Raw genomic sequence first — 72,089 nt, forward strand, 5'->3', positions numbered from 1 at the left:
AGGTACAAACAAGTCAGCTGTAAGAGAATGGGAGCAGGGGACGACAGCTGGACGACGGACTGACTGTGCCGGAACAACTCCTCAATCCTGCATTTATTAGATACAAGATAACAACGGAGAAGAAAAGGTTACACATTAGCCTTATGTCTAGTAGGTAAACAAGGAGGAATGTGAGTCATACATAGGTCACAAGTTTTAGAGGTAAACAAAGTAAACAAGAAGAGCAGGGCATGTCTGGTCCAGCGGCACGGTTGGCAGTTGTGCCAAATGCACTTCAAGGGATAACTGTAACAGGAGGCTCTCTCCGACAATGTGGGGGAGACAACGAAAAAGGGAAGCGGCTGGTGTTCCACCCTGAGCGGGCAGGCATTCCCAGCTGCTCGGCTTCCAAGACGTGGATCATCCCCTCCACTAGAGGCCTGCTGCTAGTACATGTTTTTCTCAAGGTCATCTTTAAGCCTGCTTGTGTGACCAGTACAACTCCTCATTGGTTAAAGTTAGTTTAAGCCATGTATTATTCTGAAGGACGGTTACAAGCATGACCTTTGGCAAGGCCAACACACTGAGGACAGCAGAACAGAGATGGAGAGAGTACAGCCTTTGAGGGCATCTCTGAGGTCAACCCTACATTCAATATCTGAATTCAACCTCTGATTTTCCAACTATGTGAGACACATATTCCTCCTTGTTTAAGCCGGCTTGAATTCGCCAAACTAACACATGCCCCTGAGAACATCCGGATTTATCCACATGGAATTCCTGGGAGGAAGGTAAGATTTCTGGATATGGGAGGAAGGAAAGGGGTTTCTAGGCAGGCAGTGCAACCTGCTGAGAACACCAGGACAAGAGAAATTTGTCACAAGGTTGTGTGAGGGAAGCTTCTGCCAAGCCTCCTCCTGAAGAGCTTGCACGCAGACTGAAAACTCCTTAGGCCCTAGGAATCGACATTAAGACTTTGCAGAGGTATGCAGATGGGCCAGATGAACCGGAGAAGACAGCTAGAGCGTTGGCCCCACAGTAGGAATAGCTTGGTTAACTGTGTCTTCTTTGGAAAAGATCCTTGGTCTGGAAGAGTGATTACCAGCAGTCCTCCCTAAGAATTCAGCAGCAAATCTAAGATCCTTCTGTCTGAACTGTGTTCCCTGTTCTGAAACATACGAGTTCAAGGAATGTGCGGAACTTGTGCCTTGGCTTCATGCTCTGTTCTACTCCGGTGTCCCCTTACATCTGAGGCTACTCAGTCTCCTCTGTGGGCTTACTTTGACTGCCCCTTAATATTCTCCCCGAGGTTGTTACTTCGCACCAGCACTCTGGGTAATACCCGTCACTCCCATGGCTTCAGTTACCCCTATATGCTGACCACCCTGAAATCTCTCTCATCTCGTTGTTTCCTGAGCAGATGCCCTCTCCATGAAAATCTCCCACAAGCACATCAAGTTTAACACATCTAAACCAAAGTCATTATATATCCACCTCTTCTAGCCTTTGTTTCATCTCTGTTCAAAATCTCTGGTTAACTTATCTTCTGTCAGCCAACCTACTGGGTAGCAAGCACTCCTCCACTAAGGCATCACTTCTTCCAGGAAGCCTTCCTACCTCCTGCATTTGGTGCCCATTGGCATTATCTACCTAACTTGTCTTCTTACCAGATATTAAAATTCGTAGTTTCATCCTGTCGCCTGTAGTAGACTACATAAGCTTTGCAAGATCATCTTGTTACACTGTGTTATGCATAGCCCCTAAAACATTGCAGGAATTAAGTATGAATGAATATAATGTATTCTCTATGCCCAGTGCCTAACACAAATGAATATGAATTTATTCTTCTGGATGCAAGGAATGTATTCAACTGTTTCCTACCTAGAGACTCGATCAGGACCCAAGTTAAGAGCAAAACTGAAAGGATACTTGCTTGCTTCTGTTGAGGGGCTATACAGCCCCTGTGGCAGGGGTTCCTCATTATAGTAGCTCATCAGGCTCTATTCGGAGCTCTGTATGGGCCAGAAAGGAACAAAGAACAACAAATAGGCAAAGTAAAGTATAATTTTGAAAATGGCATCAGATCTACAGTCATATGCTACCTAGGCTGGTGGAGTGGGTGGGCAGCCACCATCATCTCCAAGTGCAAGTGAGGGGCCACGGCTACAGCAGGGCTACTGAGCCAGTTTGTCCTGAAGGGGCCTTGCAACCATTCTGGGTTAAGTTTCACAAATAGGGTTGCAGGAGTACTGGCCAGATTTAAGCCAGGAGGTAAATTCCCGCAACCTCCCATGTAGCAAACTCCCCGGTTAGTCTGGAGAGAGCAGGGACTCAGCACTGTGGACTGGCCACAGCTGGTTGGCGGTGCACTCCTGACTGTAGTGGGAGCTCCATTCTTTCCTGGCACATGTCCCCGATGGTGCCTCCAGATCAAAGTAACATCACCCAGGTTGTAAGAAGTATTCATTATAACCACGGGGATAGACGAACTCCAAAGAGAGAGTCAACAAAGGAGGGGGCAATGGTCTAGAGGACAAACTGCTAATGAAAAATACGAAATATCTGAGAGAACTGTGAGAAAGAAGGGCTTTGCCTTATGTTTGATGCAACTGATGCAACTCATTTGATGCAACTAAGCCCTCTAGCTTCTGAGAAGTGTCCCAGAAGCTAGAGGGCTCAGTTGCATCAAATATAGCTGAGAGGCCAAGAAAACAAACATCTAGAGAGCCCTCTGTACCAAGCATGGTTACATTTGTTCTCGTTACAACCTTCCTGGCAGCAGCATCCACTGAACCTCATGTGAAGAGATGGCAACTGGTACACGACCCTCCCGTCATGCCAGACCCTCATGAAATGTTCTCATCCCTCTGGTCCACAAACTGGTGCATCCTTCAAAAGTCAATCCACTTCTAAGACTATTCTTAACTAAAGCCTCTTACTTTAGCCAGCGTCTTCAACTATATATTCAAATTTTTTATAATTTGCATTTTCCCCCATTGCCGCATTGCTGGTTCATTTGGCTGTTTCCAGCTCCTACGTATTTGGCACAGCAACCATTCAGACTGCTGGCGAGATGTCACGCTCAGCTCCAGCATTTCTTCCTCCTACTCCAGCGGATGCGACAGGAGGACACAGCACCAAGCCTGGGCTCTTCGAATCACATACGCTTCTGCTGCCAGCTCTGAGGGGGGTATTGTCCAGGAAGCTTTGACGACAGCACCTAAGGGGCCGACCCAACACTTACCATCCGTTGGGGGATCACTTAACCTTTTGGAACCCATTTCGTTTTCTGTAAAACACCCAAGTGCCTCATATCAAGGGGGTGATACTGAAATTGCGTATGTGTCAGTTTCTGGCATTTTAAGTATTCAATAGAAATCAAAATGTTAAGGGTTTTTTTTGTTGCTGTTATTATTGTTGTTTTTTTACTATCTTCATAGTACAAATATCCCTGGAATGATGCTAAAGTAGAGACATTGAAACTATCTTACTAACTTTTTGGGTTTTATCCAAGTCGACTGCCCTTAAAATTAACCTTCTTTGGCAGTACACTCAAGCTTTTGCCAAATGGTGGGGTTCTCAGTTCCAGGAGTGATCTCAAGAATGCCTCAGCCCTCCCACTCGCCCCACTTTAAAGAGAAGTAATACACTTTTAACAGCTTTTCACTATTACATCCAAGACATCACAATCCATTTAAAGTAAGCTACTATCTTTTCTATCCAAAAATACAAATTTATATTTGAAGTAGTTTGATCAAGGGAGATGGCCTGTCATCAGGACTGGAACTTTGAGATAATAGTAATGGCTAATATCTACTGAACAGTCACTCCGTGCTTGGCACTGTTATAAGCATTTTACATGTATTAACTCACTTAATGCAATTTACAGGAAAAAACTGAGCCACAGACGGAGAAAGGAGTTTCCACAAGCCATAAAGCAGGTTAAGTGGTAAAACCAGGATTCAAATCCATTAGTTCCAGAGGCCACTCTCTCATCCTGGATTATGACTTACCACCTCTCTTATCGTAGTCATACTAGCAAAAAAAGTATCCAATTCCAAAAATGAAGAATACTCTGCACAATCCAAAGTTCTCTGCCCAAGTTACTTATCGACTAACACAGATACAACAGAAACTTGAAAACTGGTAATGACATACAACAGGTCTACATTAAATTTAGTCATAAAACTTCTATCGCTTGTTGAAAATTTCCTATTGTACACCAAAGATTACAGAACATCAAAGGAAAGAAATTCCATTTTTGTTTAAACTGGTCAAGTTAAAAAAGGACATACATGAGAAAAACCAAAGTCAAAAGTACTTCATAAATCAAGGGAATATTTAGCATTTTAATATACACCAAATTGTTAAAATTATCCTAAATAAATGTATTTAAAATTGTGTAGGATCTATTTACTTGATACTACAGCAGAGGCTAACCAAGAGTCGGGGAGTACAGTATCTTAAACACATCAATGAAGACAAGATGTATCTGTATGCCAGTTAAACAAGCAAAAACACAGGAGGGTGCCTGGGTAACTCAGTCGTTAAGTATCTACCTTCAGTTCAGGTCATGTTCCCAGGGTCCCGGGATGGAGCTCCGCATTGGGCTCCCTGCTTGGTGGGAACCTTGTTGTCCCTCTCCTACTCCCCCTGCTTGTGTTCCATCTCTCGGTCTGTCAAATAAATAAATAAAATCTTTGGTTAATATAGAGGACTTGGGCGCCTGGGTGGCTCAGTGGGTTGGGCCTCTGCCTTCGGCTCAGGTCATGATCTCAGGGTCCTGGCATCAAGGCCCGAGTTAGGCTCTCTGCTCAGTGAGGGGCCTGCCCCCCCCACCCCTGCCTGCCTCTGCCTACTTGTGAACTCTCTGTCAAATAAATAAAAAATTGTTAAAAAAAAAAATAAAAAAGCTATTTTCAAATAAACTGTACCTCAGTTTCAAGTGTCGTAATTCCACTTCTGAGGTGCCTTATGTTACAATACCTAAAACAAGAAAGTATTTTGCTTTCAGCAGAAATCACATTTCATCTCAACCACATATATGAAGAGCTATAGATTCTAAAGCCATTCCATACCAGAGACTTTGTTTAAAATCAGACAATGGGGCACCTGGTTGGGTCAGTCCTTAAGCGTCTTCCTTTGGCTCAGGTCATGATTCCAGGAGTCCTGGGACTGAGCCCCACATCAGGATCCCTGCTCAGCAGGAAGCCTGCTTCTCCCTCTCCCACTCCCCCTGCTTGTGTTCCCTCTCTCGCTGTCTTGCTCTGTCAAATAAAAAAAATCTTAAAAAAAAATAAAATCAGACAATGAAGCAACCTTGAGTCACAATCATTTTCTCCTTCATTTTAACACCCCACAGCCTTACCACGTAGTATCAGCAGACATGTTAGTATAATAGCAGTGGCCAATGTTTTGTGGGTTTTTTTTGAAGATTTACTCTAGAGGAAGAGCAAGCAAACAAGCAAGTAGCAGGGAGAGGGGCAGAAGAGACAAATTCCAAGCAGACTCTGCAGTGATCGCAGAGCCCGATATGGCACTTGATCTAATGACCCCAAGATCATGACCTAAATGTGGCATTTTAAAATGAACATCACTGGGGCCCCTGGGTGGCTCAGGCGATTGAGCATCTGCCTTCGGCTCCAATCATGATCTCAGGTCCTAGGATGAAGCACTGTCGGGCTCTCTGCCCAGTACGGAGCCTACTTCTCCTCCTCCCTCTGCCTGATGCTCCCCCTGAGTGTGCTCTGTCAAATAAAGGAAATCTTAAAAAAAAAAAAAAATCATTGACTACACAGATACCCTAGTTACCTGAAATCATTTCGCAAAAATAAAATCTACTTTTCAACTAAAAACTAATACATAACTATTCTTCTTTATACTTTTCTTTATATTTAAAATATTTGAGTATTTTATAATTATTTTTACAAGTCAGAGAAGACATTTATAGTCCTAAACTTCATGTTCATTTTAAAAAAACAAAGCATACTTGTTTTTAAAAGATTTTATTTTTTTAAGTAATTACTATACCCAATGTGGGGCTGTAACACACAACCCTGTAATTGAGAGTTGTACCCTCCACTGAGCCAGCCACACTCCATAAGGCATACCTTCTTTAAAAATTAAGTGCACAATCAAAACTGATACGTGAACCTAAGCTTCACCATTGTGGTATGTTGAAGGATGAGTAGAAACTCTGCAGTTCAATGAAGAGAAGTGACAACTGCTAAACCGATACATACAAGCAAATAAAAAAACTAATGCAAGTGGTTACAATAAAAATCTTTATTTAGGTTTGGTCAGTACAGATAAGATATACTGGAGTCACAGAGCAATATGCATTAACAGGATACAACAGTTCATAAAAACTGAGTAACTATGCACACAAATTTCTTAAACATTCAGTCACCTAAAGAGAAAATGCACAGATGTATGGTGGAAAAACTGTATCTAACACTGAAACTACTATAGGACTCCATCAGCAAGTCCAACTTTTAGTGATAAAACTACTGTACTGGGCAAACTTGGCAGTCATAACCCCACATCTACTACTCTAACAAGTCTGGATGGTGCAGAAGTAGAAGAACAGCGTGAGTAAGAACGCCCTTACACAGCACAGGCTCTAGGAGAGACACAGATTCATACAGACATCATTGTGTTATACTTTAAGGAAAGATTTCCATTTACAACTTCACATTAACTCATATAAAAATAACTTGACCCTACACAAAATGTCCTTTTAGCAACATTCAAGGTAATTAACTGTTACAATTTCCAAAGTGGCAGAGGTATTGAAGCAAAGAAGGGGAGGGGAAAAAAAAGGGGGGCGGGGGGAGAAAACCACACCCACAAAAAAAGGCAAATTGTGACAAAAAGTATGCGTTAATTTTCTGGACAGCATCCTCTCCCAAATTAAATGACACTGTATAAAAATTTGCTGGAAAAAATATTACAAAACTGAACCCTGTACATTTACACTTGAGTCCAAGCCATTCTGAACGTGGCGGGAACCCGCAGTTCGGTTACCTTTCCCACTCACTGTTTTCTCCTCTTGAGGGTCATGATTGGAGTCTGTGTCATTTGAGTGGTGTGTGAGAGAGTTTTCACTGCCCGTGGGAGAGTCTACACTTTCATACCCCGCACTGAGTTGATTTACGTAACTACTACCTCCTCTGCCAGTTCTCTCCTCTGAGCTGTTGGAGGCCTTATTACCATTCCCTGGAGAAGAAGGAAAGTCATCTTCGGCTGTGTCCCCCTCCCTGTGAAATCCAGACCCAGACGTCCTCTGCCGGGAGGAACTGCCATTACTTGGTCCGTTGGCCAGTCGACTGCAGTCTTTACCTGTGGCCTCTGCCTGTCCTACAGGCTCGGAAGATGTAGTCCTGCTGGTACCTGGGGCTGGAGCTTGAGACTGCTGCTGTTGGTACTGAGCCAACTGTTGGCGAGTCTCTTTCAGTTGTTGCTGAAGAACTAGAATTGTGCTCTGCATACCCTCTACTTCTTCGTCAAGTTGAATGATGAAGTCATTCAGTTCTGTGCAAAGGAGAGTCAAACCTACTTTAATATCTCTTAAACATATTGTACTTTTTAAAGATTCATATTTTAAAATATTAGTGTCTGTCACAAAGCCAGATAGTCAATAAATGTTTAAGTGAATGAATGCAATTCTGAAAAGCACAAAACATTATTAAATTTTTTTGGCCTGGAATTTAAAAAATAGTCATTGAAGAATGACTGATTTTTTTGGGGGGGAAGGGGAGACATGCTTCAAATATCTTAAAAGAAACCAAGTTAAAACTGAGTAAAACCATCTAGCCAGGCACAACTGATTATAGCCCCCCAAATCCACTCAACATGTTTACCTCTGGGCCCACATGCTGGTCCCCTTCCTCCTTACCCCCCCCAGCCAGTGTTTGTCTCAGCTCCACAGCAGGTCTAGCCTAGAGAGCAGTGGGTCCTCTAATCTAACACTCAAAAGAGGCCTATGCTATAATGAAAACGAAAATCACTCTTGAAAATTGATAAAAAAGACATGTCCATTAAGTCCTTAAAAAAACACTTGACAGAGGGTAAAGTCCTTCGCTACTATACAAAATCTCCTAGTCACTATGTTAACAAATACTAAGAGCTAATATCACTTTGAAAAGGTACTTTAAAAGGTATTATATTGATTACTGATCTTTGCAATTGTCAAATATATTCATTTCCATTTATTTTGAAAATTTATTTGACAGAGAGCGAGCAGAAGCAGCAGGATCAAGAGAAAAAAGTCGGCTCATCAATGAGCAGGGAGCCCAATATGGGGCTTAATCCCAGGATCCTGGGATCATGACCTAAGCCAAAGGCAGATGCTTAACTGACTGAGCCACCCAGGCACCCCTTTACTTTCAATTTAATTTCCAGAGTTCGGATATTTTAGTTACTATTCATCTTCCTCAAAAAGAAGAGAAACAGAAGGGATGCAGCTATACTTGCCCCCCCAAAAAAGATGGGGAGGGCAAAAGGGACTGACAGTTCAGTTCAGTTTACCTTTAGCAAATTTAAACATTACATCCTATTTACTAAACAGGACCGTAACAGGTACAATTAATTCTGTATTTTTAGACCACTGCATAGCCTAATAAAGATTTACACTTAGAAACTGGTTAAATGAAGATAATCCCCTTTTAAATATTGAATATAAATTTGTATATGTAATACCTTAGTAATAAACAGTCTGTCTTTCACCAAATTCCAATCACCCCAAAACCAAAAACTTACAAAATCTGTACAATAAACAAGAGTGTGCGTGGGAGAAAACCACTAAAATTAAATGGCTTTGCTGACTCAACTAGAAATGTTTCATTTGTAATTTTTCAGACCCACTGGCACAGATTAGTACATACAGAACCTCATCTGTAATAGTCATGCCTGGCAAGTTTTTTTAAAGCCAGTGCAAAGTTAACCAAACTTTCCAAAAATCCCCTTACCATCCTGACTGCTTTTAAGCTCCTCACTATATTTCTTCTGTAAAGCCAACTCTGCTTCAAGTTGTGCAATACGTCCCTGGGACAGCTGCCTTCCAAGCTCTTGATTCTCCTGGATAAGCATTCGACACTTCGCCATTAACTTTTTGCCTGTTTGGCTGCAAAGGAAAGAGCCAACCATCACAAAATGAAGACAAGTGTCTACAACCTTGTTTGCTTACAATTATCACAGCAATAGATGTAACACGTACAGAATGTAACTGTCACAGTAGATGCCTCCCTATAATTACCATCTTCTTTTCTGGAACACGTCCATCTTCTGCATTTCAGTATTTTGCCAATACAGCAGCAAAAATAAACCCTAAACAAAAAGTACCCAAATGGCCACACCTTCTACTACACTAATAATGGATTCTGAGATCTAGTTTCATCCCAAATTATCATCTGAAATGGAAACAAGCTAATTAACTAATGCAAACCTCAGATAAACCAATATTAATAAAACACTAAAGTACTTAACTTCATAGAACAGAAAAGTTCTTGAAAAGGTAAAAGCAGTAACGCAGAAAATATTTACTGTTGCTAAAGTAGCATTTGATGAGGGGGACTCTTCACAGGCAGTTGTCATAAGAATGTTTATTGCAGTAAGTGAGGCATATTCAATAATTGTTTATATTTAGAGACTTTTAATAGATTTGTAAAGAAATCTCTACACCCAACATGGGGCTTGAACTCATGACCCGGAGGTCAAGACTCACATGCTCTTACTGAGCCAGCCAGACACCCTTAAAGAAACTTTTTAAAAAGAGTCTTAAGAATATTTCCATCCACTAATCCCTCATTTTTTATATACTTTTGAGCTGTCTTAAACTGTAACACGAGTTTTTAAAAATTTAATATTGATATGTGGTTAAGATTTTATTCATGTTATAAAGGACTATCTTTAGAACAGAAAAATAAGACTAGGGTTATTTGTCACAAATAATGCAAATATGTTAAGTATCTGCCAAACTAGGAGCACTAATTTCCACAAATTAGTTACCAATTATTAGTGCAACCTTTTACAGAACCTACACATACACAGCAATGCAAAAATGCAATCAAAAGCCTTGATAACAGTCCTTAATGAAGCTTGGGTCTTTTCTTTAGCCTTAACAAGAGAAATGATAACTTTTAAAGGGATCTGATTACATAATTGTGATCTGACCTGATACTTGAGTAGGGACACCCTGATACTTTAAAAAAAAAAAAAAAAAAATTTTTTTTTTTAAAGTAGGCTCTACACCCAGCGTGGTGCTTGAATGCACGACCCTGAGATCAAGAGTCACATGCTCCGTCGGGGACAGTCTGATATTCTCGTGATGGCATGAAGTTCGGAAAGACCTACCCTAACTGGTTAAAAAAAATTTTTGTTGACACTTTGTTCTTTCCTTCACTTACTAGGGCTTTCACTTGATGATGTTATTACTTCAGATGCAAGGCCTTCAAAATTAAAATGAGAGCGTTTTGTAACTAATTCTCATTCTTTCACTTAGTGTTATAAAATAGTACATATTTTTAAACCCATAGTAACCCACAGTACATATTCTACCTTGATGTAATTCAAGCAGAAGTTTGTAATTTAAATTTATTTGTTGTACAGTAAAACCTGGTTACTGCTGCTCAAAGCAGCCTCAGGTGAAAGCACTTGCTAAGGGTTTGATTCTCTATATGGCAACTTTATTTGCGGGTGTTCTTGTTCATTGCAACTGTAGCTCCAGACACCTGCCCTCCCCACCATTTCCCGTTAGCATCCTCTCACTTTGGCCTCAATGAACACGAGTTCAGAAATCCCACGAGGAGCTAGAGATAGGTACCACTGCCAGGCAGTGGCACTCCCACCTTACTGTCCGTGATCCCATATTTTGTTTCCTTACAAAATCTATTTAGCATTAGTGTTTTCCAACTAACCTGAAAATCCTTCTATATGAATTTAACAGAGATTAGAAAAAATACTATAAAACCAATACATTAATTGGTGATCTGGCTTAATCTCATATAAAGTATGTCATAAACTGAATGCAGAATGTTTCATTCCTAGTTAAACCTTTTCACAAATGCCTGTTCTAAGACAATCCTATCACTTCTAAAATTAGTGATTATTCAAACAAGTCTTAAGAAAACTGTTCTTTACACAATTTGTTATTTTACCATGTCATGTAGTAAGATTTATGTTGTGTTCATCACATCCCCCAAAATGAGAAGAGTTCAATTACAAGTAACTGTCTTTGGAATTAATTTTAATTACAACCCTCCCAACCCATTCCTAAAATCAAATAATTCCAAAGAAAATATGAAAGGAAACACTTTGAGAGAAAGATTTATAAAAAAGAACAGACGCTATACATTGCTTTCCGATCACAAGGAAGGGGGCTAGGATATCTGAGAGGTATACACAGAATTACCTAAATGATTATAATGCAAAACAGAACTGTCAAAACAACTTAAATAGATCGCTCTTAAATACTCTTAAACTATATGCACTGTTACATGTATGGAATATCTTAACTAAAGCAGAGAAGAGAACTCAATCTTTCTCTTTCAAAATTAAAACAGAATAGTAAAGTGTGTGGGGAGGGCCCACAACCCACTCTTTTTCAATTGTTCCAAACACAGTACTGATTGAGCACTATTCTGTTTCAAGTTAACGATGTATTTATCATACCGTTTATAGCCTATTCTTTACAGAACAAAAATCCATTTACAGGTGATTAAAATATATTGTGATTTATTAATACAAAGAAAATATTATATAACCATTAAAAATGAAGTAATCTAAATGTACTTAAAAAAACTGTGCAAGGGATAAAATGTATGGTGGTGATGGGGGGTGGAGGACGCCAAACTTCAATCATCTATGTTACGTATGTTCACATTTAAAATCAATATATATAAAATGACTGTATATGCATAGAAATTATCTTGATGATACCCAAGAAATTTAACAGTGGTTACTGCTCTTAGAGAACAGACTGGGGAAGGAAAGGTCACATCCAGGAGTGACTCTCACTTTTTGTCTCCATCTTCCTTCATGCTGTTCCAATTTTATACATGACCATGTATAATCTTATTAAAAAACATTTTAACAGTAAGAAGAGGAAAACCCACAGACCTCACAGTGACTCTTACCTACGTGGCAAAGAAAGATGCTGGCTAACAAATCTGAGTACATGTTAATAATACATTTTATGAATTATTTCTTGACCTGCTAAAAATACGTAGGCCATTTCTACTATAATCTTAAATGGCATAAAATATAAACAAATGCCTTAATGTGGCAATATAAGCTAATTTTAAACAGATTTGGTTACTTACCCTCCAACCCCACAAATAGTGAGAATTTGAGAAGCGGATTTTCTTGCTGTAAAGTCACACAAACCACTTCTTCAACCCACCCTCTGCCCCACAATCAGTTCCCTAGAGCACAAACATACAAGATACTTACAATTGATTTGAATGGTTAAGAGAGAACTTAAGTCACCCTTGTTAAAACTGCACTTAAACGTTGGGACAATCTGGAACATATATCTTCCACACATCTTAGACTCCATTATCACCAAGTGAAAATTCGCACTGGTGACTTATAGAATGATCTGGCGAAAAAAATTCACCTCCAGGATTGGATGGAAGCATGAAGAAAATAATGCCTCATTTATCTAAATGATTAAATGAATTTGCTATAAATGATCACTATACCTTTTTTTCAAATCACAAAATATCTCACTTAGCCCAGCCCACAGTTCCAGTGCATGAGTTCCCCCAATCTTCTGGCAGGCACCCTGTGAAGCTGTCCCACATTAATTTCTACTGCAATATCCTGGGACAAGGTGTCAAAAAGTTAAGAAGTGTCTGTCAAGTCTCCTTGTCTTTTACGATACCAGCTGGAAAAACGTAGGTCTTTAAAAATGAGACACGGAGCCTTTTCCTTCACTTTGATGAGCACAGCAACAATTTTTCCCAAAATCAGTCTGCTCTGCACAGCCCCCCAAAATTAAAACGTTAAAAGTACAACAAAATCATCATAGTATTCCTTGAACTTAAAAAAAAAAAAAAAAAAAAAACCAACTATTTCAAGGCACATTTAATTTAATATCAAGAGTGTAATACAAAAGCCCCAAATACAATGAAGGAAACACATTCCCCCATTAATACCAACGACAATGCTCTTTCAACATGTGCCTGTTGAATGGAATGGGGATTTAATTTCACTACTGAAAAAAAATAATGCAGTGAGTCTCTTCACAGCCAATATCCTTATACAATCTAGTAGTGAAATGAATGTTTATAATGCTTCAAACAGTTTCAACCTGCAGTTTGATACCACACCTTTTTGTTTGTACAGTCCTCAGTAAGATGATCTACAGCAATAGCAACCATTCAAAGAACAAACCATTGATTAAAAACCACATTGATTTAAGGCTCAATCAAGTAATATAGAGCCCCAAACTAAATGGTTAAATATATGAACTACTTGTATTGAAATCTATTATTTGATTCTCTCATGACTATTAAATTGGTTCTTAGCAAATAAACTCTTTAAAGGCAAAATTCACCTCATTTGAGTTTTGACCCAGAAGTTCAACAACAATCACGAAGTCCACAGTCTTATTGGCAAAACTGATATACAGTGTCTCTAAGTCACTATGCTCAAGGTTAAGAGCGATGCATATTCCATTTTTACATTTTACTGGAATTTTACATGTTCAATTCATGATTTTAAATCTCTAGGTTTTCATTCCTCCAAACTGTCTGAAGACACAGTGTGCCACAGACTTAAGACTTCTGTTTCTCTCTCTATTTTCTTCAAACAGAAACATTTCTCAAGTGTCTACATGTTCTAGAAGGGGAATTTTTCGGAGGTGGCCACTTCTTCGGAATAGTCCGACGCCATCAGGCCTCTGAAGCAAGGGGAGGGGGAAGAGAAAAAAGCTGAAACACAAGGTTCATCTGGTAAGTTTTACATTAACCATTACAAGCTGGATAGTATAAGAATGTGGCTTTTTTGGCTCAAAAAGTCTGAGTCTTGGTGTGGAAACGAGTACTTGGCTGTCCCACCACAGCTTTCTCGTAGTGGGACTGTCAGGGAAGTCTTGACTGGGGAGTATGATTTGTTTACCTATCAGGCGTAAACTTCCAGGCACTCAGTTCATTTTGGGCTTGTTCCAGTTTGTCTTTAGTCTGTTCCAGTTCACCTTTCATTTTTAGGAAAAACAAGTTGATCGCTGGGTCTACCATTGTTGATCTCAGTTGGGCAACGCTAGGCTGCTGGACTTGCTTGAGGTACTGGATTTGAGTCTGTACAAAGCAAAAAAACACAATTACTACCAAATCAAAGAAAAATATATACATAGGAAGGTGGGATAAAATCCCTTTCGTTCACAGAATTTACCAACTTGTTAAGTCCTTCCCTCTTTGAGCTTAACATCCGCTAGGAAAAGTACGAATTACAAACAACTATTTAAGGTTATCCATGTAGGAATCAAGGCTATGACTGCATTTCCATATATGGAAACTTTAAAGAGTCTACATCCCACTTTGCAACCTAAAGGATACCCCCTCCCCAAAATTCACTGTTATATTTACTAAAAATGTTGATACCCACTAGAAAAAAGTCACACATATAAAATATTATACAGGGATAATATATTATACAGGGAGGGGCGCCTGGGTGGAGCAGTCGATTAAGCATCTAACTCTTAGTTTCAGCTTAGGGTTGTGATCTCAGGGTGATGAGGTCAAGCCCCACTGAAGTTTCTCTCTCCCCCGTCCTCTGCTCTGCCCTACTGTGCACTCGCACTCTCTCAAAGTCAGTCTTAAAGACAGAAAAAAATACAGTGGTTTACTCTTTCCAGTTCGTATCTATGGCAATTATTCTATGTATAAGTCTTCTAAAAATACACCTAGTTGTATCACATTGTACTTAAAATACATATCTGTATTTCCAAATTTAAAAATACATAATGCTTATATTTATGTAAGTTGGCATTACAGCATTATAAACAGCACTGTTAAGTCAAAATAAAAGTATGTATTCAATTTTTCCTTCTGAGTGGAGCTGAATCACAGAATGGTATAGGTGGAAGGTGCCTGATCAAGTCCAAACTGCTTATTTTTGAAATTACATAAGCTAACTGTCCAAGGATACAGTTAATTCAGTGCCAGAACTTAGACTAGAAAAACAGTTCTCAAGTCTCCTGACTCCCAACCTAGGGCTTTTTCCACCACACCAGAACCCCACTACTTACATATGAAACCTCCAATTTCCACTTCAGTTGTATTACTTACTAGCACACTAAAAACACATTTCTAAAATATGAAATACAGTTTATTAGCATTAAATGCATCACTTTCTTCACACCCAGAGTAGATGTGGTTCAACATCCTGCTACACACTAAGGCTTAAATAAGATTAAAGTTAATTTATAAACTGCTAATTTCTACCATAAATTTAGTAAAAAATACAAATATCTGGATTGGGCATATATTTACTATTTCACTGAACAAACAGAAGTAATTTTTATTTAGCTTAATAAGATTTTCGTAAGTAACTCATCTTAAAAAAGCACAACTGTTTATTCAATGTAAGACCAGCTTCTAAGATAACTGAATAGGGACAAAGCATGTCATGGAGTTATATACACCACGGGCTGGGATCCCTAAAGAAAACACGACTCTGCAACACTGACATAGTTAGTATTTAGGCTTACAAAGTGAACTGCCCTCATCTGCACCTTTAATCTTGGCCTTTCCTTGTGTTTTTGCTCCTGCTGCCCTTTCTGCAAAACCTTACTCTGTAACTGAAAATGAGTTGTTCAGCTTTTCTGTGCAGGGAAGAGCTGTAAAAAATGTGACTAGAAATGCTTAGGTTCTAGTTCAAATAGCCTTAAAAAACTGGGATGAGAAGACAAAGGGTGATAGAGCATCACCAAAGGCTCTGATCAGGCACGATATGATCAAACTGCCAGAGTATATATAAAATAGCTGGAGAATCACAGGAGTGTATCAACAGCATACACTGTCTAGGTAAGTGTTAAGAAGTCTAAGAACTATGTGTTGTTTGAAAGGAGCACCCCTCTTGACAAGGATCCAATAGGCCCTCAGTCTTGACATAAGGGTACCACGTAGTATCTAACCATCATTAAAAAAAAAAAGTATATGAACTAGGAGAGCAAGAGTAGGACTCAAGAAGAAAGAATTCAAGAGACACTGGTGCTATGAGATGTAACTGTTGGCACAATCCACTCATACTCTATCAGCAGTAAGCCCTTTGAAGCTAAGAGCATCCTTTACGTGTGACAAGCACCTAGCAGAATGCCATGCAAACAGACACCTAAAACTGGGTAGAATCTAGGATCCTTAGTAACAGAAAAAGAAAAGAATTAAAGAAATGTGAAACTCTATAGAGACATAGTGCCCACTCCATTAGATATGAAAATCTAAGAGGGAAAAAAAATTTTTTTTGAAGGGATAGAATGGGTGTTACAAATAAAGAAAACTATATTCAAACTACTGGGCAAGACTTCCTGGAACTGTATGTCCAGATTAAAAAAATAACCAAAGGCTGGGATGGTCAAGAGTCGAAACTGCAGAAAGTAAAGGTATGTGATTACTGAGAAAAGTAATTTTTTAAAAAAAGATTTTATTTATTTATTTGACAGACAGAGATCACAAGTAGGCAGAGAGGCAGGCAGAAAGAGAGAGGGGGAAGCAGGCTCCCTGCTGAGCAGAGAGCCCGATGTGGGGCTCGATCCCAGGACCCTGGGATCATGACCCGAGCCGAAGGCAGAGGCTTAACTCTCTGAGCCACCCAGGCGCCCCTGAGAGAAGTAATTTTAAGAAATAAAAGGAATGCGGGCACCTGGGTAGCTTAGTGGGTTAGGCCTCTGCCTTCGGCTCAGATCATGATCTCAGAGTGCTGGGATCGAGCCCCACATCGGGCTCTCTGCTCAGCAGGGAGCCTGCTTCCCCCTCTCTCTTTCTGCCTGCCTCTCTGCCTACTTTGTGATCTCTGTCAAATAAATAAAATCTTTTTTTTTTTTAAACGATTTTATTTATTTGTCAGAGAGAGAGCGAGCACAGGCAGACAGAATGGCAGACAGAATGGCAGGCAGAGGCAGAGGGAGAAGCAGACTCCCTGCCAAGCAAGGAGCCCGATGTGGGACTCGATCCCAGGACGCTGGGATCATGACCTGAGCCGAAGGCAGCTGCTTAACTAACTGAGCCACCCAGGCATCCCAAATAAATAAAATCTTAAAAAAATAAAAAATAGGGACGCCTGGGTGGCTCAGTTGGTTAAGCAGCTGCCTTCGGCTCAGGTCATGATCCCAGCGTCCTGGGATCGAGTCCCACATCGGGCTCCTTGCTCTACAGGAAGCCTGCTTCTCCCTCTGCCTCTGCCTGCCACTCTGTCTGCCTGTGCTTGCTCTCCCTCTCTCTCTCTCTCTCTGACAAATAAATAAATAAAATCTTTAAAAAAAAAAAAAAATAAAAAATAAAAAATAAAAGGACTGTGACTGAGCCCTAAAGAGCACTATATTGGTGAGAAAAGAACTGGGAAGAAGACTGTGTCCCATAGGGGGCGCCTGGGCGGCTCAGTGGGTTAAAGCCTCTGCCTTCGGCTTAGGTCATGATCCCAGGGTCCTGGGATCGAGCCCTGCGTCGGGCTCTCTGCTCCGAGGGGAGCCTGCTTCTTCCTCTCTCTCTCTCTCTCTCTCTCTGCCTGCCTCTCTCCCTACTTGTGATTTCTCTCTGTCAAAATAAACAAAATCTTAAAAAAAAAAAAAAAAAAAAAAGACTGTGTCCCATATACTATCAGTCTCCAATGACCAGAATATTGCCTTCTGCATTAGATTTAATAAACAATGTATCAGACCAACGGAGAGCATGCAATTCAGTCCCTTGGGTGGCTCAGTCAGTCAAGCGTCTGCCTTTGGCTCAGGTCATGATCCCAGGGTCCTGGGATTGAGCCCGGCATCAGGCTCCCTGCTCAGCAGAGTCTGTTCTCCCTCCACCCTGCCCCCCTGCTTATGATCTCTCTCGCATATAAATACATAAAATCTTAAAGAAAAAAAAAAAAAAGCAAGCATGCAATTCAATTTTGGGCTTGTGAGTTTGAGCCCCACATTGGGTATAGAGATAACTTTAAAGAAATAAATTTTTGGGGGGCGCCTGGGTGGCTCAGCGGTTTAAGCCTCTGCCTTTGGCTCAGGTCATGATCTCAGGGTCCTGGGATCGAGCCCCACGTCGGGCTCTCTGCTCAGCGGGGAGCCTGCTTCCCCCTTCTCTCTCTCTGCCTGCCTCTCTGCCTACTTGTGGTCTCTCTCTGTCAAATAAATAAATAAATAATCTATTAAAAAATCATTAAAAAAAAAAAAGAATTTTTTTTAAAACCTCAGATTTTCAAAATTAGAATAGATAAAATTACCTCTACTTTACATAACGTATATGCAAACACTAATAAAAAAGAACAGATAAGACTGCTGAAGATAGCATATAACTGAACCTAGACTCAACCTGAGCTGAATGACCAAATATGTCACTGGACTTCAGATCCATGTAGACATGGCAAATACTACAAAGGAAAGTTGTAACATTAAAAGCAGATACGGAAGAAGTTACTGATACTAACAAAAAAATCTTTTACATAGAGAGGTCAAGACAGAAAAGAAGACAGTCCGCTTAGCAAGGAGCAAGTGCTTCTTATACCCTCAGTCATCAAGAAAAGTATCTGAATCGATATACTAACTCTCCTATCATGGAAATTTCAGAGAATAACTTAAAATTTGTAACTTCCTGGCCAAAAAAAAGTAATTTTTAAATCCAATAAGGGGTGATCTACCAAAATTTTAGCATAATTATAGTTTAAGAGATATTCACTTATAACATTAAGTTTGTAAAATTAGCCAAATACCAATACATGTAATTATGCAGACTAGTATTCAATTCCTCAAAAAGACTTGAAACATCCAAAATACTTACAGTACACTCTTGCATCTCTTGCTCCTTGGTTGCTAGTCGCATTACAAGGATGTTTTCCCTGCGAGCAGACTCTTGTTGCTGTTGCTTTAATTTTTCTTCAGATTCCCTTAACCCAGTGACATCATTAGCTGATGAATAAAGAAAAAAAAATTTCAGATTATGAAATATAATTTCAGGATCAAAATGACGTACTCAAAATAAAGTTCTGACTGCCTTTATCAAGAATAATAAAAACAAGGGCAAAAAAATTCATCAAGTCTTTTGTTTCTATCGTACTTCTATAACAAAGAAATTTATTCTTCATCATTAGTGTTTTTAGGAGATAGTGGTGTTAAGAGGCTTAAAGCCACATAGAATTATGTTATTGTACAATCTACCTCCAACAGAACACGGGAACTTCATTATCTGCATCTGTCTATACCATAGTGTGTCCACAAAGTCCTGACTACATTGTTCGTAACCTATCTGATGAAAACATGCCAATAACTGCATAAACAATTATCACTTAAAGCATTCACCATACTGGGACACCTGGGTGGCTGAGTCAGTTCAGCATCTGGCTCAGGTCATGATATCAGGGTCATGAGACTGAGCCCCACATGGGAATCAGGGCTCTAGGAGGAGTCTGCTTGAGATTCTCTCCTTCTCCCTCTCTCCCTCCTTTGCTCAAGCACATGTACAGGCACTCTCTCTCTACAATAAAATCTTTTTTGTTTGTTTTATTTAAGATTTTATTTATTTATTTGACAGAGAGATCAGAAGTAGGCAGAGAGAGGGGGAAGCAGACTCCCTGCTAAGCAGAAAACCTGATGTGGGGCTCAATCCCAGGAGCCTGAGATCATGACCTGAGCTGAAGGCAGAGGCTTAACCTACTGAGCCACCCAGGCACCCTTAAAATAAAATCTTAAAAAAAAAAAAAAAAAAAAAAAAGGTTTCCGGGGCACCTAAGTGGTTCAGTTGGTTAAGTGACTACCATCAGCTCAGGTCATGATCAGGCCCTGTGTCAGGCTTCCTTCTCAGCAGAGAAGCCTGCTTCTTCCTCTCTGCCACTCCCCCTGCTTGTGCTTACTCTCTCCATCCCTGATTCTGTTAAATAAATCTTAAAAAAAAAAAAACAAAAAAACTTTCACAATATTAATACCTATAGATTATAATATAGTCATATAGTAATTGAAATTTCAGGGTATTAAGCTTTCTGAACAATACTGCTTTGTATACTCACAAATAGTATTTTACTGCTAACTCAGTGAAAAGTGACAGAAACTAAAATGGTTTGAAATTATTAAACTTTGTTGGTATTATTTTTCAGCAGGTTTTGAAAAATCTGTATATATGTGCCTATACCCTACTGTTACACATTAAACTCTCAGAATTTATTCTGTGTTGCTTCTACGTATCTCCTTTCTTCTTGCTTCACTTCCAATTCTTCTGTGCAAAGACTTACGGACACATCAAGGAAAGTTTCAAGTAGTTGTACATTTCCCCATCTCTACTCTCAGACATCTGTATGTAATTCTACTAAAACAATTATGCTATTATACAATTATGACATATCAGTCTTCCCCAAATGACTGGGTAGAAATTCCTCAAGAAAAGGGATCATGGTTCATTCACCTATTTCATAGCAGCAATAAAGTGAGTGTTTGGGAAAGTTCTTTAACAAAATGCTTCAATGAAAATTACAATTGCTTAGGGGAACCTAGTTGACTTAGTTGGATGAGCGTGAGACTTTTTTTAAATAAGATTTTACTTATTTGACAGAGAGAAAGACACAGCTGGAGAGGGAACACAAGCAGGGGGAGTGGGAGAGGGAGAAGCAGACTTCCCGCCACTGAGCAGGGAGCCGAATGTGGGGCTCCATCCTAGGACCCTGGGATCATGACCTGAGCCGAAGACAGAAGCTTAACGACTCAGTCACCGACTCAGTCACCCAGGCTCCCCAAGCTTGACTCTTGATCTCAGAATCATGAGTTTAAGACCCACACTGGGTGCAGACATTACAACTGCTTAGTAAAACCAATTACCCTGTGTCTGTAACAAAAATCTAAAAGGAGATATTCACATAATCTTTAGAGAGGTGAAACTCAAACTTACAATTAAGATCTGTGTACTTGCCCTCCAAAGCTTGGACATACGCTTCATATTGTTTCCATCTAATACAAAAATAAATTCGTACATTAGTTACCACATTAATACTCCCAGAAAAATCACAACACCTAAACTTATAAATTTAAGTAATGACAAGAGTTTCACTATGATTTTTAACTAATAATAAAATTAGCCATTTCTTTATTTCTTCTCAACTTACAGGAATGAGGTAAAAGAAAATACAGAAAAAAGTATTCTCTGCTGAGAATATACCAAGTATGCTCCTTTGGGTCACTTTACCCAACTTATAGGACTTTGTATCACTGAGTCTCAGCACGATGCCTTGATTACAAAAGCGAAGTAAAAAACTTACTACTTTCAAATATACTGTCTACCTCAAACAAATGGCACTTAAGAAACGTGCTTAATTGTAAAGGACTAAAAGGTTCTTTATCTTAGCTCTTTCATGAAAATACCATAAAACCAAAGCAGTGGTTCAAAGCAGTATTTATTTTTGTCTGTAAAAAAGGGAGAATATACTATTTTCCAGGACAATTCTTTAAACCACACCTACTTGGCAGAAACAATCTGCGTAAACGACATATAGTATCTGAATATGAAGGAATCTTTCTTCCTTGTTATATTCCTCTACCCTCAAAATACAGGCTATGCTAAAGCCTGGTGATTACTGTTGAAAACAAGGTCTCCAGTCTTAATGTTTAAGCAACTTACAAAAAGTAACATGCCCTGAATGTCTGCTATCCTGCTTCCTGAAAACCTATGCTTTTCAGCTGCTCTTCTGTTACAGCTAGTAAAATTTACAGTTGATCCGTGAACAGTGTAGGGTGGGGGTTTAGAGGTGACAAACCCTACAGTAAAAAATCTGTGCATAACTTCTGACTCCCCGAAAATTTAACAACTAATAGCCTACTACTGACCAGAAGGAAACCTTACTGATAATATAAATACTTAAATTACACACACTTTTGTATATACATTATACACTACATTCTTACAATAAAGCTAGAGAAAGGAAACATTAAAAAAAAACAAGAAAATACACTTAAAGTACTATACTGTACAAAATTTGCACATTAAATGGACCCACAGTTCAAACCTGTGTTGTTCAAGGGTCAATGTACCTTTGATTTTAGAAAATCTTTCTATAAAATTTCAATAACTCTGATAGCTTTGCTATGAGATATATTAATACTATACCATAATAAAAAAATTCCCATAATACCAAACTAATCCACCTTTTACATAAAGACTGTTCAGTCAAAGGCATGCTTATTTTTTAAGATTTTATTTTTTTACCTGAGAAAGAGAAAGTGCGCACACGCGAGCATGAACAAGGGTTAAGGGTAGAGGGAGAAGCAGTACCCCGCTGAGCAGAGAGCCCGATGTGGGACTTGATCCCAGAACCCTGGGATCATGACTTGAGCTGAAGGCAGATGCTTAACGACAGCCACCCAGGCAACACTGGAATGTTTACTTTTATGGTCCTTAGGACACAAAACAGGAATTTCACTCAGTGTTTGGGATGAATAAAGGTCTTTTGTGGAGGCTAAATAAGATCTATTTTAGGAACGAATGGATGGCTCAGTCGGCTAAGCGTCTGACTCTTGGTTTGGCTCAGGTCATGATCTCATGGGCGGTGGGACTAAATCCTGTGTAAGGCTCCACTCAATGGAGTCTACCTGAGATTCTCTCTCTCTCTTCCTTGCCTCTTCCCCCACTCGTGCTTGCTCTCGCTTGCATACTTTCTAAAATAAATCAATCCTAAAAAAGGAAGAACTATGTGTTTAGAGGAACAGAAAAACATGAAAGTTCAACCAGTTTTGTTTTGTTTTTTAAAGATTTTGTCGGAGAGAGAACAAGGGAGAAAGCATTAGCAGGGCGAGCAGCAGGTGGAGGGAGAAGTAGGCTCCCACTGAGCAAGGAGCCCCGTATAGGACTTGATCCCAGAACCCTAGGATCACGACCTGAGCCGAGGGCAGACGCTTAACCAACTGAGTCACCCAGGCATCCCTCAACCAAGAACATCCTTATCAGGACGACAGGAAACACAGAACAGTTAAATAAGTAGCACTTCATTTAAAATCACCAAGAGAATTAATGAGGGGGAAAAAAACACACTTTAAAGTCATACATGAGAATCCCCTAAAAGAAGTTAACTGACCTCAAGAATATAAACTGCAGAACTTAAAAACCTTAAAAGTAACTTAATATAAAAAATTATTCCTATGAATTTTATTTATTATATTACTGATTTCTTTCCCTACAAGTATGTCAAGAAAAAGACTGGGCACACTAACCAGAGATACAAGAGAGTATCAACATGTGAGTGGCAGTATAGCTCAAGCATGGGTTTACACCTCAGGAGGAGGACAAGTGTTTTAGAATACTAAGAATTTAAATTTCATGTATGGGAAATAAAAGCATGCAATGAAAAAACAGTTCTTTGCATGAAGAAGATAAAGAGCTTGTCCACAATATGAACAGCTAAGGAAGGTGGGAAATTATCAGACTCCAGTTAACAATGGAACATGCCATCTGCATCTGCCTGTTTTATAAAACACCTCTTTGGGAGGGCCGGGGTGGCTCAGTCGGTTAAGCACCTGCCTTCAGCTCAGGTCATGATCCCACAGTCCTGGGACTGAGCCCAGATTCTGGCTCCCCGCTCAGCAGGGAGTCTGCTGCTGCTTCTGCCCCTCTCCAGCTCGTGCTCGCTCGCTCACTCTCTCTCAAAATAAATAAATCAAAAAGACGTTGTCATCTAAAAATTACCATCTAAAAAATTTATCACCCAAAGTAATAAAATGTAAAAAGAACAAATTTAAGTTAGATAATACAAAACATGAACTGATCCCGTTTTATGCTAAAGAAATAAATAACCTTAATGCTGTTCCTGACTCTCGGCTTTTCAAGACATTTGTAAAGATAACCACAGAAATTCCGAGCTTGGAGTAACCTTTGAATGTAATTTAACTCAACTCCCTAACTTACAGAGGAGAAAATGATACAAAGTTATATGAACTGACCAAGGTCACAGTTATAAGAAAGAGTAACTTTGGGTGCCTGGGTGGCTCAGTGGGTTAAGCCGCTGCCTTCGGCTCAGGTCATGATCTCAGGGTCCTGGGATCGAGTCCGACATCGGGCTCTCTGCTCAGCAGGGGCCTGCTTCCCTTCCTCTCTATCTGCCTGCTTCTCTGCCTACTTGTGATTTCTGTCTGTCAAATAAATAAATAAAATCTTTAAAAAAAAAAAAAAAAAGAAAGAGTAACTTTGCTATCAATAAATAATGTATTTCTTCCATAGATAAACATGGCACCCTTTAGGACTACAACTTTTTCACACATGAAATAGAAAAGGAAAAAATAATGACATCCAAATGAGTCTACATTTTGATCAACTGAAAGCTTTCTGAGAGTAGGGTCTTTCCCCACAGCTAGTTCTACACATGAAGTACCAATGCGTAAAGTTAAAATTCTGAGTATCTTCCCTCTCCAAGAAAAACTCAGGTTTTCCTAGCCACCTAGAAGTTACCCAAACTGATACTTTAAAGTGTTTGATGTTTTTTAGTTCTTTCCTCAATGTTTACATAATAAAGAAACAGACCATAGAAAATATGGTCAAGAAGTACATTAAATGATTTGAGAATGTATTAATGTTAAAAACAAAACACTATAACTTAAAAATAATTATAGCATAGAACCACAATGTTTTATAGAAAGTATTTTATATTTTTGATAAAAAGAACATTTTACCTTAGAATTAACTCATCTCGTGCCATAACTTTGAAGTCTGTTTCACTCAGCCGAACCTATATATATAAGAGAATTAAAATATGAACTGACTGCTCTTCCTAAAACTTTAAAATATTAAATACCACTGGCTCTTATGTTCTTCATATTTTTATAGACAGGATCTTAACTAACCTTTTTGTCCCCTAATTGCTCATTTCTGGTATTGGGAATATCCTTAACTACTGAAGACACACCAAGTCCCTCCCAAAGGACCACTGTGCTGAATCATACGAAACCTCTTGAAAGCCCCAGGTTAAATGGCTCAATACATATTACTGTTTTTTAAAAATTCTTATTGTTTTTAAAAGGCACATTACTTATCTTTAATACAGGCACCATTCTTAGGGAAATGCAAATTACAAGTTCAATGAGCTACTGATACACATTATTAGAATGGCTTAAAAAGAAAAAAAAAAGTGTTAACACCAAATGCTGGGGGAAGATGTAGAGAAACCAAACTTTCACACACTGCTGGTGAGAATATAAAAGGGTACAGTTGCTCTGGAGAATATTTTGGTAATTCCTTCGGAAACTAAAAACGGATGTGCCATACAACCAACCCAGCAGTTGCATTCCTAAAGATACATCTCAAAGAAATAAAAATATTTATTTTCACTGAGAAATTTGTACACAAATGTTTACAGCTTTATTTGTAGTAGCTCCCAAACGTCCTTCAACTGGTGAATAAACTATTATATAATCATATCCTTGGAATACTATATTCACCGTTAAAAAGAAACAGCCTATGGACCAACTTGGATAAACCTCCAGGAAATTGTACTGGGTAGAAAAAAAAAATTTTTTTCAGAAAGTTACATATAATGTATGACTTCATTTGTACATTTGTGAAATAGCTAATTAGTGAAATGGAGACTTATTAGTGGTTGCCAAAGGTCTGAGATGGATGGAGTTACAGAGGAATGGCAAAATGGAAGCTTGTGGTAATGCTTCCGTTACCTATTTTGGTTGTGGTGATGGTTATATTAAGTTACACATGATAAAACTACATTGAGCTAACATACACAAACACACACACTACACATATAAGCTCTGTGGATTGTATCACTGTCAAGCTCCTGGTTTTGATATTGTTATATAAGATGTCTGACAGTTATGCAAGATTAACATTGAAGGAGCCTGGATGAGGAGTGCCACAAAACCCCCCTGTACATTTCTTTGCAACTGCTGGTTTATCAACAATTACTTCAAAATAAAAAAGTTAAAAAAAAAAAGGTACAATATTCTAGCTGAAACTGTTCTGTAAATTGAGAAATATTAAGTGTTTCTCTATACCAAATGAAGATTGTAAAGGCGAGGCACCTCTCCTGCTTTAGTATGAAATTAACGTTTCATAGGTACCAAAATATATTAAAAGTCTAACAGAAAGCACACAGTTAATTCTGATTATTAAAACACAGTAAAACTCTACTTCATGAATAATTGGACTCCAAAACTTAAGACAAATTTCCATAATACTTATCATCTAAACTATTCATTTAAATACTCACTGGTTAATAAGCTCATACCCTCCATTTGAAGTATAAATTACTTTCAGAAACTATATTATTTTGCAACTCTGTGCATATGTAACAGTGACTACAGTAAATTAAGTTAGGGAAATAGTTAAGTTAGGGAACTAGAACAAGGAGAAAATGAGACTAGAAAACAAAAACTTCAGAGGATAAGATAGAATCGAAGAACTAGCTACATAACCCTTTGCTGATATATAAAGAGGTGGTTTTACCTTACAACCAAAGAGATTTTAAAAGTACAAAAAAAAGAGTAAGTAACATAAGTTGTGAAGAAATCTTTTTTCACGTTTATAGTTATGCAGGTGGAAATATTCACATGGCAAAGATTAAGAGCAGACCACAGAGATATAATTATACAAGTTTTTCAAAAACTGAAAATATTCTAAAAATACATTATATACAAGATACGATGTCTAACACATTATACACCCACAATGTTAGTAGTGTTATAAGGCAAGAGAGTAAAAGATAACAAGTAAAGACAGTCCTTTCATCTCTATTAACTGTCTCCCCCCGCCCCCCAAGAACTTAGAAACTGCAGGAAAAAAACACACCTTTTTGGGAAGAGGTTCCTCGTTGGTCATCTTGAATCCTAGAAAAAAGGGGCAGAGAGAAGAGGTTCAACTGATGTTCTTTCAGTTACGGCAGGAACAAGAAATACTGGCTTTTCCAAACCAATTTATTAGGGAACTCAGTTTGAACCAAATCATTAGATTATTTAATAATAGTTTTAGACTTACAGAAAAGTTACAAAAATATTACAGGGTTCCTGTATACTCCACACCCACCTTCTCCTTTACTAACACATTACCACTGTTTTCTTAAGTTATTAAAAAAAATTCCTTTGTAAAAAAGTTAACCATTCCTTTTGATGGCCCTATAAAGGACTAAAATGTAACTTTTCAATGCATTCTTGTAACTGCCCCATGAGAAAGACAAATCTTACATAAGTGACATCACTGTGCTAAAGTCAGACAATGACCTCAGGCAGTATCCCAGGCATCTTGCTGAAAGGATATTAAGTATAGTTCCAGTTGCTAAGCCTTTCCTTTAACAGTATCATGTTGTTATAGTAACGTAGATAGAATCTATCATCATAATTCACTACTGTGCAACACTTATATGATATTTAACCTATATAAAAATATTCCTAGGGGCGCCTGGGTGGCTCAGTGGGTTAAAGCCTCTGCCTTCAGCTCAAGTCATGGTCCCAGGGTCCTGGGATCAAGCCCCACATCAGGCTCTCTGCTTGGCGGGGAGCCTGCTCCCCCCCGCCCAACCTCCTGCTTCTCTGCCTACCTGTGATCTCTGTCAAATAAATAAATAAAATCTTAAAAAATATATGTTCCTATACTGTTTAATTTCATGCCACAGAATTTGTATCTCAAATTAGTTGTTACAAATTTTACTAACTCTACTGCAAAAGATACGTTATACAATAGAAAAACTCTCATTAACTTTATTATGCTCACTGAAAACACTTCTACTTCCTAATATTCAAATAAGAACACAAGCTAATTTAAATTTATTCCTAGGTTTTATTTCCAACAGCACTGTCATGATTCTTCCTCTTATATTTTTTACACTTCTTTGATATTCACTTTGCTTACTCATACTTATTATAAATCCCAAACTATTAAACATTTAACTAAAGAGAAATAAGTCAAGGAGATGCCCAGCATGGTAACTATAATTAGTAATACTGTACTGCATGTTTGGAAGTTGCTAATAAATCCTAAAGGTCTTCACAAGGAAAGAAGGAAAATAATTTTTCTAACAATGTGGTAACAAATGGTAACCAGGTTTAAAGTGGGGAGCATTTCACAGAATATACAAATATCCAACCATTATGTTGTACACCTGAAGTTAATTGACCTTCCATATCAATTATACCTCAACTTTTTAAAAATCAGCCGAAGAACTTAGAGTGAAAAACTGAATTTTTAAAAGCTACTGGACTTCATATTATTTGAGATTCCTCAAAAGAAGACAATCTTCTGATACCATTTTTTATGCTACCATTTTTTATACTGTCCCAACTCTGTAAATCAGAAATTCCAACCATATACTGCCACTAAAACCTCATTTTCAGACTAGATATACTGTACATTTTAGGGAAAAAAAAATAAATTGATCATATATCACTGGCTTAGTCTATCTTTAATAATCTTATTACTGGATGCAGCAAGCAAAAACCCGAGTATGTAATTTTCTTCTGAGCTAATGAAGCTGATCAAGCCTCTGACCAATATTTATGAAGACATAACCATATTTCCACAACTTAAGGTCTGTATATTTTTCTATTTTTTTTTTCCTTTAAATGGGTCTCTGTTTACTTGAGACTTCTTATTGCCCAGTTTATATTCTCTGTTGGAAATAATGGACAGCTACTTAGTGACTATCCTAACATGACACCAGTGATTACAATCATTTGGGAAACAAACCTTCACCTTGTTTATCCCCACAGAGATCTACTTCTGTTTTAGTATGTTTAAAGTACATTCACTCTACTTGACTGCAACCCACTGGAATCCAGCTATCAAGCTTGGCATTTCCTTGGAATACCCCATTTGTCTGAGCTAAATAAACTAGGAAAACATGCATTCTAGCCATTGGAAATTTTAGCCAATTTAATTAGTATATGTGTACCTATACATGCCACTAATCTGATTAAATCCTTCTTAAAGTAAGCTCCCCATCTCACTCAAAATAGTGCATGCCAATCCTCTGCTATCCCTTCACATCATGCTTTATTTTTCTGCATAGATTCTTATAATGATCTGATATTTTACATATCTGCTTCTCCCAATTATAAAATTAGCTCCATGAGAGCTGTTCCATTCACTGCTGATGCCACAGTACACAGTAGGCACTCAAACATATGCTGAATGGAAATAGGAACAAACGAATTTGCTTCAGTTACTACTGAAATCATAACAGTAAGCTAAATAAGTCAATCTAATTTTCCCCCCAAAATAAACTAGATGACATTCTGTAAAATTTTGAGAATAAATGTGAAACCTAATATAACAAATACTGTGGTAAGAATGCTGTATAAATAGATAAATTTTCCACTATAGATAGTCTACCTGTTAACTAGTTAATGGGCACTATAGCTACTCAAAATTTTAGTTATAAAACCTAAGCAATATAAATTCCAGTTATAAACTAGTAAATGCTTCTACAACATGACATTTTGCCTAGGTTTATTTGTTCTTTCTTTTCTTAATACATATTCAGGTTATTCCATTAAAATAAAATTAATTGCAAGCCTAATTAGCAACAAATTAGACTGTTTTTAAAAGGCATTGAAAGGACTAGGAAACACAGAAAAGTTGTTCTAGTAATCCTGCTTTTCTATAAGAGGGTGGCATACTTTAAAAACAAAAAAAGCCACAAAACCCGAGCCTCAGTTTCCCCTACCCCAAAAGGAGTATCACCACCAAGGCTCAAAATGACTGAGCTTCTGGGGCGCCTGGGTGGCTCCGTGGGTTAGCCTCTGCTCGGGTCGTGATCCCAGTGTTCCAGGATCGAGCCCCACATCGGGCTCTTTGCTCCACGGGGAGCCTGCTTCCTCTCCTCTCTCTGCCTGCCTCTCTGCCTACTTGTGATCTCTGCCTGTCAAATAACTAAATAAAATCTTAAAAATAAATAAATAAATAAAAATGACTGAGCTTCTTCTAAAGATAAACATTAATCTTTAGCATGGTGACTAGCACAAAATAAGCAATTATTTCCTTCTCCCCATCAATAAACAAAGACTCTCAATTACTACTTCTTGAAAAAACTAAAGGGAGAATTCAAAAGCTGACGTAACAATAAAGACCTGTTGCTCCTTTTTTTTTTTTTTTTTTTTAAATGATCTATTTATTTGAGAGAGAGAGCGAGCAAGCAAGAGACTGGGAAAGTAGAAAAGGGAGAAACACACTCCCTGGTGACCAGGGAGCCTGATATGGAGCTTGATCCCCGGACCCCAGGGATCAAGACCTGCCTGCTCTTGTCTTTGTTTCTAAGTCCCACTGCAGAATTCTTGGTGAGCTCGAGTTTTTATTTTTTTATTATTTTTTTATTTTTTAAAGATTTTATTTATTTGTCAGAGAGCGAGCCAGCACGCGCAAGCAAGCAGAGTGGCAGGCAAAGGCAGAGAGAAAAGCAGGCTCCCCGCCTAGCAAGGAGCCCGATGTGGGACTCGATCCCAGGACCCCAGGATCATGATCCGAGCTGAAGGCAGCAGCTTAACCCACTGAGCCACCCAGGTGTCCCAAGCTCAAATTTTTAAAACTCTAAACAAACATTGGTTTATATTCTCTTCTAAAAAGTTTGATGGTGGACAAACTTCAATTACATAGCACTCTGAGAATATATGTTCTTTATAAAAATAAATCACTCTGAGATTTATCTGAGATTTATATTAATAATTTATATTTATTATTTTAAAACATATCACTCTGAGAATAGATTTTCTTTATAAAAATAAATTTATTGATTTGTGACATATGTCAAAGATAAATGCAGTTTTTGCATAAAGGTTTGCATTCACGTTGATTCTGAGTCATGTCATTTCACATGTTATAGAATATGTGACATGGGAATTCAAAGGTTAAGCATTTTGAAAAATTCCTCCCTGATTTTTAGCCACTCAAAGTCAATCTCTCCTTCAGAGCCCATATATGCTGTAAGAGTTAAATAAACAGCTTGGCAAAAGGCAAATCAGAACAGGTTTAAATTTAAAAGTATCAATTATTTAGTCAAAATAGAACTTGGTTCTCAAATTTGATTTTGACATTACATGAGTATACTAAGAAAATTATTCCCCAAGGCAACTTTTTTTTTTAAAACTCTTTTTGAAGATTTTATTTATTTATTTAAGAGAGAGAAAGATATCACAAGTAGGCAGAGAGGCAGGCACTGAGATGGGGGAAGGAGGCTCTCTGCTGAGCAGAGAGCCCAACATGGGGCTCAATCCCAGGACCCTGAGATCATGAGCTGAGCCAAAGGGAGAGGCTTAACCCACTGAGCCACCACAGGCACTCCAAGGCAACCTTTAAATTACAAATGAAAGCACAATAATCATCTAAAATCAATTCCAGATTCATGAAGACAGTGAACATCCCAGGTTCTCAGATCTATTTCTATATCAGAAAAATCAACTAAGGGCCCCAGGGTGGCTCAGTCGCTAAGCATCTACCTGCTCTAAGGGTAGCCTGCTTCTCCCTCTTCCCACTCCCTTTGCTGTGTTCCCTCTCTCCCTGTGTCTCTCTCTGTCAAATAAATAAATAAAGTCTTAAAAAAGAAAAAAGAGGGGCGCCTGGGTGGCTCAGTGGGTTAAAGCCTCTGCCTTTGGCTCAGGTCCTGATCTCAGGGTCCTGGGATCACGCCCCCCAATTGGGCTCTCTGCTCAGCAGAGAGCCTGTTTCCCTCTCTCTCTCTGCCTGCCTTTCTGCCTGTGATCTGTCAAATAAATAAATTTTTTTAAAAAAGAAAGAAAATAGGAGAAAAACTGAATAAAATATTGAGTTGAATCCTGAATCTTAAAGGGGGGGAGATGAATATACACTCATTACTATGAGTCACACACTTAATAATCACAACTTTTCAAAGTCGAAGTTGGCCTCCATTTTCCAGATGATGAAAATGATAATGAGTCACTAAATGATTAACTCTGGTCAAAACACCATTAATAAATCGGCCATTAGGACCCCAAACACAGCACCTCTCTAAAATTGGTAACTGATAGAGATGGATTATTCTTCTACTCTCTCATTCTCAATAATGAATAAGCTTAACTAAAAAACAGAAAAGCAAAAGAGAAAAGAACTTAAAATTGGCCAATTTGGCTACCTTTTAGGAGGTTTAAGACTGGTTAAAACATGGTCTTAAAATTATTTAAAGGTTTCAGTTATTCACATTCAGATAATCTCTGAAATTCAGATCTCAGAATCACCATGTACTCTTGATGCTTCTGACACTAAGAAATACTTTATGATGTAGAGTTTGGTTTTGGTTGGCTAGGTGCCTAGCATCCCAGATCCCAGTACTTCCACGGCTCTTAGCATAATGACCTAAGTTATGCAACTCAGTTCTCTCTTAGAGGGTGAACACCAGCCAACATATTTTGAGAAAGCATGTAGCTCGTTGAAAGTAATTTTAAGTAAACTCAAGAAAATAATCTGACAGCATACAACCTTGGCTCTGATTAGGAATCAAATGCCCACCTTTTCCCGACTCTTATTATTAGTCAATGGATCTTCAGCAAGTCACTTAACTCTGGGCTGCGGTCTCCAACCCCGGGGTGGTAGGGTACCAATTTTGCCTGCCTTACAAAGTGCTGCAACTCTCAAGAGCCATAAAAATGTTTAACAAAAGATTTTGCAAATAAAATATCAACATCAAAAGATAATTTTGATGTGCGTTAAAAAAATTAAAACTAAAGAATATTTATTTGTAACGCCCAGTTCTAGCCTGATCAACCAGCTTAATAGCCAATGGGATATACAGTTATGGGAATACTGAAAAGTTGTTCTGAGAGGCTGAATATCAGAAAACATTTAGAGGCAAAAATGTAGGAAATAATTTAAAAAATAAAAACGAGCAGAAAACCAAACACTACCTCGGTCTGGTTTTGGTAAAACACCCATCAACTTAATTTTAAGAGTAAACTACTTTTTTTTTAAGAGCAAGATAACATACAATTATATGAAAATGCTAAGACCACCAAGTACAGGATATTTTCAAGGGGATTCTATACTACATACATACAAAAAACACATGGTCTTTGAAAGCTGTAACATCCTGTACAAATATAATTATTACACCTCTTGTTTCCACACTGTAGAGCTACTACAGATTTTCTATATCATACAAACCAACTCATTTCTAACACAGAAAAATACGGAGCAGGCATGACCAAAAATTGAATCAGGAAAACTAGGCATTATTAAGTTCTGATGAGCTGATCAGTAAAACACGAGTAGTGCCTGGGACACACTTTTATTACTACTTTCCTCCTTTGGGACTTGGAAATTCATTCTTAAGTTCCGCCACTGAGAAGTGAAAATACTGACCACTTGGCTACAGCTATCTGTGTAACACAAGGTAAGCTCTGAAAGAACTCCGCAAATACACCCACCCAAACCCTTAAAATTAACTTCATCCTTATCTCCTGCCACCTGGTGGACTGCAATTTCTTTCCCCGACTTGCCTCATCAGGTGCTATTGAACGGCAGTATTAAATAAAATTTAGGTTATCTTGAAAAGATTATCCCACATCGTTTTTTTCCTTAATGGGGGCATGAATGACGACGATATACGCCCCTGCCATAAAAAACTAAATGGTCAGAACTTAAAAATTAAAAAACGAGAACTCGTGATAGACTCGTGACTTCCACTACCTACCTTCCTCAGTAACAGAATTCACTAAATTCTAAGAGCTGGAAAACTAGACGGGAGAACTCACGACTATAAATACACTCACGGAAATACTCTTCTCAGGGCAAAAGAACCGTCTCTTTACTTTCGAAACAGTTATTTAGGATCGTAACACAGTCCTCTGAGATCAAACTGACTTCATCAAAACAAGAACTTGGACTTTTCCACTGTGTCCTCTACTGACTAATGAAATACGGTTTTTCAAAAATCAAGTAACAGCCTTAAAGGGACCCAACACGAGACTTTAAAACTGCACGAAAACCCCCCTCTACTGAATTAATAAAGAATTCTTTCTTTACTCAGAACGTATGCCATCATTGAAAAATGGAAGTCTTCAGGAGGATGCAGCCGCAGTAATAACCTACTGCGCGACGGGAAAACTGGTCAGCGAACACGGCTCTCCTTCCCTGGCTGCACTCGTTAGTGCCGCCAACCCTCGGGATCCACAGCAGAGACGGGAGGGGGCCACAGAGAGGCGGGGACACGACGCGCACCGAGGGGGCGGCCTCCCGGTAGGGCCGGCCCGCGGGAGCGCCCACCTCGCCCCCAGGACGGAGGATGGAGGCAAAATGGCCTCGGGGCGGCGGAAGTGTCCCCACAGGCGGGAAGGAGATGCAGCTAACGGGAGGCCTGCGGGCCCGGGAGCCCCGACTCGCCCTGGGAGCTCTGCCCGCCCCTTCCCCGGCAGACCGCGCCTCAGCCCTAGGGACCCCGAGGTCCTCGCGGCCGCTCCCGCCGGCGGCCCGCACCTACCTCTCCAGACGGAGGCCGCGCCGGCGCCGCCCAGTCACATAGGCCAAGGCCGCGCTGCCCGCTCGCCAGCCGGACCTCCAGACCACACTACCCCCAGCCCCCGCACTCCTCCTCCCGCCGCAGCCCCGGCGCTCCCCTTTATTTGCGGGTCTCGCTGCCACAAAATGGCGCTGAGGGAGGACGCGAGGCCCCGACGCCCCACCCCCTTCCCGCTCCTCCCGCCGCCCCGCCCCGCCCCGCCCCGCGCCTCCCGCGGCACCGCCCGGCCCCAACGCGCCGCAGCCGTCGCCCGCCCTCGTCGCCGCCCCGCCATGTTCGCGTCCGGCCCACTCACTGAGTCGCCTCCCGGACGCGGCCGCAGCCACCGGTCCGTCACGGCGCCTCGCCGCAGGGAGGAAAAGCGAAGGGACGGCACGCGCCCGGAGCCTCCAGGCCCTAAGGGAGGAGTTGCGCTTGGGTGGCACGCCCCGCAGATCCGGAGCCCTGCAAATTCGGCGGGGGCGGGGGGAGAAGCGGACCGAGAGGAAGGGTGGGCGACGAGGGCGACGAGGTCAGAGGTCAGCCGCGGGGCATCACGGGAAGGGCGGCGGGGGTCGCGATTGGCGGCGCGGGTTGAAAGCGCTCGCCCGGCCACCTGCGGCTGCAGCGCAGCCTCCGGCGGAGGAATCTGGGCCAGGCGGCGCGTGATTGGCCGCTTTGTGGTGCAGCGTGCCTCGGTGATGCTTCCGCGCGCTGGAGGGCCAGGTGCAACCTCAGGATCTGGGCGCTGGGCGGGGAGTAGGGTCAGTTCGGGCTTCGCATATTCTTGCTGTTTGGGAAATTAGAAACCAGTGTTCTAGCTTCTGAAACGCAGGCTCCCGGCTTCTTGATTCATCCCCAACTTGACATTCCGACGCTAAACGGAGGAGCTACTGTGTAGCAGATGGGAGTTGTGCCTATATCAACCGCTCCAGGGGCACCTTGCAAACTCAGAAACGCGGGGAAGGCGAACCCAGTGAGTTGTTAATGAACCTTATGGAATACGTTTTGTAATTTGACCATGCTCCCTTACTCGAGACTTGGTGTCACCCGGACCATTGCGTAAGAACTATGATGTTACCTGCTAAACGTGAAACAATCTCTAACACTTACTACAGGGGGTCGGGTCACTCTTGACTGATGTTTCCTTACCCGGCTTTTCTGAAAGTGTTTATCGCTAAAGGAACTGCCCTGAAATGAGGTGATTTATAAAGATAAGATTAAAGTGTTCTGATGGTCAAAGGGTTCGTGGTATATTCCCAGTAAGTCAGATCGGTTTGGATAAAATATTTGCAACTTGCCGCACAGGAAGTCTTGAAAAGTGAAAAAAGACAAAAATCCAGAGAGAATTTTTGGGCAAGAACGTGAACAGACAATTCACAGAAAAGAATAGCAGTGGTCCTTAGCTGTTTGTCCTCACTTATAATGGAAGTACACTTTGAAATTGCAAACTCTGGACCAACAGTGCTCATAAATTTCTTGGTGGAAACGGGAAAATGATTCAAGCTCTATTGAGCACCAATATGACATTTGCGTCTATTCTTCTATCTTGCAATTCTACTTCTAACCCTAATCATATTCTGAAAATACACCTCCACAGACAGAAACAAATACAGGCAAGGTTACTTGTTGCAGTGTCATTTGTCAAACAAAAGTTTGGAAATAAGGCGAATGTCCTTTAATAAGGAAGTGGTTGGACATGATAAAACCATGGAGTGGAGTACAATGTAGCCATAAAAAAAGAATGAGTTGCTTTGGAATGAGTCCCAGGTTATAAGAAAAATTGTAAAGATAGGGAGGCTGGGTGACTTAGTAGGTTAAGCATCTGCCTTCAGCTCAGGTCATGATTCCAGGGTCCTGGGATGGAGTCCTGCATTGGACTCCCTGCTTATCGGGGAATCTGCCTCTCCCTTGCCCACCCCCCCAACTTTTGCCCCCCATGCCACTGCCTTCTCTCTGTTTCCAAAAATAAAATGTTGAAAAAAAAATAATAAAAGATATTTGGAAGGATATCCTAAAAACAAAAAATGGTTACCTACAGGGGATTGTGGAAAAGTGCAGGGGAAAGGAGTAGAAGCCAGACATCTGATTTTGAACGTCTGAAGTTTTACATAGCCAAAAAGTAAATAAAAAAGGAAACAAAGTAAACCCAGCATTGAAAGCAAATTGAAACAAACTTAATTTTAAGTCAAATTGGTAACATAATTAATGTTGTTACCCAGAGAAAAGAAATATTCCTCCAGGGTTTTTGAACATAGTACTCCGGCAGCATCTGTGGTGGGATATGTTCTAAGGATGAAAAAGAACAATAAAGGAATCTTAAGCTTCTCTAAGTGGTTTACAATTAATGGCAATACTGTTGCTGTGGTTTTGAAACAGGGAGCCTGCTTCCTCTTCTCTTTCTCTCTCTGCCTTCCTGTGATCTCTGTCTGTCAAATAAATAAATAAAATCTTTAAAAAATAAAACCTTTAGATGACAGATTGCTGGGAAACAAAAGTATACATTTGGAACCAAAATATCATTTCTCAGATTATTTATCTAATTGTAAAGAGAATACACTTGTATAGTGGAGTCATCTGGTGGTCACCATCTGAACCAAATGAACAAATTTAAAATCCATAATAGCGGGACAATCTCCCATTCACAGAAAATACAGGAGAAAGAGTAGTAGTAACAAATCTAATGGTGCTAGCCAATAGTCCCCCAAACCTTGATGAAACTGTAAGCAGTAACTATTTATTGAACACCTGAGTTAGGTCTAGCCCAGTCCTCAGTATCAATATCCACCCAACTTTAACCTACAATTTCAAAAGAGATATCAAAGTATGCTGAATGTTACTTGCATTTGACTGTTTTAAATAGCACATGCTATTGAGTTAGATTGATGTGAAGTAAATTGGACGCTTCTTTCCCATCAGCCTTATAGTTAGCCTATAACCTGTATTCCTACTGCTTTGATTTAGGAACCATCTAATAAAATATGAGTAGGAAAAAAGAGGAAGAAAAAGAAAAGGGCATTCACAGTAAGTCTGGCCTTTGTCATTGGCACATTAGAAGTCCAAGGAGCTTGGAGATGGGCAGAATTGGCAGTTAAAGAAGTTGGCAGTGCTTCATGGATGCTCTTCTGGGCTCAGAGATGGCATGACCATGACCCTGAGCATGTCAAGTTTTTCCATGAGTCAGTACTTTCATTTGGTCCATTATTTTTATCTGCCTTGCTCTTTCTACTCTTCCTTACTAGGTTATCTCCTATTACTCATTAGCAATCAGCTTTAGAGACATTATTTAACCTAGAATGTGTCAATCATAGAGATTTGTGGCTTCACACATATGGGAGCTAAACAAAGCTTTCTAGACCAATTTTCTCTCTTTTTTTTTTTTAAAGATTTTATTTATTTATTTGACAGAGAGAGATCACAAGTAGGCAGAGAGGCAGGCAGAGAGAGAGGAGGAAGCAGGCTCCCCGCTGAGCAGAGAGCCCGATGTGGGACTCGATCCCAGGACCCTGATATCATGACCTGAGCCGAAGGCAGCGGCTTAACCCACTGAGCCACCCAGGCGCCCCCAATTTTCTCTTTTTAAGCTAGTGGGTTTTACAGTGAGTTTCTTAAAGAGTTTTTGTTTGAGCAGCAATGCAATATACTAACCCAATGTATCTAATCTTTCAGGTTTAGTTAACATTTATAGTCCTAGAGCTAGTGATGTTTAGTCTTTCTTTACAGACCACAAAGAACTCCACTGGTACTCTTTAAACAAGTTTTGTAAAAATAATTATATTCATATAATAATTTTTACCAGTATTATTTTAAAAATGCTATTTCGCCATACCTATCTCCTTGAATATAATACTGAACAGTTTCCAGGCTTTGTTTCCTTGCATTTTTTTTTTTTTTTTTAAGATTTTATAGAGTAGGAGGAGGAGGGGCAGAGGGAGAGGAAGTAGAGGGCTCCCTGTTGGGAACACAACCCAGTGCAGGGCTCAATCCTAGGACCCTGAGATCATGACCTGAGCCAAAGGCAGTTGCCTAACTGACTGAGCTACCAAGATGCCCCTTCTTGTATTGTTTTGAATCTGTATTTGTTATATACCCAAGAAACACTCATTAGATACTTGCCACACTGTACTGAGTACAAAGGAAATTTTATCCCCCAAATAGTGGCTCTACTATTTGTGGAGTTTCAATCATTCTGAGTCTTTGATGGGGGCAGAGAGTAGAGATAATAGAGGTGTGGGGAATGCAGAATCACTTGTTCTAGGAAACAGGCTTTTCTAGTTCCTGGGGAATCCTTTATTTAAAAAAAATAAAGGCAGACCTTGGAGATAATTTCTGGATCATAATCTCTGTCCTTGTCACCCACTCAGTGCAAATAACGTGCTTTCAGAAAGGATCCAGTATGCCAGCATGAGTAAGCATCCCTGTACTCCTTCCAGCTTCCATCAGGGTACCGTGGCACTCCCTTCTGGAGCCATGTTCTTCTTGCTGATGGTTCCCTGATGCTGTTTGAGTCATAAAAACTTAAGCCCAGGGGATGAATTATGGCCGGTATGGGCCAATATTTCTTAACAGGAGTGCTATTGATATTTGGGGTAGGTTGAATTTTTGTGTGTGTGAAAGTGTTCTGTGCAAGTAGGGGCATTCTGCATTCCAAGACGAACCCACTAAATGCAAGAGTATCTGTCTATTTGTGTGACAACTGAGAGTTTCCCCTCTATATTTCCAGTACCTCTATATGGAGAGGATTCCCCTGATGAGAACTTTGGTCGATGAGGGGTTTGGGGATCTTCTTTACCAAATCATGACAGTCCATCTTCCTGCAGGCAGAATTAGCCAGTTGGCTAATTGTGGCCAGGACCAGAGGAATTCTCCTGGTGCATCTGAGAAAGGCTTTTCTTTCTGATAAGAGAGGTGTTCATGAGGAAAATGTGTCCCCCCCCCCCTTCCTCTTAATAGTCTGGAAGATGCTGTGTTGCTTACATCTGTAGGAACCATCTCACGATCAGGAAGTACCAAAAGGGAAAACAGAAGCCAGCCAGCTGAGAATACAGAGTAGGGGGTGAAAAGTTCTTGGATCAAGGATGACATTTTTAAGCTTCCACATGAACCCAGGGTTCATCTTTTTATGAAGTAAAATAGAAATGTACTTACATTTTAAACCACTGTCCATTAGAGTGCCTGCTAACACATCACCAAACATTTTCTGACTTAGGCAGTTAGGGAAAAAGATTATTTAAATAATAAGTTAAAGAAAATGGAAAGATGCCAAGTAAAGCTAGGTTTTTCTAGCGGGAACAATATAATAAAACAATTCACCTGCAGAGAGTTGAATACTTAAAAGTCTCAATATATGGATTGTGTTTGCTTTACTGAACCCATGCATCAAAATAATTGTTACTCTTGTACCACTTTGCTTTATTGATAATGCATAAATTTACATACCATTATTTACTTCCAGAAACCCAAGCCGTATAAGACACAGACCTAGCTACATTAAACGTGTAAAGATCTTGGAGAATCCTATTTTCAGAACTTTTCAAAACTACCATTCTATTTTCCTTTGCTGCTTGCCAACCTGTGGGTACAACAGTTAAGTTCTGTTGGGTCAAACACTCAATGAAACCTCTTCTAATTTTTCTATTTAAAAAGGACAGCCTTTTATTCCCCACAAATGAAAGAACCACTAGCTCAGGAGCAAGTCCATCCAAAAGCCATGCACCTGACTCACTCCTGACCATGAAATCTGTATTTCTGCCAGAGAAGAGTATTTGTTCAGTCACCATGCTGAACACCTGCTACAGACATCTATTAGGAGCAATATAAGACTTATTTTCATTGCTCTTTCCTGCCTTTTTTTTTTTTTAAGATTTTATTTATTTCTGTGAGAGAGAGCATGAGCAAGGAGAAGGTCAGAGGGAGAAGCAGACTCCCCATGGAGCTGGGAGCCCAATGCGGGACTCGATCCCGGGACTCCGGGATCATGACCTGAGCCAAAGGCAGTCGTCCAACCAACTGAGCCACCCAGGCGTCCCTCTTTGCTGCCTTTTTAACCTCTTTTCTCTATCCCACTCATCTGTGTACAATGCTACTGGCCACATCCCAGTCTTTATCTTTTCCCGTGGAAAACTCCAACAACCTCCTAGTTGGGTCCCTGACACCCATCAAAACCATCGTCCACACGGCAGTTCTGGGAGATTTCCACGTTTGGGGTTATGGAACAGACATACTATTCCATGTTCCTCTCACTAAGCACAACAAAAATCCTACATGTTACCTATGAAATGCGCATAAGAAATCACACAGAGTTCGGCCATCAGGACTGGAGAGCAACACAAAGCTTGTCCCACGTTCCCTGGGCTTTCTTTTAGCTTCATAAACTCAGAAGCTAAAAGAAGCAGGCAATCTGGAAATACCAACAGGCACAGACAAAACATGTCCTCCCCCCATTGCCCCCCAAGAAAAGCCTGCTCCTTATAACCAAAGGCACAGGGAAGAGGCATCCCAGCAAGACATAAAATCTTCATTCAGCAGCCACTCTTTCCAGCCAACACCTCTACCCACGTCACCACAGGATACTGATTTCAAAACCATGGGTGAGCCAGGATGTGGTTAATCCTGGAGATTATCCAGGAGTTATCTCACAACCTCCAGGAGTTACCTCGCAATCTCACAATCTCACAAAATCAGTTATTGTTGCATCTTTTCAACAAGTGGCAGCCCAGGAAGTGCTTTATAGCACTCTGGGAAAGCGCACCACCTTGTGATGAAAGAAAAGGAAACAATCTAAATGCCATGCTTCTAAGCCCTTGGTCAAAGCCAAGTCTAGGTGGACCCTTAGAGAATGACTCCCCAGGGGGGAATGTACCTTCGGGAGAAGGGGCTTATGAAGCCCAGTGTTCCAGATCAAAGCTGGGCTCATCCCTCTTGAGGAGGGAACATTCTGTATGAGATGTCACACCGTGGGGGACTCAGGGATATCTGAGGTCCTGGGTTTCTGGAGAGGAAAAAGAAGATGGGGCAAGTTATAAGGAAGAAAGAGAGAAGGAAAGTGATGCTTAACACTATGCCAAATACTTTGCATACATTATTTCATTGGTTTTCGCAAGTCAACTACTAGGCAAGTGAGGTCTTGTTTTAGGGTGGGACACCCGAGGCACAGAGAGGTTCAACAGGTAAGAAGGGGTAAAGCCTCAACTTGGATAAAGTTAAGCTGATTTCAAGAATTCTGTCCTAAACATACACAACAGGCTTTCCTCAGGAACATATGCACAAAAAGAAACCTTCAGCAAAATAAAGGTAAAAACTACTGCAGAGAACATAAAGTATGTTTAATCTCCTCAGCCTCATATTATGATAAAAATAAGAGTCTCTCTTTGGGACATCCTTATTTTATACCTGTAGACCACTGTGCTGAAGAACAAGTCCCCCTCTCAGTAGGAGAAAGTTTAGGCATGGTGGAGGGGGATTTTGTTCTTGTTCCTTAGAAAATAAGGGCTAAATACAGTCAAACTACCAGTAAGCACCACCAGTGCTTCTGCCCCAGAGAGAGGAATAGACAAAGATAACGAGGGCAGATTTGGTAGGAGGCAATCTAAAAATGGCTGCAGAGACCAGAGGGTCTTTCTTAATAAGGAAAACCCAGGTGTCCAAGGCCATATCCAGAAGGCATAGGAAATTTAGGTATTGTTTAGGCAAACAAACATTTCCAAAGCTCCATTCTCTGAGCAGGGATCAGCAGTGAGGGGTCCCACGGGTGGAAAGTGATGCGGGACAGAGTTTGTGGTGGCGGTGCTAATTATAAACCAAGTGGGAGCCCAAGCAGGAGCCCAGATTCAGAGAAGAGGATTGGGATCCAGGCCTTTATTTATTTTTTAAAGATTTTATTTATTTATTTGACAGGGATATCACAAGTAGGCAGAGAAGCAGGGGGAAGCGGGCTCCCTGCTGAGCAGAGTGCCCGATGTGGGGCTCAATCCCAGAACCCTGAGACCATAACCTGAGCCAAAGGCAGAGGCTTAACCCACTGAGCCACCCAGGTGCCCAGGATCCAGGCCTTTAGAAGAAGGGATTGGCAAGGGCCAGGAAGTGTCCGTGGGCCTCAGACATTGAGAACAGGGAATGAGTAAGATATACAAGAGGAATCACAGCAGATAAATGTGTTTTGTATGGGAATCTTACTAGAAGGCATTACAAAGATAATAAATATTTAATAAGCTTTTCAAAATTTTCCTTAATTACTCAAGGGAGAGAGAATAGGGGAAGAGGGACAAGCAGATTCCCCACTGAGCAGGGAGCCTGATGTGGGTCTTGATCTCAGGACCCTGAGATCATGACCTGAGCCAAAGGCAGACCCTTAACCGACTAAACCACCCAGGCACTCCTGTTAAATAAGTTTTTAAAGGATAAACCATGGTGTGACTTTGACCTAGGTATTTTTCAAAACCCACTATATATGTGGCTTCAGCCTTGGCCTTTGGAAAGCTGGAGTCAAGTGCTCACTTTGTTGTAGGTTGGACCATCCCTGGCCTTGTGCTAGACAAGGGGTTGTGTAATAGCTTCAGTTAGTGTCATATTCCACTGGGGTAACAACGTCACTCATGGGATCAAGGCGTGCTGTCCAGATTATTTTTAATAGATAGATGTAGCAGATGTAGCATAGGTTGAACATCTTGGGTTCTGTTCACTGAAGTTCTATTAGTTGTATAAATGTATATGCATTACACAAAAACTTTAAAAGAGCTAAATACATCTCTCTTCTGTGTAATATTTAAATTCTTATGAACATTGATTGACTCAGGGGTGCTTGGGTGGCTCAGTCATTAAACGTCTGTCTTCAGCTCAGGTCGTGATCCCGGGGTCTTGGGTTCAAACCCCACATCAGGCTCTCTGCTTGGCGGGAGGCCTGCTTCTCCTTCTCCTACTCCCGCACTTGTGTTCCCTCTCTTTCTGTGTCTCTCTCTGTCAAATAAATAAAATCTTTTTTTTTTAAGATTTTATTTATTTATTTGACAGAGAGAGATCACAAGTAGGCAGAGAGGCAGGCAGAGAGAGAGAGGAGAAAGCAGGCTCCCTGCCGAGCAGAGAGCCCAATGCAGGGCTCGATCCCATCACCCTGGGACCATGACCTGAGCCGAAGGCAGAGGCTTTAACCCACTGAGCCACCCAGGCGCCCCCAAATAAAATCTTTTTTAAAAAATTCTAAAAATAAACATTTATTGACTCAAAAAGAATGTAATGGTCTTCCTAAAGTTATCTACCTAATATTTAACATTCTTATTAACTTCAACTTGTTTTCAAATGTATTTAGCTTTCTAAGTGTTCTTTTTTTTTTTTTAAAGATTTTATTTATTTATTTGACAGACGGAGATCACAAGTGGGCAGAGAGGCAGGCAGAGAGAGAGAGGGGGAAGCAGGCTCCCTGCTGAGCAGAGACCCCCCGATGCGGCACTCGATCCCAGGGCCCTGGGATCACGACCTGAGCCAAAGGCAGAGGCTTTAACCCACCTAGCCACCCAGGCACCCCTAGATTTCTAAGTATTCTTAATAACTACTTTTGTACAGGGGTGGCTGGGTTGGTTAAGTGTCTGACATTGGCCCATGAACTTTGATCATGATCTAGAGGTCCTGGGATGGAGCCCCATGTAGGACTCCATGCTCAGTGGGGAGTCCCCTCTCGTCTTGTCCCTCTCCTTCTGCTTCCCCCTGTCCCCGCTTGTGCTCTCTCTCAAATAAATAAATAAAATATTTTTAATTTTTTTTCAAAGATTTTATTTATTTATTTATTTGACAGAGAGAAATCACAAGTAGGCAGAGAGGCAGGCAGAGAGAGAGAGAGGGAAGCAGGCTCCCTGCTGAGCAGAGAGCCCGATGCGGGACTCGATCCCAGGACTCTGAGATCATGACCTGAGCCGAAGGCAGCGGCTTAACCCACTGAGCCACCCAGGCGCCCTAAAATATTTTTTTAAAAAATTAATTAAGTTAAATTCAAACTACTGCTAAATGTTTTATTTTTTAATTTTTAACTTTTTTTCAGGGGGGTAGGCAGGAGGGGCAAAGGGAGGGGCAGAGGGATAGAATCTCAAGTAGACCTCCCACTGAGCCTGGAGCCCCCCACCTCCCTGCATCAACACGGAGCTCAGTCCCAGGCCCTTGAGATCACGACCAGAGCTGAAATCAAGAGTCAGGTGCTTAACTGACTGAACTACCCAGGCGCCTCAACTTTAAAGAAATTTTCAAGAAACATTTGAAAACAACTCTGGCTGCCATCACATGTCTTAAAGAACTGAAGTTGTGGGGCGCCTGGGTGGCTCAGTGGGTTAAGCCACTGCCTTCGGCTCAGGTCATGATCTCAGGGTCCTGGGCTCGAGTCCCGCATCGGGCTCTCTGCTCAGCAGGGAGCCTGCTTCCTCCTCTCTCTCTCTCTGCCTGCCTCTCTGCCTACTTGTGATCTCTCTCTGTCAAATAAATAAATAAAATCTTTTTAAAAAAAATTTAAAAAAAAAAATTAAAAAAAAGAACTGAAGTTGTGACTCTTCTTACTACTTGCTAGATGTAAAGTCACATTTGGGCTGATTAGAGGTGGGTACCCTTCGGTAAAGTGGTGCGTGCAGGCTTGCCCTCTAAAATCCCACTGAAATGACTCATGGGACAAACTCATGGGGGGAAAACAGCCACATTCCTGCCAGAAATCTGAAGCACACTCAAAAACCAGATATCTGGGAGAATTCTTGGTAGACATAGTCTTTTTTTTTTTTTTTTCTTTTTCAAATAAGCAGGGCAAGGACTGTTGGAGAGAAAGAGAGAGAATCGTGGGAGAATTTCTGGTAGACATAGTCTTTTTTTTTTCTTTTAATTGGTGGGGGGCTTGAAAGAGAGAGAGAGAGAATCCTCAAGCATACTGCCCGCTAAGTGGAGAGCCGGGCACTGGGCTCCACCCCACGACCCTGAGATCTGGGCGGAAACCAAGACTTGGAGGCTTAACCAACTGAACGCCCCCGCCCCAGGCACCCCTCTGGTAAACATGGTCTTGATGTGTCACTGTCACATGGGGTAGCAATGACTTGTGGGATGTGATTATACAGTGACTCCGCTGTGTCATTACGCTGTCCTGCTGAGCTTGGTTTTCCCTTTGTCCCTGGACCAAAATGCTGGTGCTAGGACCTTTTTTTTTTTTTTTTTTAAATCATAGGTGATAAATCATATAATCACTTTAAGTTGGAACACAGACTCAGTTTTAAATGCCCGGTTCTACATACAAACCTCTGTCATGGACTTTAAGTTGAGACTTGTCCTTCAGTGCAGGCCCCTGGCCAGCTGGCAATCTGCAGCGGGAGGAGAGGGAAGCTGGTGAGCTCTTCCAGTCTCGGACCTTGTTCTCCTGCTCTTGGTCTCTTACCATGCTGACCCTCACTCCTGATTTTCCAGGGACTGAGGTGCAGGAGAGAGGAGGTGTGTGGTCATAGTTCCCACTGGTGGTGTGTGGAGTGAGGGGCCTGTGGGGGAATCTTAACTTGACTACTATTGTTTTGTCTGGTTGTTGTTTGACACTGACTCTTGTGGTTTTGTAGACCACCTGTCACTGAGGAGTTCTCACCCAGAACTTAGTGAAAAAGCTGAGAGGGGCGCCTGGGTGGCTCAGTTGGTTAAGTGTCTGCCTTCACCTCAGGTCATGATCCCAGGGTCCTGGGATCAAGCCCCATATCGGGCTCCCTGCTCAGTGGTGGGAAGCCAGCTTCTCTTTCTTCCAATCCCCCTGCTTGTGTTCCCTGTCTTGCTATGTCTCTGTCAAATAAATAAATAAAATTTTAAAAAAGGAAAAAAAAAAAGCTGAGAGACCACATTGTGTTCCAGGGAAGCATAAGGAAAGAAAACCAAATCTCCGCTTTACGCTGAACCAGAAAGAAAAGTAGACCATCAGAAAGTCAAATTTTAACAAAAATGAGCGTATGTCCAAAAACCAGTCTTTAAACACAACTTCCAAAGTGCATACCCAGAGATAAGTGTTCTTCATTTAGCACTGAGACATCTTCTTATTCCATGTGATCAAAAAAGTTGGAGTCATAAAAAAAAAAAAAGGTCATGTACTTACCTCGAACAATGCATTTTAACTTAAAACATGCAAATGCATATCCATTCAGTACTTCTCAGATGAAGAGCGGGAGAACCGTGGGAGCTGCCCGGGACCAGGCTAACCATGCATTGTCTCTGGTTTCCGTTGTCAGTTCTCTGGAGTGGAGTGGGAACTTGAAGACACCAGCAAAGCATTCCAACCCTTTCACTGTTCAATGATCTTCCCAATCTTATATTACTCATTTTGCCCACATCTAATTGAACAGTGATTATAATTAGCAGTTCACCTTTATGGAAACTTTCCAAAGTATTCACTTTGGTTTTCATGAAAATAACTTGCTTTCTCATATCCTATCAGTGTACATAAGACTTCATTAAATCACATAATTTTAGTAAGTGGTAAATAAGTGAAACTAGGCATAAATCGGGGGGAACAAATACAGCTGCCTCTTGGTAAGCATCCTTCTCAACTGTTGGGGCAGTAGTGAGGGGTCTGGCCCTGATCTTTCATGGGTTGCTGGTGTCTGTCACTATGCCCTCCAGAGGAACGGAAAGATGTCTGTTAATCTGGAAAGCTGTTAAGGTGGACTGTGTGTAAGAGCTTCTACTATATGTATTCTGCCTGGAACAGCACAGTATGGTGGAAAAGCATGGGCTTTTCCACTCTGCCATCCAAGGTCTGGCATCCTTTGCTGACTAACTCACTCGGTTTCACACTTTTGTAATAGTTTTACCTTTAGGAAAAGGGCCCTCAACTGGAGAGGACTTGGCTCTTAGGGGACGTTTGGCAATGTTTAAGACATTTTTGGTTGTCATAGCCGGAGGTGCATAACATCTAGTGCATGGTGTCGGGGGGAGGGTAAGTATCCTACAACATTCAGGGTAACCCAAGTAACAGAGTTGTCTGGTCCAAAATGTCAACAGTGCTGGGGGGACACCACGCTCTCTGGGTTCTGGTCTCTGACTCCAGACTCCTGTGTTTGGGTGGCTTATGGGGCCTTCCCATCAGCACTCCCAGATCCCACCATCCTTCCTGAGTGACGGGCTCCCCAGGTCTGTGACAGAGCTCCTGGGGTTAAGGATGATGGCTGGTTCTTTGCACAGCTTATAACAAGCTTAGCCTCTAGAGGACAGTAGGTACATCATTGTTTAAATAACAACAACAGAACATGGAGATTAAAGCACCGGTTGAAATCCCTTCTCACCCACCCTCCAACTTCAACGAATGGAGTCAGCTGCTACCAAAAGCAAGATTCTGGGTTCCCTCCAACCTGGTTCAAAGGTGGAGAAGCTCACACTGTGGACAAGCTGTGCGGGCTTGGCGGCTCCCCCCACCCCCCCGCCACGGGAAATACAGAAGGGGGCGGGAAGGAAGAGATGTTCTAGGTGTTCTGGGCTTTAACAGAGTGTTGGGCTTGATCCTTTCTGAATTTACTCCCCACTCATGCCTGTGTGCCCCGAACCTTGGGGGTGAACCTGTACACTGCTACCAGCATTTGTCAGGATATTTCTGAAGGTGGAGGCACCAGCCAGTCTCAGAGGGAGCATGATGATGAAGCACAAACCAGGTTGTCTGCCTTGCATGTTGACTAAAGGAACATTTACCCAGAAAAGGGACAGGCCACACCTGGGCAGGGGCAGGGGATCTACCTGACAAAAAGCAAACTGGGGGGAAGCTGAGCCGGTTATGTCACCTGTACAACAATGTTGGTGCATATGTGGGGCCACTAGAAGGAAGCTGGAGCAGATGGAGAGAAAGGGCACTTCTCTCATCCCCTGACTGGAGCTGGAGCTGGTACCTGGGGTCAGATGACATTAAAGCGGGAGCCAGCTGTGAAAGGCCAGCCCTCCTGGATACAGACTTCTCCTTCCCTCCCAGCCGGTGAGTGCCAGCCAGCCCTCTGAAGGAGCAGGGCAGGGAGGAAGGCAGAGGGGATTGCCACGGGAAGAAGTCCCCAGTGCAAAGAAGACGCAGTGATTGTGATTAAAAACCCAACTGTGGCTGACAGTTTGATAACCAGATTGGATTACAGAAAGCTGTGAACTGCCATTATTAGTTTGCTCGGGTTGTAAAGCAAAATACCATGGATGTGCTGGCTGGAGCAACAGAAATCTATTTTCTCATGGTTCTGGAGGCGGGAAGTCTGAGACCATGCTGTCAGCAGGATTGATTTCTCCTTCGGGCTCTCTCCTTGGCTTGCAGATGGTCATCTCTCAGCCCGTGTGTGAGTGTGGCTTTCTCTCCCCTTATAAGGACACCTTTCACTGGCTTAGGGCCCACCCTGAAATTCTCATTTTAATTTAAATACCTTTTTAAAGGCCCTCTCTCCAGATACAGTCACATTCTGAGGTGCTGGGAGTTATAACATACATTTGGGGGAACATAGAAATTTGGGGGAGACACAATGCAGCCCATAACAACTGAATTAAGTACTAAACTGGTGTGGGACAAAACTAAGATGTCTGCTCAAAGGAGAGTTGAATGTTCAGGGTCAGTTTTGAGATTAAGAGAGCTTCTGAAGGAGTCCAGATGGCAGAGGAGTAGCAGGCTGAGATGACATCAGGTAGCAGGAGATGAGCTAGATAGCTTATCAGACCATTCCAAACACCTACAAATCCAACAGGAGATCAAAGAGAAGAAGAGCAGCGATTCTAGAAACAGAAAATTGACCACTTTCTTAAAGGTAGGACCGGTGGAGAAGTGAATCCAAAGTGATGGGAAGATAGACTGGGGGGGGGGGCTGGCTCCCGGCAAGAGGCGGAGCAACGGAGCACAAAATCAGGATTTTTAAAAGTCTGCTCCACTGAGGGACATCGCTCCAGAGGCTAACCCAGGGTGGAGCCCACACGGGGACAGCATGGTCTCAGGCCCCACAGGGTCACAGAAGGATCGGGGGTGTCTGAGTGTCACAGAGCTCACAGGTATTAGAGCGGGGAAGCCAGCTACAGAGACGGAGTCAAGGAGTGAGCTCTCAGCTCAGGGGTATCTTAAACTGTGATCCGTGGCACAGACCACTGCCCTGTGAGCAGGGACCCCACAAGTGGCAGATCTGGGGAGACACCCATGGAAGAATGGCAGGGATCTGCTGGGTTTGGAGACTCCAGGCGGGGCTGTGTGCCAGAGACAGAGACGCTCGGTCACAGGCTGGGTGAGCTCGGAGAATGGCCAGAGGCCAGGGAGACGGGAGTGACGGTGCTTTTCTCCGAGGTCACGCTGAGGAGTGGGGTCCCGAGCTCTTGGCTCCTCCGGGCTGGAGATTGGGTGGCCGCCATTTTCGTTCCCGTCCTCCGGAACACTATGGAAAGCGCTTGGGGAACAAAAGCTCGAAAGCGGGGCGCCTGGGTGGCTCAGTGTGTTAAGCCGCTGCCTTCTGCTCAGGTCATGATCTCGGGGTCCTGGGATCGAGTCCCGCATCGGGCTCTCGGCTCAGCAGGGAGCCTGCTTCCCTTCCTCTCTCTCTGCCTGCCTCTCTGCCTACTTGTGATCTCTCTCTCTGTCCAATAAATAAATAAAATCTTTAAAAAAAAAAAAAAAAAAAAAAAAAAAAGCTCCAAAGCGAACCTGAGCAGATTACTCAGCCCGGCCCCTGGCAAGGGCGGTGCAATTCTGCCTCCGGCAAAGACACTTGAGAATCACTGCAACAGGCCTCTCCCCCAGAAGATCAACAGGAAATCCAGCCAAGACCAAGTTCACTTACCAAGAACAGCGGAATTCCAGAGGAGGAGAAAGCAAAGCATAGAATTCATGGCTTTCTCTCCATGATTCCTTAGATTTGCAAAGTTAATTAAAATTTTTTAATTTTATTTTTTCTTATTCTAATTTTTTAAACTTTTACTCTTTCCTCTTTTAACATTTTTTAACTAGTGTATCTTAACAATACCTTTCATAAAAAAAATCTTTTTGAACCTTCATTATTATAGTCATATTTATCCCTCATTGTATCTAACTTTATTTTCTGTATATACATAGGGTCTTTTCTTGTAAAAAAAAATTGGGATACAACTTCTAATACATCAAAATATACCCCAAATCTAGCACAGGGCTTTGTTCTAGTCTCCAGCCTGAGCAAATTCTCTCCACTTTCTTTTTCTTCTTTTCCCAACCAACTTATCTTATTAACTCCTTTTTTAGATTTTTTAAAAATTTTCATCTTTATAGTCATATTCCATCCCTTCATTGTGTTTACCCTTATTTTTGTGTATGTATGTATATATATATATGTATATATTTTTTTCTTTCTTTAAAATTTTGGGAAGTAGAGTTTCTTCTAAGAGACCAAAGTACTCCCAAAAGTAAGTGGGTGGCTCTGTTCTATTCACCAGTCTAATATTTATATTTTCTTTCTTTCTTTTTTGAACTTCTATTTTACCCCCTTTCTTCCCCCCACAATTTGGGTTCTCTTCTTATTTGGTTAACTCACATTTTTCTGGGATCTTTTGCCACCTTTTTAGTATTTTATTCTCTCCTCCATATATTCTTATCTGGACAAAATGACTAGGTGGAAAACTCACCACAAAAAAAAAAAAAAAAAGAACAAGAGGCAGTACTGAAGGCTAGGGACCTAATCAATATGGACATTGTAATATGTCATACCTAGAGTTCAGAATGATGATTCTCAAGGTGCTAGCTGGGCTCAAAAAAAGCATGGACGATATTAGAGCAACACTGTCTGGAGAAATGAAAGCCCTTCCTGGAGAAATGAAAGAACTAAAATCTAACCAAGCTGAAATCAAAAAAGCTATTAATGAGGTGCAATAAAAGATGGAGGCTCTTACTGCTAGGATAAATGAGGCAGAAAAGAAAATTAGCAATACAGAAGACCAAATGATGGAGAATAAAGAAGCTGAGCAAAAGAGAGACTAACATCTACTGGACCACGAGGGGAGAATTTGAGAGGTAAGTGATACCATAAGATGAAACAACATTAGAATAACTGGGATTCCAGAAGAAGAGGAAAGAGAGAGGGGAGCAGAAGGTATATTGGAGCGAATTCTTGTAGAGAATTTCACTAATATGACAAATGGAAAAAACATCAAAATCCAGGAGGTGCAGAGAATCCTGCTCAAAATCAATAAGAATATGTCCACACCCCATCATCTAATAGTAAAACTTACAAGTCTTAGCAACAAAGAGAAAATCCTGAAAGCACCCTGGGACAAGAAGTCTGTAACATACAATGGTAAAAATTAGATTGGCATCAAACTTATCCACAGAGACCTGGCAGGCCAGAAAGAACTGGCATGATATATTCAGGCCACTAAATGAGAAAAACATGTAGCCAAGAATACTATATCTAGCGAGGCTATCATTGAAAATAGAAAGAAAGATTAAAAGCTTCTAGGACAAACAAAAACTAACAGAATTTGTAAACACTAAACCAGCTCTACAGGAAATATTGAAAGGTGTCCTCTAAGCAAAGAGAGAGCCTAAAAGTAGTAGGCCAGAAAGGAACAGAGACGATATACTGTAACAGTTACCTTACAGGCAATACAATGACACTAAATTTATATCCCTCAATAGTAACCCTGAATGTAAATGGGCTCAATGCCCCCAATCAAAAGACACAGAGTATCAAAAGGGATAACAAAACAAAACCCATCAATATGCTGTCTACAAGAAACTCATTTTAGACCCAAAGACACCTCCAGATTTAAAGCGAGGGAGTGGAAAACAATTTACATCAAATGCACATCAAAAGAAAGCTGGATGGCAATCCTTATATCAGATCAATTAGATTTTAAGCCAAAGACTATAATAAAAGATGAGGAAAGACACCAAATCATACTCAAAGGGGCTGTCCAACAAGATCTAACAATTTTAAATATCTATGCCCCCAACATGAGAGCAGCCAACTATATAAACCAATTAATAACAAAATCAAAGAACACATCAACAATAATACAATAATAGTAGAAGACGTTAACAGCTCCCTCACTGAAATGGACAGATCATTCAAGCAAAAGATCAACAAGGAAATAAAGGTCTTAAGTGAAAAAAAAAAAAAAAAGGCCTTAAATGACACACTGGACTAGATGGACATCAGAGATATATTCAGAACATTCCATCCCAAAGCAACAGAACACACGTTCTTCTCTAGTGCACATGGAACATTCTCCAGAATAGATCACATCATGGGTCACAAATCAGGTCTCAACCAGTACCAAAAGATTGGGATCATTCCCTGCATATTTTCAGACCACAATGCTCTGAGGCTAGAACTCAATCACAAGAGGAAATTTGGACAGAACCCAAATACATGAAGGCTAAACAGCATCATTCTAAAGAATGAATGGGTCAACCAGGAAATTAAAGAAGAATTGAAAAATTTTCATGAAAATGAAAACACAACTGTTCAAAGTCTGTGGGAAAGGCAAAAGCTGTCCTGAGAGGAAAATATATAGGATTACAAGCCTTTCTCAAGAAAGAAGAAAGGTCTCAAATATACAACCTAACCCTACACCTAAAGGAGCTGGAGAAAGAACAAAAAAGAAAGCCTAACCCAGTAGGAGAAGAGAAATAATAAAGACCAGAGCAGAAATCAATGAAATAGAAACCAAAAATACAGTAGAACAAATACACAAAACTAGGGGCTGGTTCTTTAAAAGAATTAATAAGATTGATAAAACCCTGGCCAGACTTATACAAAAGAAAAGAGAAAGGACCCAAATAAATAAAATCATGAATGAAAGAGGATAGATCATAACCAACACCAAAGAAATATAAACAATTTAAGAACATATTATGAGCAACTATACACCAGCAATTTTGACAATCTGGAAGAAATGGATGCATTCCTAGAAACATATAAACTGCCACAACTGAACCAGGAAGAAATAAAAAACCTGAACAGACTCATAATCAGTAAGGAGATTGAAGCAGTCATCAAAAATCTCCCAACAAACAAGAGCCCAGGGCCAGACAGCTTCCCAGGAGAATTCTACCAAACATTCAAAGAAAAACTAATTCCTATTCTCCTGAAACTGTTCAAAAAAAGAAAAAGAAAAAGAAAGAAAAGAAATGGAAGGAAAACGTCCAAACTCACTTTATGTAACCAGCATGACCTTGATCCCAAAACCAGATGAAGACCCCATCAAAAAAAAGAGAATTACAGACCAATATCCTTGATGAACACAGATGCGAAAATTCTCACCAAAATAATAGCCAATAGGATCCAACAGTACACTAAAGGGATTATTCACCACGACCAAGTGGGCTGCAAAGTATGTTCAACATCCGCAAATCAATCAATGTGATACAATACATTGATAAAAGAAAGAACAAGAACCATATGATCCTCTCAAAGATGCTGAAAAAGCATTTGACAGAGTACAGCATCCTTTCTTGATCAAAACTCTTCAAGTGTAGGGATAGAGGGCACATACCTCAATATCATCAAAGCCATCTTTGAAAAACCCACAGTGAATATCATTCTCAATGGAGAAAAACTGAGAACTTTTCCGCTAAGGTCAAGAACACAGCAGGGATGTCCATTATCACCACTGCTATTCAATGACGTACTAGAAGTCCTAGCCTCAGCAATCAGACAACAAAAAGAAATTAAAGGCATCCAAATCAGCAAAGAAGAAGTCAAACTATCACTCTTTGCAGAGGATATACTTTATGTGGAAAACCCAAAGGCTCCACTCCAAATCTGCTAGGACTTGTACAGGAATTCATTAAAGTGTCAGAATATAAAATCAACATACAGAAATCAGTTGCGTTTTTATACACCAACAACAAGAGAGAAGAAAAAGAAATTAAGGAGTCAATCCCATTTACAATTGCATCCAAAACCATAAGATACCAGGAATAAACCTAACCAAAGAGGCAAAGAATCTATATTCGGAAAACTATAAAGTACTCATGAAAGAAATTGAGGAAGACACAAAGAAATGGAAAAATGTTCCATGCTCATGGAGTGGAAGAACAAATATTGTGAAAATGCCTATGCTACCTAAAGCAATTTACACATTTAATTGAATCCCTACCAAAATCCCATCCATTTTTCCCCAAAGAAATGGAACAAATAATCCTAAAATTTATATGGAACCAGAAAAGACCTCAAATAGCCAAAGGAATGTTGAAAAAGAAAGCCAAAGTTGGTGGCATCACAATTCCAGACTTCAAACTCTATTACAAAGCTGTCATCATCAAGACAGTTTGGTACTGGCATAAAAATGGACACATAGATCAATGGAACAGAATAGAGAGCCCAGAAATAGACCCTCTATGGTCAACTAATCTTTGACAAAGCAGGAAAGAATGTCCATGGAAAAAAGTCTCTTCAACAAACGGTGTTGGGAAAATTGGACAGTCACATGCAGAAAAATGAAACTGGACCATTTCCTTATACCACACATGGAAATAGACTCAAAATGGATGAAGGACCTCAATGTGGGAAAGGAATCCATCCGAATCCTTGAGGAGAACACAGACAACAACCTCTTTGACCTCAGCCGCAGCAACTTCTTCTTAGGAACATCACCAAAGGCAAGGGAAGCAAGGGCAGAAATGAACTATTGGGACTTCATCAAGATCAAAAGATTCTGCACAGCAAAGGACACTGTTAGCAAAACCAAAAGACAACTGATAGAATGGGAGAAGATATTTACAAATGACATAGCAGATAAAGGGCCAGTATCCAAAATCTATAAAGAACTTACCAAACTCAACACCCAATGGGCAGAGGACATGAACAGACATTTCTGCAAATAAGACATCCAGATGGCCAACAGACACATGAAAAAGTGGTCCACATCACTTGGCATCAGGGAAATACAAATCAAAACCACAATGAGATACCACCTCACACCAGTCATAATGGCTAAAATTAACCAATCAGGGAATGACAGATGTTGGCAAGGATGCGGAGAAAGGGGAATCTTCCTACACTGTTGGTGGGAATGCAAACTGGTGCAACCACTCTGGAAAACAGCATGGAGGTTCCTCAAAAAGTTGAAAATAGAGCTACCCCACCTAGCAATTGCACTACTGTGGGTATTTACTCTAAAGATTCAAAGGTAGTGATCCAAAGGGACACATGCACCCGAATGTTATAGCAGCAATATCCACAACAGCCAAACTATGGAAAGAACCTAGATGTCCATCAACAGATGAATGGATAAAGAAGATGTGACACACACACACACACACACACACACACACACTGGAATACTATGCAGTCATCTAAAGAATGAAATCTTGCCATTTGTGACAATGTGGATGGAACTAGAGGGTATTATGCTTAGCAAAATAAGTCAATCAGAGAAAGACAATTATCATATGATCTCCCTGATATAAGGAAGTTGAGAGGCAACATGGGGTGTTGGGGGGGTGGGAAAGGAATAAATGAAACAAGGTGGGATCAGGAGGGAGACAAACCATAAGAGACTCTTACTGTCACAAAACAAACTGAGGGTGATTGGGAGGAGGGGGGGTAGGGAGAGGGTGGTGGGGTTATGGACATTGGGGAAGGTATGTGCTATGGTGAGTGCTGTGAAGTGTAAACGTGGCTATTCACAGACTTGTACCCCTGGGGCTAATAATACATTATATGTTAATTTAAAAAAAAAAAAAGGAAAAAGAAAGAGCTTCTGGTTTGTACCTCACTGAGAGGATAGTCTTCAAACCCCACACATGAGTAATTGACCAGTCTTCTTTCATAATCAGCCAGGATATCTTGTGCCAATATATAGATGACTAGTTCCTTAAACTAAATTAATACTCTCTTTTTAAAAAAAAGGATTTTATTTATTTATTTGAGAAGGTGAAACAGAGATAATAGGAGAGAACACGGGTGTTGGGGAGGGGGGAGAGGGAGAAGCCAACTCCCTGTTGAGCAGAGAGCCTGATACAGGGCTTGATCCCAGGACCCTGGGATCATGACCTGAGCCAAAAAGGCAGTTGCTTAACTGACTGAGCCACTCAGGTGCCCCTAAATTAATACTTTTAGGGTGAAAGACACCTTTAGGCTCATTTCACATGGTTTTTTTTGCTATTTTTCCCACAAAAGGGCCAGTGAAGATGTAAGCCAGCACCAATGCAGGGGGATGGGAGATGTAAACCAGGATGGCTAGTGTTCTGGAACATGCTTGAGGAAGGACCCAAAGTTCATACTCTTCCCAGTGGACCAAAATCTGAACCTCTGTGGTATATGAGATTGAGCCTCCTGCACACCTACTCTGGTTCCTAGGTGTGGGGCGTAACACCTGACATGTGCTGGACAGGAAATATAGTTACCCTGAGATCCTTATGCTTGGTCATTGCCCTCAGGGATGTGAGTCCATTCATCTTGGGTGGTTCTCGGGAATTATTCTTAGAACTGTGCCCATGAGTTCAGTTTTATTTCATGATAATCCTGGGATATGAATATCAACACACTCCTCACACAGAATATATTGGCCATGTTGGTTTTTTTTTTAACCTGGTGCGGTGGCTAATTTTACATGTCATTTTGGAGGGTTTTTGGGGTGAAATTAACATTTAAATGGGTGAATTTGGGGTAGATTGCCTTCCATAATGTGGATGGGGCTCATCCAATCAGCTGAGAACCTGAGTAGTACAAAAACTGACCTCCTAAGCAAGAGGAATTCTGCCAAAGATTGTATTTGCACTGGATCCACACCATTGGCTGTCCTGAGTCTCCAACTTGTTGGTTCACACTGTAGATTTTGGACTTGCCAGCCTCCATAATTCATGAGTCAATTCCTTATAATACATCTCTTTCTCTCTCTGTATACAAATCATATCAATTCTGTTTCCTTTTTTAAAAAAGATTATTTATTTTGGAGAGAGAGAGAGAGAAAGAACATGCAAGGGAGAAGGGGTGAGGGAGGGAGAGAATCCTATGCAGCTTCTCTGCTGAATATGGAGCCCAAGGCCCGCACTCCATTTCATGACCCTGAGATCGTGACCTGAGCAGAAATCAAGAGTTGGGCTCTTAACCAACTGAGTCAGGCAGTTGCCCCTCTCTTCTGTTTCTTAATACATCTCTTTCTCTCCATATATACAAATCATATCCAGTCTGTTTCTCTGGGGAACTCTGATCAATACACCTGGAGTAGTTATGATGATTATTCATTCCCCTAAAGGGGTAGATGTTGCACAGTCTTTATGGAGGGATCTGCTGAACTCTAAATATGGGGCCCCTTTCTTTTTACCCTCCTTCATTCTGGTTTCCCAGGCTTATGGTCAGCAAGGGTGGGAAGAGTCAGGTGACCTGATGCCAAAGGCAGCTTTAGGAAGCTGGGTTTTCACTGAGGCTGAGAGGCAAATGTGACTGAAAGCACAACCCAACATGAGAACAGAGGAGAAGTCTCAAGCTCAGGTCCAAGAATTATGACCTGGGTCAAATGCAGGAGATGAGTCTGGAGATTAGATTTTACACTTTTTTCAGTCTGGAAATGTACACAGCTAAATGATGACTACATCTTCCAGGCTTCTCTGTAGCTAAGTGTAGCCTTGTGCATAAATTCTGAGTGGAATCCATTGGGCAAAACTACTACAAAGGGTCCTTAAAAGGGACATAGCTGGGGTCCAAACTTTTGTTCTTCCCTCTTCATGGAAGGAGATGAGATGGCTGGTATGCTCCAGAAACTATCATGCATCGTGAAGCAAATCTGGGGTCCTTGATCATTTCATGGCACCATCATCCCAGCCCTGGACTGCCTACTTCAGATTGCTTTTACATGAGGGAATGGATATGCTGTTCTGTGTTTGAGACTCTCAGTCACTAGAACATGAATGTGATTAATTGGCTCAAAATGATTTAATCTCAACCCATATTTTGCCTCCTCCAGCCAATATGTTGGTAGAGCATGGTGGGTCTGAGTAGCCTTGGGAAGTTGATGCAAGGGAAATGCACAATGATGATGCCGGATGTGGCAGATGACATTCTGAGCTGGCTGGAGGAATTTGGGACAGACCCCGGTGAACTGTAATCTAACCAACGCTGAATGAGTACTTCACATAGTGGCCAACAGAAAAGAAAAAAAGAGTCCTGTTTATTGGGTGTGGCAGACCAGGGAGCTAAAAAAACTTCTAATCTCTTGTATCCCCCAAGTCCTTGGTCTCAATCCAGATACTCTCACAGCTAGTGTTGTCTTCTGGAAGGATGTAGCTGATACAGTTATGATGTTAGAGACACTTCTACCAGACTTACTGTTACTAGCACCCCCCCATTGTTGCTTGTTCAAAAAGGCATCTCCTGAGGGAATCAGTTTGAGTTTCAAAGTATCATCATCTGTACAAACTAGGAGTACATCCATGCAGCCTAACTGGGTTCAGTCACCTTACAGGGATATTTTGTTCTCACTAGAACAAGCCCTTTTATTAGAGACTGATCTGTCACTGAATTCTGTTATTTCATCCTTCAAAATGTCCTTTTCTTCCAGTTCTCAGAGCTAGGCTCTTAGGACCTCAGCTAGGATTCACAGAACAGCTTTCTAACTAACTTGCCCTTCCTGATATCAATGTCAGATTACCTTGACTGAAAAACTACTTTATATCTCAGTTCAGCTAAAGTAAGTGATTCTTAATTTCTGTAACCAACCATATGTTTGAGGGGCTTTTTTTTTTTTTAAAGATTATTTATTTATTTATTTGACAGAGAGAGAGAGAGAGAGAGAGAGAGATCACAGGTAGGCAGAGAGGCAGGCAGAGAGAGAGGAGGAAGCAGGCTTCCCGCTGAGCAGAGACCCGGATGGGGGGCTCCATCCTGGTAACCTGAGATGATGACCTCAGCTGAAGGCAGAGCTTTAACCCACTGAGCCACCCAGGCACCCCCCATATGTTTGAGTTTTAAGCACATGTCTTACTTGCCTGCAACCTGATTTTCCTCCTTTACCTGGTCACATATTCTTGGTTAGTTTCGCAACTGTCAGCAAGCCCCAGCGCTCTTGCTGAGAAGCCAGCTCAGTGGTTCCCGTTAGCTATTCCACACCCCAAATCCTAGTCATCCTTGGGAAGGGGAGGGGTGGGGATGGGGATGGAAGAGAGTAGCTGAAACTATTCAGGACCTACTCTTAGCTTCCTTTTATATTATTCTATTCAATAAGGACCAGCTTTTGCCAATAATTGTGTAAGGCTTTCCTAACTTCTGTATAAGGAGTCGTCATACAATTCAGGATTCTTTTTTTTTTTTTTTTTCATTGTTAAGAAAGCATTAGATGCAGCTCATCAGACACAGTAGGAAAGAATCTTCTGTTGTACTTTTTAAAAATATTCTGAGCTTTTGGTTCATGGAAGTCCCTCTGAACAAACTCAGGACCGCCCTGGTAACGCTTAGTCATCAAAAAAGTACGAACTTTCGGTTCTAATCCACGCTTTCACTTATTAACTGTGTGACCAGGGCAACCGGCTTAACTTCAGTGAGCTCATTAATGTCGTCTGGAGTCAACGATGCCTACTCTAGGAGTGAAATAAAGATAAATGCATATAAAGCCCGCAGCATAGTCCCTGGCACATGGTAGGCATTCAGTAACTCTACCATCAGGCCGCCCGGGTCCTGGCCCCGGTCCCAAGGTCAAATTCAGTCGCAGAGAAAGGTCACTCCGGGCAGCGGTTGGAGGAGCACTGGCTGTACACCTTACCAGCGCCCAGGAAGGACCTTTCTTCCGGAGGGACCTCCCCAGCCCGCTAGGGCGCGCCACGGCGGCTCACGGAACTGCCCCCTTCACCAGGGGCGTGGAAGAGCCGGCCGGGGCCCTCCCCGCGGGCCCCCGAGGGGCGGGACTGCGGACCGTACCATCTTCCACCATGGGGGTAGGTAGAGCGCGGCCTTCCCTTTGGTCGCACGCCCAGAGCGGACAAGTGGGGGCCGCCGTTCCCCCGGACCCCTGGGGCAGGACCCTTATACCCTCGTTCTCGCCTCCCCTGGGATCCGCGCGCGGGCTGGCTCTGGAGAGCAGACCCCGGGGCCGCGCGCCCCCCGGCGTGGGAGCGGGTGGGAGCGGCGGGCGCCGGGGGCGGGGCCCGTGGAGGTCGGCGGTGTCCTTGCGGCGCGGCCGGGGGTGCGCGTGTGTGTACGCCGGGCGGTCGGCGCGGCCACTCGATCTCCGAGGTGTGGTCCGCGGGCAGAGCCCACCATGTTGTCCCGGGCAGCGCGCAGGTGAGGCGCCGGGGCCGCGTGGCGCAGCGGAGACGGGTCACGGCCCCGAGGGCGAAGGGTCCCCCCCTGCCTGCGTGCCCGCGCCGGCGCGGCGGGTCCCGGGCACCTTGGAGGCCCCGGGGTCGCGGAGAAGCGGCGGGCGGTGGTGCCCGAGGGCAGGTGTCCGCTGAGCGCGTCCGGGTGCCGCCGCGGCGCGGGGTTGCCGCGTTGGTGTAACGCGTCAGGGAATGTGGAGGGGGAGCGAGCAAGCGGCAGAAAGGCCCAGGCGGCGCTGGGTCTGCGTAGACGCGTGAGCGAATCGGTCCGTGTCCCGTGTGTGCTCTTTCTGCAGCGCGAGCAGGACGCTGGTGCCGGCGCTGGGGTCGCGGGGTTCCAGGCAGAAGCACAGCCTCCCCGACCTGCCGTACGATTATGGCGCCCTGGAGCCTCACATCAGCGCCCAGATCATGCAGCTGCACCACAGCAAGCACCACGCGACCTACGTGAACAACCTGAACGCCGTCGAGGAGAAGTATCTGGAGGCGCTGGAGAAGGGTAGGTGCGGGGCTGCCGGGCGCCGAGCGAGGCGTGGCCGCGGGGGAGCCCGGGCCCTTCGGGGCGGGAGAGCGGCTCCGCGTGTCCCGGCGTCGACGCGGGGTCAGAATTCGCGAGGAAGGCGGTCGTTCTGTGCGAGGCTGAAACAGGCTTGTGCGTACCTGCTAGTGCTTAGACTTCGGTATTGTGGTAGAATACGGATTACACTTGTCTTTTTTCCTGAAGAGCCCAGTTGACAACACCAGTAGGAAGTGTGTGGACTTTGTGTGTCTGGGGCGTGCGCGTACGCGACTCGGTGTTTTCCTGTCGCTGTGCAGAGGCGCGTTACCCTTGCCAGCCGGTTCCGCAGGGGCTCGCCCGAGCCGAGTCACTGACGGGTATCGCGTAATTAGCTGCCCGCCTTGACGATGTTTTGTTTCCTTATTTTTACGGACTTCAGGTCCCCTGAAATTTGCTGAGTAAATGTCAGACCGTGACGTCTTGTTGACTGGGGCCATCTAGTGGGCAGATGTAGTATTTCAGCCTCATCGCAGGAGGTAATTGGCTCAACAAAAACAAGAGGAAGTTGCCACATTCTGGAAGATTTGTGACGGGAACCTTATTGTGGCGGGGGTGGGAGGAGGGTAGTTTCGTGATTTGTACGGGAAAGGGGTTTTAGAAAATAACAAAATCGGGAAAGATGTGCTAATAATGACAAGGTGGGGAATATCCCAGTTGCGAAATTATTTCCTGCATGACAACGCCTGACAACTTGAACCTTTCTCTTCAGTATTTTAAAAACAGCTTAATTTCAGTTCTTTTCTTGTGCAATCACACCTTTACCTGTTTGCATGAAAGTTACTGAAAAAAAAAAAGCTGTATATTATGTTGTGTTATATTGAGTATAAATTAATAAACTTCGGTAGAGTTTTCTTTTATTTAAAAAATTATATATATTAAAGACTGTTGAACTGAATATCCATGTTTGAGAATTTGGGGCGACAATATTAAGTGAAATAACATCATCAGTCTCATTACAGGTAGGTAAATAAATACTTTTCAAACAAAAGTATTTAACTTTTATTGTACTTAACAGGAAAAAAATTGAATTGAAACTGAAGAAAATGTTGAACTTAAGAATAGTATTTTTATTTTTATTTATTTACTTTTTTAAAGATTTTATTTATTTATTTGATAGACAGAGATCACAAGTATGCAGAGGGAGAGGAGGAAGCAGGCTCCCTGCCAAGCAGAGAGCTGGATGCAGGGCTCCACCCAGGACCCCGAGATCATGACCTGAGCTGAAGGCAGAGGCTTTAAGCCACTGAGCCATGCAGGCTCCTCAAGAATAGTATTTATTTATTTATTTATTTATTTATATTTTTAAAAGATTTTATTTATTTATTTGACAGAGATCACAAGTAGGCAGAGAGGCAGGCAGAGAGAGGAGGAAGCAGGCTCCCCGCTGAGCAGAGAGCCCGATGTGGGGCTCCATCCCAGGACCCTGGGATCAAGACCTGAGCTGAAGGCAGAGGACTTAACCCACTGAGCCACCCAGGTGCCCCAAGAATAGTATTATTTTTCTTTTTAAAGATTTTATTTATTTATTTGACAGAGAGAGAGAAATCACAAGCAGGCAGAGGCAGACAGAGAGAGAGGGAAGCAGGCCCCCTACTAAGCAGAGAGCCCGATGTGGGACTCCATCCGAGGACCCCGGGATCATGACCCGAGCCGAAGGCAGAGACTTAACCTACTGAGCCACCTAGGTGCCCCAAGAATAGTATTTTTAAAAGCAGATTGTAATACCCCCCCAACATTTCTGTTATTATTATTACTGTTTTTTTTTTTTTTAAGATTTTTATTTATTCATTTTTGACCAAGAGAGAGACAATGAGAAGCGGATTGCAAGCAGGGGGAGTGGGAGAGAGAGGGAGAAGCAGGCTTCCCACAGAGCAGGGAGCCTGACACGGGGTTAGATCCCAGGACCTTGGGATCATGACCTGAGCCAAAGGCAGACGCCTAACGACTGAACCACGTGCCCCTATTTTTTAATGTAAACTCTATCTAGTATGGGGCTCGAACTCAACAATCTCAAGATTGAGTCATATCCTCTACCAACTGAGCCAGCCAGGGACCCCCCAAATTTGTATTAAAATTTATTTATTTATTTAGCTATTCAATTTTTTTTTTTTTTTAAAGATTTTATTTATTTATTTGACAGAGAGAGATTACAAGCAAGCAGAGAGGCAGGCAGAGAGAGAGGAGGAAGCAGGCTCCCTGCCGAGCAGAGAGCCTGATGCGGGACTCGATCCCAGGACCCTGAGATCATGACCTGAGCCGAAGGCAGCGGCTTAACCCACTGAGCCACCCAGGCGCCCTAGCTATTCAATTTATTTGAAAGAGAGAGATAGAGAACACAGGCAGGGAGGAGGGGCAGAGGGTGAGGGAGAAGCAGACCTCCTGCCAAGCAGGGAGCCCTCCAAGTAGCTTGGTCCCCCGACCCCGGGATCTCCACCCAAGTTGAGGGCAGATACTTAACTAACTGAGCCACCCAGGCACCTCTGTATTAAAATTTAAAAATAATGAAGTAGAGACTCCTCAGTGGCTTAGTTGTTAAGCGTCTGCCTTTGGCTTGGGTCATGATCCTAGGATCCTGGGATTGAGTCCTGCATTGGGCTCCTTGCTCATTGGGGAGCCTGCTGCTCCCCCTGCTTGTGCACATGCTTCTCTCTCTCTGACAAATAAATGAATAAAATCTTTTGAAAAAACGGTGAAATAAACTTCGAGAGATTGAGATTATTAAGCTTAATAATCAATTAATTATTGATTAATTAATCTATTGAGATTATTAAGTTTTCAATAACCATGTTTCTTTCCCATTAGAAAAATTTAGTTACTGTTGATTTATTAAAAAACAATATAAAATCTACATTTATTTTTAGGGTGATTTTCCTGGAATAATTTCTAAGAGGGACACTGATCTATACCAAAATTATCCTGTGAACATAATAACAAGAAAAACAACTCTCCAAGATGATCTGTGTATTCTGAGATCACTTGGCCCGTTTCTCCTCTTTGAGGTATGCCCCAAGAGCAGATTAGAGAACTTTTTCTATTATGTAAACTCCCTAAGCACACAGCCCTCAGTGGTTCTTGTGTCTTCCACTTTGTCTCTTAGTATCTTGTGAATAATACGCACTTGGGACTTAATTGAACAAGGGAATTTTCCCAAATAGTTAATCTTAGCTTCTTAGAGGCATGAAAAAGAATATTTTATTTTGCTTTCTTATTGCCAAGGTAGGAAAAAAGTTTTCCAATGTGACTTTTTTGGTATAGATATCAGAGAATTAATTTTTTTTCCATGAATACTACATTTAATATATTCCGTTATCTAGTCAATCAAACATTTATTGAGTGCCTGGTATGTAGAAGTCACTCAAGATTTTATTTTTTTTTTTAAGATTTTTTTTTTCAAGATTTTATTTATTTATTTGAGAGGCAGAGATCACAAGTAGGCAGAGAGGCAGGCAGAGAGAGGAAGGGAAGCAGGCTCCCCGCTGAGCAGAGAGCCCAATGAGGGGTTTGATCCCAGGACCATGGGATCATGACCTGAGCTGAAGGCAGAGGCTTTAACCCACTGAGCCACCCAGGTTGCCCCTAGAAGGCGATATATTGGCCCCTGCGACACAGCAGTGCACTGAAGTCCTTAATACTGGAGGTTTTGTTCTAGTGGGGAGACAGATGGACAAGTAAATATGTAGTGGTATTCCAGGGCCATAAGTCCTATCAAGAAAAACAAGTTGGGGCCTGGTGAAAACTGCCCATTTGTATTGTGGTTTGTGAAGGCTCCACTGAGGAGGTTGATGTCTGTGGAGACATGAAGGACAAATGTGGGAATGAGCCACGAAGCTCTCTTCAGGAAGAGTATTCCAGTCCAGGCAACGGCAGTCAGCGGAAACCCTAAACTGGGAGCAGGCTGAGCTGCTTTTGTAAGTGCAGGGAGGCCAGTGTGGCTGGAGCTGGGCCAACAAGGAAATGCTGGGTCAGATGATGCACCTCGCAAGCAGATTGTAGGGACTTGGGGTTCACTCTGAGTGAGAGGAGCAGCCTTTGGAGGGGTTTGCCTAGAGGAGTGCCTCAGTAGTGTGGGGTCTAGAGGAGCTCTCTGGCTGTGGTGAGAACAGAGAGTAGGGGGCATGTGTGGAAGCAGGAGACCATTGTGGGTTATGGTGGCACAGATGCAGGTAGGTGATGCTGCTGGTCTGCCCCAGAAATACGAAGAAGGGATTGGTTCTGGATCTTTTTTTTTAGAAAATATTTATTTATTTATTTATTTGATAGAGAGATCACAAGTAGGCAGAGAGAGAGAGAGGAAGGGAAGCAGGCTCCCTGCTGAGCAGAGAGCCCGATGCGGGACTTGATCCCAGGACCCTGAGATCATGACCTGAGCCAAAGGCAGCGGCTTAACCCACTGAGCCACCCAGGCGCCCCGGTTCTGGATCTTTTTTAAAGGTAGAGCTGGCTTTGCTGTTGGGTACGTTGGTGGGTTGAACATGGTATGTGGGGAAAGGAGTAAGAAATGACAAAGTACACAGACCTGTACCCCTGAAACAAATAATACAGTATATGTTAATTTAAAAAAGAAAGAAAGAAAGAAAGAAAAAACCTAGTTATCAAAAATGTCCTGAGAGGGACGCCTGGGTGGCTCAGTTGGTTAAGCAGCTGCCTTCGGCTCAGGTCATGGTCCCAGGGTCCTGGGATTGAGTCCCACATCGGGCTCCTTGCTCGGCGGGGAGCCTGCTTCCCCCTCTGCCTCTGCCTGCCATTCTGTCTGCCAGTGCTCGCTCTCTCTCCCTCTCTCTCTCTGATAAATAAATAAAATCTTTAAAAAAAAAAAATGTCCTGAGAAAACAGCTGGCACTTGCTGGGATGGGGAAGGCCATTGGGTAAGTTTGGGAGTGAAAATCTGGAGTTGGGTTTTGAATATGCTGAGTTTTTGTTTATGGAACATTGAACTATTTGCCAATGAAGAGTTGTCTAAGTAGAAAATGAGAGTTGAAAATCTACCATTTAAAAAAGTGGTTTTAGGGACGCCTGGGTGGCTCAGTTGGTTAAGCAGCTGCCTTCGGCTCAGGTCATGATCTCAGCGTCGTGGGATCGAGTCCCACATTGGGCTCCTTGCTCGGCAGGGAGCCTGCTTCTCCCTCTGCCTCTGCCTGCCTCTCTGTCTGCCTGTGCTCGCTCTTTCTCCCTCTCTCTCTGACAAATAAATAAATAAAATCTTAAAAAAAAAAAACATTAAAAAAGTGGTTTTACAAACTGAAGGTTGCTGGGGGCAGGGGGGTTGGAAGAAGGGGGGTGGGGTTATGGACATTGGGGAGGGTATGTGCTATGGTTAGTGCTGGGAAGTGTGTAAATCTGGCGATTCACAGACCTGTACCCCTGGGGATAAAAATACATGTTTATAAAAAAAAAAGTAGTTTTATTTGTTTTTAGTAATCTCTACCTCCCATTACGGGGCTTGAACTCATCACCTCAGGACCAAGAGTTGTGTGCTCTCCTGACTGAGCCAGCCAGGTGCCCCAGAAAACTTAACATTTAATCTGTTTACAGAACTACGCATATTCTCATTTCACTGTTTTCTATCTTTGTTTTCATTATTGCTGAAATCTTTAATATCCAAGAAAACTTTGAGGTCTTTGGAGCTCAGGAAAGAATTTTCTGCATGCACTCCCTGCTGGGCCACTGATGAGTTGTTCAGGACATTAATTGAACTGAAAATCCACCGGGACAAATAATTTTTGAAGAAAATCTTGTGTGTGTGTGTGTGTGTGTGTGTGTAAATTGTGGAATTTTAGGACCAATAGGGATGTTACAAATAAGCTAGTCCAATTATCAGATTTTTTTCCAAAGAAAATGGTATACAGAATGTTTGAAAAGTAAGAATTAGAAAAAAAATGTTTGTCTCTTTACATTACAGGTGACGTTACAACTCAGGTAGCTCTTCAGCCTGGGCTCAAGTTCAATGGTGGAGGCCATATCAATCATTCCATCTTCTGGACCAACCTGAGCCCTAAGGGTGGTGGAGAACCCAAAGGTTGGTAGATATTGGTGTAGTCTTAGCTATATTCTGTGCACAACAGCAATGCCTGTTGCTTTTCTTATGTTAATTCTTACGTTATTTAGTGACACATTTTTCATAGCAAGGAGTATAACAAAGTTGTAACTTTGAATGGGGCACATGTAGGAATGGAGACTACATTCAGGTAGTTATGTCATCAGCTTTTTTTGTATACACACAGAGTGTCAGATATGTGTCAAGTTCTGGTTGAAATGTACTGTACTTCTAACTGGCAAACGGATTTTAGAGAAGTTGAGCAACCTGGGGTGGGTCACATACTTAATCACTCTGTACCTACTTCCTTCATCTGTATGACACAGGGACAAAAATAGAGCTGTTTGGAAAACTAAGTAAGTTATCAAAGGTAAAATGCTTAGAATAGTGCCTTTTGCTGTTACTTTCCTGCTCTTCCTAACTGATAAAAAGTCAGTTGTCCCAGGAAATGAGATTCTCCAGGACACCTGGAGGGTAAATGAGGGGACTGCAGAGCCAATGGTCTGTTCACTCTGGTGGGTTTACTTGACTTCTTGTGTCTCTTCTGGAGGCCCAGATGACTTCATTACCCACCTCATCCCAGGGAACGGAGGGGGTGGAAATAGAGCTCTCCCTGTCTCTCAGCTTGTGGCATACACCTTAAGTTTCTGTGGATTTGTTCGTTTGTTTGTTCTTACTTGTTTTTTGGAAGTCATCTTAGGTGCTTGTACTAAGCTATTTCATTTGGAAGTAAAGATTAAGGGAGAGTAAATATGGCAAATCTGGGCATTTCTTTTTATGGGTTAGGTCTGCAGATGGGTTAGGTCTAATACTTTTGAGGTTTTGGGATTAGTAGAATGTCATATATGCCCATATTTAGCCAACAGGTCTTGGTTCTCTGACACTTTGGGTTATCTGTACCATTTTATTATTTGTGCTTACAATAGGTAATTACTTTAAACCAGTGGAATCAGAGTAGTGATATTTTTGGCCTACTTGCTTTGATGTGCTCAATCTAGAATTGTATGTTACATTGGTACAGAATAAAAGGACTGTTGCTCTTACAGTGTACCCTTTGGTAATAAAAGACAAAAATCACTGTTTTTAAAATTACATGATTGTGATAGGAAAGATCTTGACTGCCTTGGGGAAGAACCAAATAACAGCCATAAAATTTTATTCCCAAATTGAGACAGAACAGGTAGGGTAGAAGTTGAAGTAAAATTTTCTGTTGAAGGGAAACAAAATAATGGAAAATATTATTTCTTTTTCTGATGGAAATAGCATAGTGAGGAAAGAAATCCCTCTAACATGGTTCAGTAACACCTGAATTACGGTTGTGAGACCTTATGATGCTAGTGTCAGGGAAGGAGTAATGTTGGGGCTCACTGGGTTATGTTATGTTTTCCATGTGTTGTCTAGTTGGTATCTTGTGCCTCATGACAGGCATACTTTAATATATGTAATAAAATTATTTATTGTTGCAGTATGTTCACTTGTGGGTATTTTTGGATTTTTTTTTAATAGGAGAATTGCTGGAAGCCATCAAACGTGATTTTGGTTCCTTCGACAAATTTAAGGAGAAGTTGACCGCTGTGTCTGTTGGCGTCCAAGGCTCAGGTTGGGGTTGGCTTGGTTTCAATAAGGATCAGGGACGCTTGCAGATTGCTGCTTGTTCTAATCAGGATCCACTGCAAGGAACAACAGGTTTGGCTTGAAAATTGTTTCATATTCATTAGTGTGAGATGGTTCACGGTAAAGCATTTACCTTGAATTAAGGAACATGAGTAGTGATTAAACCTATCTTGAGTATGTCCTAATGTGAGTAAATCTTAACAGCTGATAGTAGTCTGATTCTCCTATGAACAAAAATGCTTTAAGAGCCCTTGATGTTTTGTAAAACTAGCACATGTAATGTTACAGATACATTAACAAAACATGTTTTGAACATAAACTCTGCTTCAGTTGACAGAGAATGCATACCAGCTTACATAATTACATGCACTGAAATTAGATTAAACACCGCATAAGGATAAGACCTGGAAGCCGAGTCTGACCTCAGACCTTGGACTGTCAGCCCATCTGCTGTGCACCTGTGGTCAGAGTAGCACGGGAGCTCAGATTTCCAGACTTAGGCCTTTTGGGGGGTTTTGGTTTTGGTATAGGAAAATATTTGGCTTAGAAGCTCCAGGCTGGGCTCACCAAATCCTTTTTCATGTTGAGCCAGATTGAATCAGAATGTCTTTAGGAAATAGTCACAAGACATCCAGCTGTTAGTTGGAACTTTGATCTGCAGTGTAACCGACCTGCAGTGACATTTCAGTGTCCGTAACCAGTAGTTCTCAGCCCCGGTTTCTGCCTCTGTGTATGTCCACAGACTTGCTTACATCCCTCACTGCCCTAGATACATTCAGAATTAGTCAGGATCTAATGGCTCTTTTGGCAAAGTGAGATGCTGAAGAGTGCAGTGGAGAGTCAGGTCTATCTTTGAAGGTGCCTGACCGACGAGGCTGTGATTTCCAGGTAAACCCTGGCCATACCTGCTTCTCTTCCACTTGAGGAAAACCCATTGGAATGAAAATCCGTGAAAGTCATGGCAGTATATGGAGAGGAAAAATCATTTATGAACTTTGTTACCTTAATTACTCGTAATACATGATTAGTGACCAACCTCTCCACTGCTCAAGACCTACTGGCTGGTACTTGTTTTCCCGGAGGAGAGCTGTCGTTTAGTTGGAGAGTTTTTGAAAATGAGTGTTGTAGAAGTAATTCCTTCTTTATACAGTGTCTCTTTTTCTTTGGTCTTGTTTAGTTTCCCTTGTTAACTTATTCTTTCTGTTAGTGTCTTACAAATGTTCTGTATTTTCTGAGACTAACATTATTAGACTTGGGAACAGAGCAGGTTCTCCTAAAATTCCACTGACTGCTTCAGAAGGTCCTTAACCACCCCCACAAACATAGTACCTTACTGATCCCCGCCCAAGAATTGGCTCATGGGTAGATTTGCTGGTATTTCCAGAACAGCTCTTAAAATATTATACTTAATTTTCCAAACTCTTATTTAAAATTTTTCACTCTTTATCACATTTTCTTCCAAAGACTAAAATAAAAAAAAATTTTTTTGTATTTATTCTTGGCAAATTTCCTGTTTGTAAAAGAAATTGGAAAATAGATGGGAATGTTGTAAAGGGCAATTTTGTGTGCGTAGAAGAACGTTTAAGTCACGTTTTAGATGGAAATTACAGTTTTTGCTTTTTCCCCCTTGTCTCTAATAGGTCTTATTCCACTACTGGGGATCGATGTGTGGGAGCATGCTTACTACCTTCAGTATAAAAATGTCAGACCGGATTACCTAAAGGCTATTTGGAATGTAATCAACTGGGAGAATGTAACGGAGAGATACATGGCTTGCAAAAAGTAAAACATGATCATTACATTGAGCAAAATAAGCTGCTCGCGACTATTTTTGTAGTAGTGCAGAGTACCGTAGTATGCTAGTAAGCTGCTCTTTTGTAGCATTTCCTAATGTAGCTTGTTCAAGCATTTGATGAACATGATTTAATGCTATGAATTTCTTGTTTTCAAATTTTGTTATTGGGCAACTGAAAATAGTAAGTGCTTTGTTTGATTTAGTCTTTTGGTTGAACATCTTCTTCTGAGAGCTGAAACAGCCAGCAGGTTATAATTGCCATCATAAAACTGTCAAAAAGATCTCATCCCTGTCCTCTTAGGGCCTCCGGGGAAGCCTTTTTGCTCTTGTTCTGTTGCACTTGTAGAAAACCTGGTCCTTTGCCCAGTTGTTTAATGAGAAAAGGTTAAATTTGTTTCCCAAGGGAAATGTTCAGTTTTTCTATTGAAAATTGCTCTTTTTTGTAAGTAATCTGTCTAGTAGTATTTGTGGTAGATATCACCCGTGGGCCTTTAATTATCTTTGGTCACATGTTTCACAAGGTTAACACCATTTTGTCTTTTAAAAAAAAATCACTTGATTGCTAATTGAGAATTGCTCTATTATGAAAAGGAAATAGTCATGCATTTGAATTTTTCTGTTGGGAGAAATAGGACTTTTATGTGGAATCTTGTCATCAAACAGAAATGTGTTAGGTGACTGCTCAAAGGAGACAAATCTGAGCCTTATTGATAAAACAAATGTTGGGGATGAGGCCACAGACCATTCTGGCCAAGCACTTGCCCCCCATCTCTGCCTGTTCACAAGCACCCCCTGGAGAGCAGCAGTCTGGGTCGGTGCTGCCTTCCCAGAGCGGCAGGTGGTTGGTTTCTGGATGTGGCCAGCGGCACGTCCCTGCACAGGAGCATTGCTTTTCAAAGACCTGTTTTTGAATTACTCCATCATATTTGATCTTCTTTTCTTTTAAACAAATGCACAGTCACTATAGAAGCTTTATATTATATAGTCCTTTAAGTAAAGGAAAGTGATACCCGTAATCCAGTGACACAGCCTGTCCAGTTGTGTTCTTGTTTCCTGCTTGCAGGACTGTTTAAGTGTAGCAGGGAGCCGCTTGTAATTTGGCCTAAGTTGTTATGCGCTCCATGTTTCATCATTTCCCTTATTTTGGGGGGCTGTATAATTGGACACTTGCTAATTTATCTTACAGTTCTGTTACTGAATATTTCATTGGTTTCTGATTGTTATTTATTCAGATAATGCTGTGGTGAGCAACCCACATAGATTTTACCTTCCGTGGGAATAGTTTTTC

At 41.6% G+C, this 72,089-nt stretch overlaps 2 protein-coding genes across 4 annotated transcripts in view; one reads left to right on the plus strand and one right to left on the minus strand.

Moving 5' to 3' along the window:
- Positions 1-6,249: 6,249 nt before the first annotated feature.
- Positions 6,250-35,138, minus strand: LOC122902844 (WT1 associated protein). Of its 3 annotated transcripts, none has more exons than XM_044242888.1 (8): positions 34,907-35,138; positions 26,946-26,983; positions 24,821-24,876; positions 21,057-21,115; positions 18,963-19,090; positions 14,101-14,279; positions 8,949-9,103; positions 6,250-7,512 (listed from the first exon to the last, which is right to left on the minus strand). In XM_044242888.1, exons 2-8 carry the CDS (start codon positions 26,973-26,975, stop codon positions 6,929-6,931), a joined length of 1,191 nt encoding a protein of 396 aa, XP_044098823.1. In that variant the 5' UTR covers positions 26,976-26,983; positions 34,907-35,138; the 3' UTR covers positions 6,250-6,928. The 3 variants fall into 3 exon arrangements, with proteins under 3 accessions (XP_044098823.1, XP_044098814.1, XP_044098832.1); XM_044242879.1 differs by lacking the exon at positions 34,907-35,138 and adding an exon at positions 34,573-34,696; XM_044242897.1 differs by lacking the exons at positions 6,250-7,512; positions 8,949-9,103; positions 34,907-35,138 and adding exons at positions 13,051-13,882; positions 34,573-34,705.
- Positions 35,139-60,661: 25,523 nt separating this feature from the next.
- The window catches only part of SOD2 (superoxide dismutase 2), a 12,895-nt gene continuing 1,467 nt past the window's right edge, over positions 60,662-72,089 (plus strand). Inside the window, exons 1-5 of the mRNA XM_044242908.1 lie at positions 60,662-60,764; positions 61,096-61,298; positions 67,258-67,374; positions 68,899-69,078; positions 70,647-72,089. The exon at positions 70,647-72,089 is cut by the window's right edge and continues 1,467 nt beyond it. Coding sequence (XP_044098843.1) covers positions 60,742-60,764; positions 61,096-61,298; positions 67,258-67,374; positions 68,899-69,078; positions 70,647-70,792 — 669 coding nt within the window. The 5' untranslated portion in view covers positions 60,662-60,741 and the 3' untranslated portion in view covers positions 70,793-72,089. The remainder of the gene's footprint in view (positions 60,765-61,095; positions 61,299-67,257; positions 67,375-68,898; positions 69,079-70,646) is intronic.

The sequence above is a fragment of the Neovison vison genome, chromosome 1 (genome assembly GCF_020171115.1).
Source record: "Neovison vison isolate M4711 chromosome 1, ASM_NN_V1, whole genome shotgun sequence".
In the NCBI taxonomy this organism is placed as follows: Eukaryota; Metazoa; Chordata; class Mammalia; order Carnivora; family Mustelidae; genus Neogale; species Neogale vison.

What these genes read in the sequence shown, in the direction of transcription:
- LOC122902844 (XM_044242888.1), bottom strand. Translation starts at nt 26,975, where the DNA reads ATGACCAACGAGGAACCTCTTCCCAAAAAG. An exon ending in AGGAACCTCTTCCCAAAAAG is followed by an intron (nt 24,877 to 26,945) that starts GTGTGTTTTTTT and finishes TTATATATATAG; the next exon opens with GTTCGGCTGAGTGAAACAGA. An exon ending in GCTTAAAAGCAGTCAGGATG is followed by an intron (nt 7,513 to 8,948) that starts GTAAGGGGATTT and finishes TCCTTTGCACAG; the next exon opens with AACTGAATGACTTCATCATT.